The 52565-nt window shown below is 44.4% G+C and overlaps 4 protein-coding genes across 19 annotated transcripts; all 4 read right to left on the minus strand.

Moving 5' to 3' along the window:
• Window positions 1-5183: 5183 nt before the first annotated feature.
• Window positions 5184-9435, minus strand: LOC139418662 (ras-related protein Rab-1B-like). The gene is made up of 6 exons (XM_071168294.1): window positions 9063-9435; window positions 8057-8129; window positions 7824-7919; window positions 7611-7706; window positions 7390-7521; window positions 5184-7214 (listed from the first exon to the last, which is right to left on the minus strand). The coding sequence occupies exons 1-6, from the start codon at window positions 9074-9076 to the stop codon at window positions 7020-7022; spliced, it is 606 nt and encodes a 201-aa protein (XP_071024395.1). The 5' UTR covers window positions 9077-9435; the 3' UTR covers window positions 5184-7019.
• An 81-nt stretch (window positions 9436-9516) lies between these two features.
• LOC139418659 (uncharacterized) lies at window positions 9517-36912 on the minus strand. 16 transcript variants are annotated; one of them, XM_071168281.1, is made up of 31 exons: window positions 36257-36888; window positions 30120-30177; window positions 29894-29989; window positions 29674-29727; window positions 29357-29535; window positions 29091-29230; window positions 28854-28922; window positions 27936-28301; window positions 27278-27448; window positions 26939-27106; window positions 26300-26671; window positions 24607-24666; window positions 24245-24458; window positions 22966-23469; window positions 22043-22651; window positions 21488-21898; window positions 20765-21235; window positions 20032-20493; window positions 18047-19111; window positions 16195-17517; window positions 15594-15936; window positions 15286-15458; window positions 15026-15074; window positions 14342-14908; window positions 14118-14169; window positions 13902-13963; window positions 13172-13283; window positions 12899-12998; window positions 12653-12726; window positions 12409-12523; window positions 9517-12041 (listed from the first exon to the last, which is right to left on the minus strand). In XM_071168281.1, the coding sequence occupies exons 1-31, from the start codon at window positions 36358-36360 to the stop codon at window positions 11954-11956; spliced, it is 8631 nt and encodes a 2876-aa protein (XP_071024382.1). In that variant the 5' UTR covers window positions 36361-36888; the 3' UTR covers window positions 9517-11953. The 16 variants fall into 16 exon arrangements, with proteins under 16 accessions (XP_071024382.1, XP_071024380.1, XP_071024390.1 ...); XM_071168279.1 differs by having other exon boundaries at window positions 27260-27448; window positions 36257-36885; XM_071168280.1 differs by having other exon boundaries at window positions 9521-12041; window positions 13172-13292.
• A 2560-nt stretch (window positions 36913-39472) lies between these two features.
• Window positions 39473-43525, minus strand: LOC139418664 (family with sequence similarity 89 member B). The gene is made up of 2 exons (XM_071168296.1): window positions 42678-43525; window positions 39473-40379 (listed from the first exon to the last, which is right to left on the minus strand). Exons 1-2 carry the CDS (start codon window positions 42927-42929, stop codon window positions 40095-40097), a joined length of 537 nt encoding a protein of 178 aa, XP_071024397.1. The 5' UTR covers window positions 42930-43525; the 3' UTR covers window positions 39473-40094.
• A 56-nt stretch (window positions 43526-43581) lies between these two features.
• Window positions 43582-48361, minus strand: LOC139418663 (zinc ribbon domain containing 2). The gene is made up of 4 exons (XM_071168295.1): window positions 48283-48361; window positions 47212-47363; window positions 45358-45442; window positions 43582-44904 (listed from the first exon to the last, which is right to left on the minus strand). The coding sequence occupies exons 1-4, from the start codon at window positions 48359-48361 to the stop codon at window positions 44459-44461; spliced, it is 762 nt and encodes a 253-aa protein (XP_071024396.1). The 3' UTR covers window positions 43582-44458.
• Between the last annotated feature and the right edge of the window lie 4204 nt (window positions 48362-52565).

Below are 52565 nucleotides of genomic sequence, written 5' to 3' on the forward strand. Positions count from 1 at the left end.
CGAGACAGCTTGTAGGGAGGAGGTCAGAGACCTGGCCGTGTGGTGCCAGAATAACAACTTATCCCTCAACGTAACCAAGACTAAGGAGATGATTGTGGACTACAGGAAAAGGAGGACCGAGCACGCCCCATTCTCATCGATGGGGCTGTAGTGGAGCAGGTGGAGAGCTTCAAGTTCCTTGGTATCCACATCACCAACAAACTAGAATCGTCCAAACACACCAAGACAGTCGTGAAGAGGGCACGACAAAGTATATTCCCCCTCAGGAAACTAAAAAGATTTGGCATTGGTCCTCAGATCCTCAAAAGGTTCTACAGCTGCAACATCGAGAGCATCACTGTGTCATGACGTTGGCCTGGGGGATAGATTTATGACAGTCATAAATACCTCTTCCCCCTTTATCCTCTCTCTACCCTACTGAGGTTACATTTAAAAAATCCTTGGTTAACAGAGATTCTGGGAACATCAGAATGCGGGGGGAAATTAACTATATTCTGGTAATCCGAACAACTGAAAATATGCGGTGGTACTTAATGAATATGATGTCAGTTCGGTTGTCATCTGAGACATTCTCATCAATGATAAGATGACATAAACTCTACAGTGGAAAGTCTACACATCAGAGTTATCAGATTCACATGGAATTGTTGTTCAATTTAAATGTTTGAATATGAAATGATTTGTGATGGGATGAAATGTGATTTTAGCTTCTAAAATGTGAGATGTGGGTTTTCATAAGATATTGCCGCTCACTCAGTGGCCCGCCCACGTGAAGAGACAGAGGTTGTAAACTATGAAACACACCCCATTTCTCCTTGACAACAACATAACTTCCTGTTCCGAGGACGACGGTCCTATGTCAGAATGGTTCAGATAATAACTACAGAATGAAGCCAACATAAGCGTGAGCTTTGGTTGCGAATGGTATGAACTTTGAACTTATTCACTACAGAAGTGATATCTCCTAGCCGTTGAGTTAGCAACCGCAGCTGCAAACGCAGGTTAGGAAGGAACAGACAGAGTATCCCGTCTACCACACAACGACGTTACTACAACATATCCAATTGACCACCAGAAACATTCTTCAAAGGACAAAGGACTCGGTTTGGAACACGGCCTTCCATCTACCACCAACCTACTAAAGCGCAGCTCAGAGTAAATATTTATTGCATTTTCCTTTTCCAAATGGGCGGTAATTTAGAATGCATAAGACACTGTATTTATGATAACACAGCTTTTTCCCTTTGTTCCTCAGTCTCACGCTCTTTCACTCAACCCAGCCCCTTTTCCTTTGTGTAACAAGCTGTCATATCTGTTCCGCCCGCTAGGGACATTTTCCTTTATGACGTAATTTGTAATCAAGTTATGATTAATTGTGTGTATGTGTAATTAGTTAGGTATTTAGTAAATAAATAATTAAACCCAATTTTGTATTGCTGATTCAAATTGTTAGCCAGGGTTTGTGCAGATAAAATAATTTACAACTTTCAGATGAGCCTGAATTAAGATGACAATTGATATTGACGTCTATTGATGTAAAATATTACTAGGTCTTTAAGAGTTTATTCGGAAGATAACAGCTCTATAAATATTATTTTGTGGTGCCCGACTCTCTAGTTAATTACATTTACATGATTAGCTCAATCAGGTAATATTAATGACGGAGAAATTATTTTATAGAAAGCATGTCATATCACTTAATCCGGCATAGCCAAAGACACGACAACTGCCTGGTACGGCAATTGCTCGGCCTCCGACTTCAAGGCACTACAGAGGGTAGTGCGTACGGCCCAGTACATCATTCGGGCTAAGCTGCCTGCCATCCAGGACCTCTACACCAGGTGGTGTCAGAGGAAGGCCCTAAAAATTGTCAAAGGCCCCAGCCACCGCAGTCATAGACGGTTCTCTCTACTATCGCATGGCAAGCGGTACCGGATTGGCAAGTCTAGGACAAAAATACTTCTCAACAGTTTTTACCCCCAAGCCATAAGATTCATGAACAGGCAATCAAATGGCTACCCAGACTATTTGCGAGCCTACCAGACGAGCTAAATTACTTCTATGCTCGCTTTGAGGTAAGTAACATTGAAACATGCATGAGAGCTGTTCCGGACGACTGTGTAATCCCACTCTCCGTAGATGTTGAGTAAGACCATTAAACAGGTCAACATTCACAAGGCCGCAGGGCCAGGCATATTACCAGGATGTGTACTCCAAGCATGCACTGACCAACTGGCAAGTGTCTTCATTGACATTTTCAACCTCTCCCTGTCCGAGTCTGTAATACCAACATGTTTAAGTAGACCACCTGTACCTGTGCCCAAGAACACTCAGGTAACCTGCCTAAATTACTTCCGACCCGTAGCACTCACGTCTGTAGCCATGAAGTGCTTTGAAAGGCTGGTCATGGCACACATCAACACCATTATCCCAGAAACCCTAGACCCACTCCAATTTGCATACCGCCCCAACAGATACACAGATGATGCAATCTCTATTGCACTCCACACTGCCCTTTCCCACCTGGACAAAAGGAACACCTATGTGAGAATGCTATTAATTGACTACAGCTCAGCGTTCAACACCATAGTGCCCTCAAAGCTCATCAATACGTTAAGAACCCTGGGACTAAACACCACCCTCTGCAACTGGATCCTGGACTTCCTGACGGGCCACCCCCAGGTGGTAAGGTTAGGTAACAACACATCTGCCACGCTGATCCTCAACACAGGGGCCCCTCAGGGGTGCGTGCTCAGCCCCCTCCTGTACTCCCTGTTCACTCATGATTGCACGGCCAGGCATGACTCCAACACAATCATTAAGTTTGCCGATGACACAACAGTGGTAGGCCTGATCACCAACAACGATGAGACAGCCTATATGGAGGAGGTCAGAGACCAAGCCGTGTGGTGCCAGGACAACAACCTCTCCCTCAACGTGATCAAGACAAAGGAGATGATTGTGGACTGCAGGATGCACCTGAGCTCAATTTCGAGTCTCATAGCAAAGGGTCTGAATACCTTTGTAAATAAGGTATTTCAGTTTTTGCTAAAATGTCTAAAAACCTGTTTTCACTTTGTCATTATTGGGTATTGTGTGTAGATCGATGAGGAAAAACATTTATTCAATCAATTTTAGAACGAGGCTGTAACGTAACAAATTGTGGAAAAGGTCAAGGAGGCTGAATGCTTTCCGAAGGCACCGTATAGTTGTATTTTCAAGTGCATGCGTGTATTAAACGTGTCTGGTTTCAAGGCTTCTGTAACTGTTTGCCTTACGTGCAGAGAGCAGGATAACTGCCAAAGTGTCTTCTTTGAGGTGCAGCTGTTCAATAGCATGGTGGAAATGGGCTGCAAGTGTTGATGTGAAACAGAGATGGGCATAGTAATAATGGTGGAAATGTCAAGCAGTCTACTAATGTCTATAAGCTGCATTGCTCTACCCACGCCAAAGAAGAGAGGAACGATGAAGATGGCAGTGGTGGGTCCAGTGCAGGGCACTAGCATGGGCAGCATACAGGCACGGAACACCAGTTCCTCAATCAGTGGTGACACCACCTGGTTCCTCAGCCACACCAGGTTCCCCCCCACACACCCGCCCAGGACCTGGGGGTCTGCAGCAGGGTGAGTATCGTGATGGGTACAAAAAACACATGAACTCATGGTCATATCATCACCGCCACACTGCACAGACTAACACCAGGCCAACTCTGGAGAACTTACACACCAACACTGACAGTAGCATGCCAACAGACATATTGACGCTTAGGCATGCTTGATCAAACTCACCAAGGCCTGATCTAATTTCTGTGGGGTTTTCCAAAGCTGACTGGGTCAGGGGACCAAGAAGACATCAGAATGCAGTTGAGAATTTCATAGGCTACAGCAGATCCTACTGTACCAGCAAATATCACCCTAACTAATGTTTCAGATTTAGACTGTTGTAAAATAGCATGGTTTCATACTTTCACATTTATTAGTGTGGGAAGCAGGGACACAACTTTCACTGCGGACAGGGAGAGGACATGATTCTGAAATTGCATTTTCCTCATTGGAATGTGATACAAAACGAGCCAACGGTGTACTTCAGGACCATACGGACGCCTCCGAGTGGTCGGGTAGGCTGTTTGGAGTGTTTGTCCAACCTCCACTTCTAAAACTATAGTTGTGTCCCTAGTGGGAAGTAGAATGTAAAACAGGCTCACTGCTATGGTGAGAATGGAGTCTTCCTGGGGCATACATATATACGTCTACATTCTAACAAATATATACCTTTTTTCCCACCAGTGCCGGCAACATTTTAGCTAAATGCATATAGGGGAACACTGAATACTACTCAATATTACACTATGGACAGACAACTGTGACCCAGTCCACACAGGTACCAGTTGGTACTGTAGCTTGCTCGTCCACATACAGGTAACTGCCAAAATAAAGGAAACACCAACAGAACCAGCTCAAGCCTTGGCATAGATTCTACAAGTGTCTGGAACTCTATTGGAGTGATGCGACTTTCTTCCTCGAGAAACTCCACCATTTGTTGTTTTGTTGATGGAAAACGCTGTCTCAGGCTCCACTCCAGAATCTCCCATTAGTGTTCAATTGCGTTGATCTGGTGACTAGCACACACACACACACTTTAAACCCCCTATTCTCCTTTGAGATCCCTCTTTCAAAGTAACAGACATCTTCTTCTAGCCATGATAGCCAAAATAATGGTAAACTGGGAATTTTTACACATGACCTTAAGCAGGATGGGATGTTAACTGCTTAATTGACTCAGGAACCACCTGCTTTCAATAGACTTTGTTTTCCTAATTTACTCCAGTGTTTCCTTTATTTTGGCAATTACTTATATGTAAGAACAGGCTAGAAATGAACAGGATAGAATGGACACCCTGTACACTCCATCCAGCATCGGCAAACTATCTTTACATGAATCATCCTTGTGGCATATGTGTGTAGAGATCATGCTGTTTTTAAGTCATTCCCTGACATGAAACGGGGTAGGCCTACGAGAGCTAGAAGAGGAACAGCATGAGCATGCACAACTCTCTGATGTCAAATGGTGTAAAACTCTCAGACGAGCTATTGTTTGTGTGCTGACTGACCTCTACTGGTCATTACAGGTATCACATTCACCTGAAAAAATATGTACAGAACAGATACACAGTAAACACACAATAATGGCAATAATAACAATATACTTTATTACTATGGACTCCCAATATCTTCTGGGCATTAAGAACATGTTACATTGTCCACAGCAAAGAAGAAATAACCATCGTGCCGCAATCTTTCCATTATATCGCTTCCCTGACCAAAAGCCAAATGATTGAATTAGTGGATTAGAAATAATCTATTTGTCATTTAAAGGGGAAATGTAAACCAGAGAGAATATATTAAGGAAGCCAACTAGTTAAATGGGTCAAATTTCACTAAATGGAAAATCCCAGCAACCTTTGTGTTTACCAACCAATCGCAAGATACTTCTTCATCAAAAAGGCAAGGATATCAACGGTGATGCTTAAGAAAGTGGAATTCCCAGACAGTCATCAGCTCTACAGTATTTACTCAGGAAAGCAAAAGTGTTCCTCTTGCTTGAAATCCCATACTAATTTGAGACGCTGGTGATTTTTTTTCCTCCGAGGTCCATTCTCTCTCTTCCCCCCGAACATGTCATTAGAATAGACATATCCGAAACTAAAAGTTTGAGGAAGCAGTTAAACGTGAAAACAACTGTGGCAGGCTACGTAATGTGCCATACTCTCCCCAAAATATTGTCTAACAAATATCCAAACCTTGTTGCAATGCTGGACCATGGTGACTAATGGCATGGTTGAGTTAGTACTGTAATATGTTACCTTATCAACCAGAGGGTGTCCATATGGTATTATAGTGAGCATGTAAAAGGTCTGATGGTACTGGTACAGGATGCATTGTGACTTGAGATCAAACTCAACGCTAAAGGATTGGACATGCCTGAAAACTCCTGATGCTTACAGCCAGCTACCACTCCAGACAGAAAGAACCAAATGCGGTTGACCTTCGGTTATGCTCTAATTCATCAAACAGCAATAACACACTTACTGCTTACACACCGTCTCGATTAGAAGAGAGAATCAAAACAATAACACACTTACTGCTTACACACCGTCTCGATTAGAAGAGAGAATCAAAACAAAACAAAATCACAGTGGTAAAACCACCATGTAATAATAGTATTATATAACAGCGATTAAAACAGACATTAAAGATGTGGACGCCGTGATTGCAGATTTCCATTTGCCATGTTGTCCCCACTTTGAACTTTGTTTTGATAGAAAGCCTGTTATTTACTTCACCCCGTCTTCTCTTTCTCCTCAACAGCAACCCTATTACAACCTATATATTATGCGCATGAGCCCAATGACAACTTCCAAATTTGAATCTCAATTCCCGAAAGGACAGATGATACAAACGGCGCTCGTCTTCACTATTTTTCCTCTGGAGTGTGTCCATAAAGCCTCTGGTTTAACTGGCACAATGGTCCCTCTTATTTCACCTTCAACGATCAGCAGTCTGACTAGGAACCACAAAGGCCATAAAGGGTAGTTATGTAGTCAGCCATAGTTGAAAGAACATCCATGATTTCTTTCGACCACGTGTGTGTGTGTGTGTGTGTGTGTGTTTAAACAGCCAGTGCTACAGATAGATACTGGATTAGTGCTTGAATAGCTAAAAACATTTTTCATGCCTAACAACGCCAACCACATTTTTCAAAGATGTTTCCAATTCTGTGCATATTTGTGAATAAAAAGAGTGTGTTGGGGGGGGACTGCTCCTTGGGCACAAACCCTTCTCACTTAATTATGGGCATAGGTCAAGATGAGAAAAACAAATAATGAAAAAAAAAATGTCAGTCAGTTCTTGAAGATCCCACCACCTCCATCACCATATTTTCCTGTTCTGTCAGCTCCACCCCAGTACTGTCACTCTACCCCTGGGCCTCTGGAGTTGAGAGGAAGGGACAGGGCAGTCCTAACAGCATCCTCCTCCAGACTGCCTTACTGGGGTGCTATCAATCTTCAGGTTGGGTTTGTCTCCTCCTGTCGTGGCCCCGGGCCCCATGCGCTTCTTAATCTCAGCCGCCATGGTCATGAAGGATTGCTCCACGTTGGTTGCGTTCTTAGCACTGGTCTCGAGGAAGGGGATGGATAGGGAGTCAGCAAATTCCTTGAGGAGGGTGAGACACATGTCAACCAGTCTGACTGCAGTAGTAGGGTGCTTCCATTGCAAGTAAAACACAGTGTGTCCTAACAGTTGATAATAAAGTGTACTCTAGCGACATGCTGAATTCAAGTACTGTGGTTCATCTGTATCCGATTCCACATGTTTCCTGTGGACTCACCTTGGCTGTTGTGTAGTCTACTACTTTCTTGGTGGTGAGGTCACACTTGTTACCCACCAGCAGCTTGTTGACATTTTCGCTGGCATAGCGGTCGATTTCCTGCAGCCACTGCTTTATATTGTTGTAAGACTCCTAGAAAATACCTCCGTTATATGTGGTCAATAAATAAACGTTAACTCATAGATGTTAAGGAATCTCCTTTGTGGAGAGGCGTCACTAACCTGATCTGTTACATCATAGACAACGATGATACCATGGGCTCCTCTGTAATAGCTGGAGGTGATGGTGCGAAACCGCTCCTGACCAGCAGTGTCCCACTACAGACATAAGACAAGAAAAACAAGATGTTAATTTTCCTAAAACACTACATGGCTGCAAGCATGAACTGCAATGACACTTCCCGACAGCTGCCAGGCTTGCTGGATTCAACTCACAATCTGTAGTTTGATAGTCTTGCCGTCCAATTCAATAGTTCGGATTTTGAAGTCCACGCCGATGGTGCTTATGTAACTTTCCGTGTAGGTGTCATCCTGAAATGCATCATTCAAAAAAAACACACACACATATATAATCAACAAACTCGCAGACACACAATATCCAAATGTTGATTGAAAGCTGAAAACTGATCAACGTGCCAATAACACTGATAGTTTTTTTTTTTGTTTACCGCAAATCGAAGCAGGAGGCAAGACTTGCCCACCCCTGAATCGCCGATCAGAAGCAGCTTGAACAGGTAGTCACTACGGGGAAAACCAGGTTTAGAGGCTAACAAATAATGGTTAGAGACTAACAGATCTATTCTATCAAACCGCCAGCATTGACTTTTCATTTAGGTCTCTGACGAGTTAGGCTAGTTTATAGTCATTTCCATCTGAAATTAGGTTATTATAGCTAAACTACAGCTGCAAGGGTGTACAATGAAATGTCCAAGAGGAAAACGTGGAAGAAAGAGAAAGGTGACGAGACTCATATCTCCACTCCAATTCATTGGTTCATTCAGCATACCACTGCTGACTTGCTCCTGAAGCTAAGCAGGGTTGGTCCTGGTCAGTTCCTGGATGGGAGACCAGATGCTGCTGGAAGTGGTGTTGGAGGGCCAGTAGGAGGCACAGTTTCCTCTGGTCTAAAAAAAATCCCCAGGGCAGCGACACTGCCAGGACACTGCCCTGTGTAGGGTGCCATGGTCCTGACTCTCTGAGGTCATTAAAGATCCCATGGCCCTTATCGTAAGAGTAGGGGTGTTAACCCCAGTGTCCTGGCTAAATTCCCAATCTGGCCCTCAAACCATCACGGTCACTTAATAATCCCCAGTTTACAATTGGCTCATTCATCCCCCTCCTCTCCCCTGTAACTATTCCCCAGGTCGTTGCTGCAAATGAGAACGTGTTCTCAGTCAACTTACCTGGTAAAATAACGGATAAATAATTCAGCAAACTAGCTAACCAACGTTAGATCAGCAATTTTATGTCATCAAATTGGTATGATGATGACAACATTGTAGCTACCATGTAAAACAACCCGATATCATATCAGATGTTCGGGAACAAATATGTAAACAAGTGATGACGCAATATATTTTGTTACGCGTTTGAGTTAGCTAGCTACGTCTCCTCATCTGCTGTTACTGAACACGGAGCTAACAAAAACAACTAAATATCACAAACTTCACTCACTATTCAGGATTCATGGTGTGTCCAAAATACGTGTTTTCTCGGCTCTTGTCTGGATCACACACGCGTATCCTCTTGGTAGCTAGCTAGCTGCGTTGCTAACGCGTAGGAAGAAAGAATACTTGTTGTTAACGACGTTAGCTAGCTCGCCAAACCGCGTTTGGCAAATTCTTCTACAAATTCACGAGCCAAGAGGCTGTGTATAGTTCGGTGAGTAAGTGTTCAGCGACTATAATTCGTTTTGTTGCTTGATACACATTCCTTTCTTTCGCGTGTTGTTTTCCTCTGTCTCCCTTTTTACTTGTCTTCCCTGGTCTTTTGCGGCACTGTGCGCAGGTGTCATTGAGTGATGACGTCCTACACAGATGGGAAATGTAGTTCAGCCAAAAGCCCTTCTTACGTTATCTGGTTCAGCTGGCTCCGGGGATTCAACTGTGGCCTGTAACAGTACACGTTGACACTTTCTTACCAAAGGAGGCTTATTTATTCATCATGCACAAATGTTATAAATATACTGAACAAAAATATAAACGCAACATGTAAAGCAGGGGTTACCAACCATTTTCGTTTACTCTACCACCAACTGTATTTTGCTCTGCCTGCATTACCCCTTAAGTACCTCCTCATGTGCGTTTTACCAGTAAGCCTATGGTCTCAGGAGTCTTCAAGTACCCCCAGGGGTCCTAGTACTACTGGTTGGGAACCACTGATGTAAAGTGTTGTTCCCATGTTTCATGAGTTGAAATAAAAGATCCCAGAAATGTTCCATTAGCACAAAAGGCTTATTTCTCTCCAATTGTGTGCACACATTTGTTTACATCCCTGTTATTGAGCATTTCTCATTTGACAAGATAATTAATCTACCTGACAGGTTTGGCATATCAAGAAGATGATTAAACAGTATAATCATTACACAGGTCCACCTTGTGCTGGGGACAATAAAAAGCCACTCTAAAATGTGCAGTTTTGTCACACAACGCAATGCCACAAATATCTCAAGTTTTGAGGGAGAGTGCAATTGTCATGCATGACTGCAGGAATGTCCACCAGAGCTGTTGCCAGAGAATTCAATGTTAATTTCTCAACCATATGTCGTTTTAGAGAATTGGGCAATATGTCCAACCAGCCTCACAACCGCAGACCACGTGAAACCATGCCAGCCCAGGACCTCCACATCCAGCTTCTTTACATGCGGAATCATCTGAGACCAGTCACCCAGACAGTGTGTTTCTGTCTGTAATAAAGCCCTTTTGTTGTGAAAAACTCATTCTGATTGGCTGGGCCTGGCTCCCAAGTAGGTGTGCCTGGCTCCCAAGTGGGTGGGGTCTATGTACCTCCCAGGCCCACCCATGGCTGCACTCCTGCCCAGTCATGTGAAATCCATAGATTAGGGCCTAATGAATTTATTTCACATGAAGTGTAACTCTGTAAAATCATTGAAATTGTTGCATGTTGAGTTTATACTTTGTTCAGTATAATAGCGCACGATCACGATAATATAGATATTGAGAAATGACTCCTCATTCACAGAACACAATGACATCCCTCCATGAAAAAAGTGAACAAGTACCACATAAGATATGACAACAAATTAGAGGAAACTTACTCAAACAAACTCCCAATGTTCTTTTTAAACTTCAAAAATGTATTATTTATCATTCCCTGGTTTAAACAAAACATATTGTGTTTGAATGTCCTTTTTAAAAAGAGGCTGGGACAAAGTAATACACCATTGCATTTTCCATTGGACCAGTGGTTAGTAACAAATCATCATCATCATCATCATCATCTGTGATAATAGAAATGTGAAACGAAAGGTCTTTGCTAACAAACAAAAAAACATGAAAATAACTGCAGTGCCAGGTTATAACAGAGTATAAATATTAATATTTACAGGATGGCATTTATTGTCCTGTATGTATTCCAAGTAGTACTACTAGCTTCTCTCTACAACTAAAGTCTCACGTTTTGTTCACTGTCCACTTTTCCTTTCATTTCGGGGTCGATTGATTGACTGTTCATATATGCTCAATATGACACACACCGAACCCAAACATTTCTCATGCAAAATGTCCAAACCATAAATAAAAGAAGGATTGAAAATTGAAAACACATATTCGACACCAGAAAAGCTCAATACGTGGTACTCTCGCAAACTTGAGTCTGTCGTCAAACATCTGGGTCCAAAGTAAAACACAGAACGGTCAGTCCTCCTGTATACAGAGCCCTTTTAATATTTTGTGCGAAACTACCAGACCGTTCTTTTAATAGCCAGTTCCACCGAAGCATTAAGGCAAAGCGCAAACTATCTAATATAGTTGATTATCGTATATTGTCGGACCAGATAAGATCAATGACATGTTTACAGATGTGAGAGTAGGCACTTAATTACGGAACCACTTATCTTCTTGGTGGGCTAAAGGTACACACACACACACACACACACACACACACACACACACACACACACACACACACACACCTGTTGGTACAGTGGGCTTTCTGTCTACTGAATGACAGAGTAAGGCATATTGACTGACAACTGTAGAGGTCCTCGTTTTTTCAATCAAAAGTTTGAAGTGGATGAGGGACCTTCACCGTACAGGGGGAAATTTGGTTCAAGTATCTCCAAAGGGGAAGGCACACAGCTCCAGCATCCCAGGGGACGTAATTGATCATTAATGACCAGTCCCAAAATCCCAGTTAAGGAGAGAAAACACTGCTTGACAATCATCCCATCGGTGCAGAGGGCTTTGGATTTGTTGCTGGGGTGGCAGGTTCCTAGGGGTGTTTCATACTGTAAGATGCTGAGTGAGTGAGAGCTTGGTATGAAGCAGGGATTGTGGAGGTTTAGTTCCTGGATGGGTTGGTATTTGTCATTGTCGTCCCTTCTCTCACTGTAGCACACACTTGTCTTTGTTGCTGAACTTCCTGCGTCTAAGCTCCAGCCCCCGCTCCAGGCGCTCATCCTCCTCAACAGCCCTGAGGACACACACACACACACACACACACACACATATAAGCAACCGGCACGCTACCTCATCATATCAAACATATGGAACATGCGCGTGTAGCACATGGGGACGTGTGAAACGTACCCCTCGGCCTTAAGTGTCCCGCTTGCGTCGCCTCGTTAGCTAGCTTTTGAGGCGGCGCGATTGGCTAAGACGCTTGAGGGAGGGCGGGCATGTGTGTTTGTGAGGCAGAGGTCCCCGAGTTCACGCCAGGTATGGGCCCGAATCGGGAGGGAGAGGCACTCGCTATGCGAGCAGCGTGACATCCTATACACATGCTTGGTGTTTCAAACTGTATACGCAATGGCTGTAACAAACAGATGGGCTAGTCTCACCCTCGCTCTTTGGCGTCCATGTCTCTGACCAGCTCGTCCCGCTGGTTGACCAGAGAGACCAGTTCCTGCAGCAGGAGCTCCTCCCGGTGTTGCTGGGCCTTAGTCTTCTGCCACTCTGAAGAGAGGGAAGACGAGGGAAGATAACATCACAGTAATTATGCACGGCCCGACTGCATTGGGTCTACAGTCGTCTCACCGGTTGTGCTCCATGTAAACGAAGGTTCTGCTTATGCACGGGACTAACCTTCATTGGCCATCATGGCTCGGAGTTCTCTATTCAGTAGCTGAAATCTTTTCTCCAAGTCCTGCTCCTCCTGCCTGTGAATACAATACATTCGGTTAGCTGCCCTCTGCTGGGTACACAAAACAGAGCATACTATGGCACATGTAGTTAGACGGCAAACTTCAGGTCAAAACCATTTGCTAGTAACATGAACGTGTTACGTATTCTTAAAAATAATAGATGTGTGAGTGGTGTGTTGTGTCTTACAGCAACTCCAGGTGGTCCTGTCTCCTTATAAGGGCGTTCTTCTTGTTGACCAGAGTGAACCACTCCTGGATTAGCTTTTCTTCCTCGTCCTGGTCGCTACCTGGAGCAAGTGCACAATGTCCACAGTTAAAATGGCACCTTAAAAAGGTGCGTTTTTGTTGTTGTTGCTGTATATACTGAGAAAGTGAATCCGTTGATAAGCACACATAACGGTATGCCTGACACGGTTCACTTTAGGTTCAGCACCCTTTTGATACCTTTCGTCATTCTCACCTGATTCCATCAGTCTTCTGAGTCTCCTCTCCACGACGCCTGCTCGGTTGTCGATGTGCTTCTGTTCAGTCTCCAGGGCTTGCAGCTCACTCAGCACATACTGACTGGTGTCCTGCAGACGCTGACCATGAAGATACAGAGACACACATTGCCAAAACGAAAACGGACAACAGACAGATGGGAGGACGTGTAAGGAGAGACACACAGATGAACATAGATAGATGACAGACAGGAAAAAGGCCAGAAGATTAGAGGGAGAAACAGGACTAAAGGCAAAGAGAAGACCAGGAAATAAATATGATAAAAATTAAGAGTAGTGACGGACAGGTTAAGCCTTGGACTAAGAGCCACAGAGGCCTAGCAGTAAAGAGGTAGTGACGGACAGGTTGAGCCATGACTAAGAGCCAAAGAGGCCTAGCAGTAAAGAGGTAGTGACGGACCGGTTGAGCCATGACTAAGAGCCACAGAGGCCTAGCAGTGAAGAGGTAGTGATGGACAGGTTAAGCCTTGGACTAAACGCCAGAGGCCTAGCAGTAAAGAGGTAGTGATGGACAGGTTAAGCCTTGGACTAAACGCCAGAGGCCTAGCAGTAAAGAGGTAGTGACGGACAGGTTAAGCCATGACTAAGAGCCACAGAGGCCTAGCAGTGAAGGTAAAAAGAAAAGCCTAAAGAGAAGACAAATGTAAACAGTCAAGTGGATAATAACATGACGTTAAGGTTTGAACTGACCAGAGTATCCTCCTCCTGGCTTGAGACACTGGACTCCTGGACAGGCACTGGGCTCATTGTCTCTGCATACAGATCAAACAGTTGGTCATTAGAATATTTACTGAACAAGGAAATCACAGAGACTGCAGCCTTTCATATCACGCTTATGCACTGTGTCAATTTCTGTTGTCGGCTCCTTCAGTTCAGGTAAAAAAAATCTCCTGGTAAATCTCCTACCTGATTCTGAGGAGCCGTTCTTCACTGCTCTGTCTGATACACTTTCAGCTGACTGGACAGGAGACACACACACAATAGATGTTATAGGTAAAGAGAAACATGGCCTCGTGTCAAGAGCAAAACATTGACAAATGAATAGAACACCAATCTCCGTTCAAATGCAAGAAAGGAGTTTTAAAAGATGGGAAAATGGCTTGGGAGAAAAGGCCACATTCAGCATGTACCTCTGTGCTCTTGGATGTGCTACTCTGTTGCTCCAGCCCATCCCCTTCATCCATAGACTCACTCTTCAGCCGCAAGCGCCTTTTCTTCACCAGGTCGGCATCTCTCACGTGACCAAATCCGGATTTCGCTGCAGAGGCGTGTGACCTGGGTGGAGGCACTGGGGTCTGTGATCCACCCGATCCCCCTTCCAAACCCCCAGCTCCGCTCCCCTTCTCCTCCCCCTTTGTCAACCGTTTCGTCCGAGGCGGTGGCACTAGGCTCCCATTGGGCTTAGAGGCCTGTTCTGTCGCACCGTCCTCCAGGGAGATGCTACCTTCCTGTAGCTTGCGGGCACAGAAGCGAGCAGCAGCATCCACGTCAGAACCCTGACTGGGCTCAGTCACTGCATAGCTGGACTGGCTGCTGTTGTGCTCTATCTGAAGCACACTCAGCTCCTGCCCCGTAAAGTGGGTGCGGATCTGACTCAGGTAAGTCATGACGATCAGGCGGTCTGGCACAGAGAGCAGTACCATGTCTGAGGGCTCCATTAGACGGGAGATGCCCAGCGCGGCAAAGCCATCAAAGGCCTGAGAGAGAGAGAGAGGGAGGGGTCAGGACAAAAATGCTGACTTCTGTGTTCCTTATAGACGTGATGTGTGTTTATTATTATACACAGTGATGTACAGAAAATATGACTTTTTCACCTTCTTGTTGTTTAACTTGATGTCGTTGGTTTCCAGTGCCTCAAAATCTCTGAAAAAAACCCACACGTAGTTAATAGAAGGACACGGATGGAACTTCCTGATACTATTTTGTGAGAACTTCGGCTGTATCCCTGTACAAAGGTGGAATAATTATTCAAGTACATGCATGGACTCATAATAAAGTTGCGTGACTTTCCACGTTCAGACTAGGACGGAACATTGTCGCTGGGAATTTAACTGATTAGCGATTAAGTGCTTACATCTTGTCGGGATAGAAGTGGTGTAGGATGGCACAGAAAGCCAGGCCATTACGCCAGGAGGTGTTAAAGTTGGTGACCCGCACTCCCTTATACCCCTTCGTAACCTCCTGGCACCACTCCAGCAGAGACTTGCTGGAGGTGACCAGCCCGGGACTGGGCAGTGGACCTGACATCTGAGAGGGACAGAGGGAGAGAGACCTGTTATAGCTACTGACAGTCTCATTGACATATTCCATGTTCAGCTGTGTTTGAAATATAATGAACTGTTGATACCTCTTATGAAAAGGAAATATGAGAATCAAATGTACCTCCTGTCGGCTGAGGACTAGCACATCTTTCGTATCGGCTTCATCCTTGTCCGCCGTGGTAGTGGAGGACCCCGGGGCAACTTCCTGAAGGACCACGGGAAAGGAAAGGGTTTTCTTCTTGCTGCGTCGGGGAGGTACAATCGTGTCCGACGCTTGACCAGAGGTGACCCCCTTATCTGCTGGGGTCTGTCCATTGGACTGTGGCTCTTCACTGCCTGGGCTGGTGGCTGGGGGCTGGTCGTTCCTCTGGGTTGTGGTGTCTGGTGCGGATGGCTGCGTGGCTGAGCATATCGTTGGGACAGCCAGGTCACCGGACGTCTTTCCCTCCTCAGCCGTCTCAGATCTAAAAGGGATAGAAATGGTCGAGATAAGATGATGGGACAGCCAAGTAAAGTTAGCTGATATGTATAAACTTCTGATCTCGTTTCAGTTACTCTATTGTCCTGCAGACATACAAAAACAGCTTACAGTTATGCACTGATCCAAGTCAACAGTATTCAACTGGGCAAGGAGTTACAAGAGCCCGATGACATGACCTGATTAACGTCAAACCAGGCCGTGCCAAAGCTAGACAATGTCATGGGTTGTCCTGCTAACTTACTGTTCATCCACCCCGTCCACTGGTGTATCTACAGTGCACAGAGTAGCATCCTGTTCTATCTCAAGACCATCCTCCTCCTCGACTCCTGATTCAGGCACCTTCCCAATGAGGACTGTTGCCCCGGTTTCAGTCAATAACAAGCGCTCCTCTTGGGCAGGGACATGGTAAACTGTAGAGAGCGCACCGCTGTCTACTTTCAACCCTGTGTCAACAGGTACCCCATCTGTCACCGTCTCGGTCATCGGGATACTTTCCTCAACCTCCGCTGGCTCCTTTGAACGGACTGTCGAGTTCACAGCAGAGTCTGATGATGTCATACCCTCAGTGGTTGCCACCACCGGATTAACCTCAGTAATCGTTTCTGATGGGCTACGATTTGAGGAGGCGGCGGCTATGGTGGAGGGCTCACTAATTATTTCCTGCCGCCTTTTCCTTCCATCTAGATCTAGGTTTTGCTCAGGCCTGTCTAGACTGGCTTCCTGAGGGACCACTGGTAATGGAGTCTCTTGTTCCTCACTGGCTTCGGAGGCTGGGAGATCTTCTGGGTTCAGAAAAGGGTCGTCCTCATGGAAGGAGGGGATCAGGCGTTTCCTGAAGCGCGTGACAGGCACAGGCACAAACACAGGCACATCTGATGGCTCTTCTCCTGCCATCTGACTAATCTTAGCCAGCAGCAACATTTCCTCCTCAATTAGGCTTAGGTCCTCTTTGGGGGGTTCTGTAGTGATTATGTGAGGGACCTTGGGACATGTAGTAGGTGTTCCAGGTTGAGAGGGCCGTAGAGGCCATGGGACCACTGAGCTGACAGAGACATCTTTCTCTGGGACATCTTTCTCATCATCACCCTCCTTTGCTAGATGAGGCTCGTCATTGGCTCCCTTCTCTCTGGCTGTCACCAGAATGCTATCTGAAGAAGTCGTTTCCATGGCGAGGATTAGTGGTTTTGGAATGTCTTCCTCTTTAGCGTCAGTGTTAAAAGTCTCCTTTATTAAGCTAGATTTGCTGCTCTCTCGTGCCATTGCCTCACTATCCGTATTATCGGGTGGTGGAACAGTTTTCTTTTTGATTCGCTTTGGTGGAGCCAGGCAACTGGCAACAGGTGCCGTGTCTTGACTAACTCTCTCTGGGCCTACTTCCTGAAGAGGCACTGGAGGAGTGCATTTTTTTTTGTTGCTGCGACGACGGGGAAGTGGCTCCAGTTCAATGGTTCCAGTAATAGGTCCTGCAGGGTGGGACCCCACTGATGTGGCCTGCTGTGTGGACACACTATCAGGGCGGTTGACCTCGTGCGGAGCAGGTGGTGAAGAAGAGAACACCGCTCGACTGTGAAACAGAGATATCAACGTTAGCCATCTGGCAAGGCTACGATAGCAATTTCCCCAAAATGCAGAGGGCCACACAATCCTCGACCACGTCACAGTCAAAAGGCAACGGTCCAACAGCCGAGGTGCGGCAACAGTAAACATCAACACGACAAGCTCACTATCAGCTATGTCCAACATTTCACTGTGTTCAGTTTAAAAGTTGTTTGCAAAAACACTTTCACTTACACATGCAAATGCACATTCAGAGGACTTAACATCCAACAGTTAAACCCTCGCCTCAGGCATGGTAGTAGACTGGACACAAAGATCTGAAAACCGCAAGTTCACGTGAAATAACTTGATGAGAAATCCGAAAAAAAGATAATTCAAAAATAAGCAAAGACAACTAACTGTACCACTCCAGAAGCCGGAGTACAAAACCCCAGCCACAACCTGACAGAGCTCCATTCCTACTACATGAATACAATCTGTCTCATTAAGCCATGCAGGAAAGGAGTGCAGAGAGCGACAGGAGCTCAGGCACTTACCCTGCATCCATGTACAACTCTGCTAGCCACACTGTGCCTATATCCTCCTGCCCCATCTCAAACTCCAACTCATCTGAATCGCTGTCAGGCATGAACACTGTCTTGGTCTTTCCCTTGATTGTCTCTTTACGGGCTTTAGTGTAGTTAACGATAGGGGTGGCGTCGTCGTCATTGTCTTCCAAGCACTCCTCATAAGCTATTTCATCCAGCTCTGCTTCTCTCAGTGGTGGGAAATCGTCTGTACAGCTTTCTGCATCCTTTTCGTTTTCTACAGGTGGTAACACAGGTGGACGAACATCATTCTCTGGTTTACCCTTCGCAGTGTTCGTCTCCTTCAGTGGTTCTGTGCTCCCCTTCAGTGGTTCTGTGCTCTCCTTCAGTGGTTCTGTGCTCTCCTTCAGTGGTTCTGTGCTCTCCTTCAGTGGTTCTGTGTTCTTCTTTAGTGGTTCTGTGCTCTTCTTTAGTGGTTCTGTGCTCTGCTTCAGTGGTTCTGTGCTCTCCTTCAGTGGTTCTGTGCTCTCCTTCAGTGGTTCTGTGCTCTCCTTCAGTGGTTCTGTGTTCTTCTTTAGTGGTTCTGTGCTCTCCTTCAGTGGTTCTGTGCTCTCCTTCAGTGGTTCTGTGCTCTCCTTCAGTGGTTCTGTGCTCTCCTTCAGTGGTTCTGTGCTCTCCTTCAGTGGTTCTGTGCTCTCCTTCAGTGGTTCTGTGCTCTCCTTCAGTGGTTTGATAGTCTCTTTATGTGGTTTGGTGGACTCCTTCAGAGGTTTGACCTCTTGCTCAATTTTGGTGATTGGGTCCTTGAACATCTCTTGCTCCACAGCAGCTAAACACAAAGTCTCCACTAAGCTTAGCCTGCCAGTCTCTTCAGTCGTTTCATTCTTGTGGGCCAACTGGACCGGTGATGAGTCTGTGACCATGACTGGGAGTTCCTCCAATGCATCAGAAAAGGCTTCAGGTGGTAGGATCTCAAACTCAGATGGAGAAAGTGGTCTTGAGTCTGGTTCTCCTACCTCATCATTAGACATCATTAGGCCAGATGGCTGAAGTATGGAAGTCACAGTCTCATAACTAGGGAATGGGGATATTTGAACAAATATTTAGGGGATATTTGAACAACGTTTTTAGGTTACATGTACAGCAGGCATGGAAGATGCAGTTCTTTTTCAATGGACTTCAAGACATATTTCAAGGTGACATTCTACAATTCAAATTTCCATCAAATCTTTGAACATATACACAGAGTACAAAACATTAGGAACAACTTCCTAATATTGAATTAACACCCCCTTTTACCCCCAGAACAGCCTCAATTTGTCGGGGCATGGACTCTACAAGGTGTCGAAAGGGTTCCACAAGGATGCTGGCTCATGTTGACTCCAATGCTTCCCACAGTTTTGTCAAGTTGACTGGATGTCCTTCGGTTGGTGGACCATTCTTGATACACACAGGAAACTGTTGAGTGTGGAAAAACCCAGCAGCGTTGCAGTTCTGGACACGCTCAAAACCGGTGCGCCTGGCACCTACTACCATAACCCGTTCCCCCGTTTAAAGTCACTTAAATCACCCTCTAAATGGCACACATTCACAATCCATGTCTTAAAAATCCTTCTTTAACCTGTCTCCTCCCATTCATCTACACTGATTGAAGTGGATTTAACAAGTGACATCAATAAGGGTTCATAGCTTTCACCTGGATTCACCTGGTCAGTCTGTCATGAAAAGAGCAGGTGTTCCTAACGTTCCTAATGTTTTGTACACTCAGTGTAGATGTGAAATCTTTCAAATTGGTTGAAACAAACGTTGCTATTTAAGCGTTGCATCTTATTGACGACATGTCTTCACAAGCAAAAAGCCGGCGTACACAAAAATAGACACATTTCAGATTCAGCCGCAGAGTCAAGAGCACTTAAAGAGTCCCTAAAATGCCTGTGGCCATGCTGATCAAAGATGTCAAAGCTGAGCAAGCCTCGGTCGCCCGTCAGACTTACCCTCTGTACATGGCCCTCACTAATGCTCTCATGAAGACATCAACATCAAGACCCTCCTCCTGTACAGCTACGGGAACCTGCGCCAGCCTCCCCAAAACCTGATCATCTTCCAACTCTTCTCTTGTACTTAAATCTGATGCGTCCACGGAACTTTTCTTCCACTCCGGATCTAGCTGCTGCTCATTGTCGGCTTGTCCTGGGCCGACCACGGAGGAACGAGACTCACTTTCACCTTCTTCACTCTCAGTGTTGACAACAGCACATTTTTCCAGGTATAATTGCTTCTTCTTCTTAGGAAGGCGAATGGGGGCCTCCTCCTTTGATGACGTGTACAATTCCACTGAACTGTCACAGTCAAAGTAAATGTCTGTTTCTCTATTTTCCTTGGAGGGAGATGGGAGGGGAGTGTCCTCTAGGTACTCAGTCAAGTGGATCTCTGCTACAGATCCCTGTCCAGATGGGCTGCCACAGACAGATATGAAATGAGACACTTGATTGGACACTAGTCTGACACCAGCACAAGGACCAGAATCCATAGAGATTTCTACTAAGGGGAATACGACTAGTCTCCAGAAAAGTTATAGCCTAAACGCAGTGTTATTGGCACTTTTGGGTGAGCATTAAAACATGTATGAAATGTCAACACCACCACAAACATGCATGTCTAATGTAAATGTACCTCACACGGACACTTCATGCCATGCCATGAGGAGTTTAACCCCCAGTAACTTACCCTGTTTGCAAGGTACTCTTTGTTGCCTCCAATGTGCTCATGCCTACTCCCTCTGTCCCTTTCTCCTTAGTTTTCTCTTCTAAAGCAGCCCATAGAGGCTTCTCTGCTTCTGCAGCCCCCGTGCTGGGAGGACACTTCATATCGCATAGGTCCTCTTCGTTTAAATCTGACTCTCCAGCTGGAGAAATGGCTGCTTCCAATGACACAAGCGTGTCTATCTGCAATGAGCGCTTCATGGTGGAGCTACTGAACACCTTCGTGGAGAGGTGCCGAGGGGGTGTAGACGGTGAAGTTGATGGTTCACTGTCTTTACCCTCCTCTACAATAGTCTCCTTTAGAAGTGATTCAGGAGACTGGGGTGTGGGCTCTGGGGTAGGTGGCATTTGGAACACCTCTGATTCATCGGAGGTGATCGTCTTGTGACCCTCATCTCTGCTAATGCCAGCTTCTGGCTTAACAGCTTTGTCTGAGCTGAGAGGGCAAACATATGTGAATTACCTCAGTATTACTGTATAATTAGCCTACACACAGTGAATATTTTGCAAGTTCAGACATACTCAAAAGAGGTGTAGGACACGGCCAGGCATCGTCATACATTTGAAGTGTTGCCAAGGATACCCACCAGACTATAATTCACACCTTTTACGTTAAGCTTTAACTGCGGTAACTCTGAGGTCATCGATTCCTCTCAGTGGTATAGAGGTGCCTCCCTTCCCCACTTACCCTGTCTCCGGTGATTCTACGCCCGGCACTAGCATGTTCTCATCGACTTTCCCCTGTTCCTCTCCGAGGACTTCATCTTTGATCGTCTCCTCTCCAGAGTCCTGCTCTGGTTTCGGATCCTGAGCATTCTCCTCCAGGGCCTCCCAGAGGGGAAGCTCTGCCTGCGCCACTGCATCCTCAGCTATGGTCTCTAATGTCAAGCTGAATTGGACCATAGGTTCAACAACTTGATATTGAGGGGGTTCAGCCACATGGGGTGTCTCTAGGCTTCCTGGCGTGGCATCCATGGTTTTCACTATAGAAATAGGTTTACTGATATTTGATAGTAAATCTATTTCTATGGTTTTATCTACACTGACACTGCCTGACAAGGGAAATGTGTCCGCTTTTGATGACACGTGGTCAGAAGAACTGAAAGAGAGACGGAAGGTGAGACGGAACAGGATATGGAGTGGGACAGAGGAAGAGAGAGTTTAGACAATGAGAAAGGTTGACAAGGTTAAAAGGACATTTCGTAGAGAGAATTTTTTTTTAACAAAATGTGCTCTCACTTACCGCTCTTTCTGAACACAGCCAGTATCCCCTCTGTGGGCTTCCGAAATGCCTGCCTCCTCTTCCGTTGAATTCCATTCTGAACTATGTGACCCCTCATCACTCCTGTTAGCTTGAACTTCAAGGGGCGCCAATTTGTGCTCATCAGCTTGTGATAATGAGGCCTTCTCATCCTGGGGTTGATTGTCCATCTGTTTCTTTTCCTCCTCTTTGGAGCCCATAACCTCCTCAGCCCATGATGGCCTTTTAGCTTTGATTGGCTTTTTCTCCAGAGGAGGGAGCTCTTGAGTATGAATACTGGATGACTCAGCTGGTGTGGATGTCATACTGGGAGGACAAGCCTCCAGGGCAGCCATGTTTTTCATAATTTCCTTGTCTTCATCTGACTTGTTGAGGTCATATAAACAGGGAAAATCAGGTGTCGGCCTTTGTTTCTCCTGCTTCTTCTCCACGGGCTTCTCTTGGCCTTTGCCGTGCTTCTCGGCTGTGTCTTCACACGTGATGTTTACAATCTCTGGAAGTAGCTGCGTGTCAACTGGCCTGTGCTCTTTTGATGTTGCCATTTTTGAATATGGCCCTGCCGTTGAATTTACATCAGCTTCCTGTTCAACACTGAGAGACAGGGACACTGATGTCAAGGGTTTGAGCGTCAATGGAGATATTATTCTCAGAAGTGGGTGTGTACGTGTGTGCATATGTGTTTGTGTACGTGTGTAAACACATTTGTGTGTGAAGAAAAGAGGTGCCATTCAATAAATACTTAAAGAGTGCCTGTATAATATAGCCAAGTATAGCGTTCAGGCTCGTAAGGATGAGGATACATCGTCATATAAGGATGAGGACGGAAAAAAACCTGACTTCTCTAAGAGGCTGCCTTGAGAGGAAACAGCAGCACTGTCTGCTTGCTGACAGAATCTCACACTTACCCTCCAGCCAGATGTTCCATTTGAGTCTTCAAGATGCTGAATGGCGACCTCTTTATTGTGTCCGCTTTTGATCCCTCTTCGCCTGCGTTGTCCTCCAAAAACAAGTTACCTGCCGTGACTGATGGATCAGGCGTCTCTATGATTACGTCATCAAAGTCGAGCTCAGGCTCAGCCAATGGCGGCTTGTCTGCAATAAAAGGTGTTTTGTCCAGGGTCGAGGGAGAGGAGTCCTCTGGCTTGGCAGGTTGATAAGGCACTTCCTTGGTCTCATTGGATGTCTGTTTGAAGCCAGACTTCTTTCCGGCCAATGGCGGGATATCAGCACTAAATGCTCCCAGGATGTTGGTAGAAGGCACTTTAGGGGTAGTGCTCTCTGGTGCTTCTGTCTCCGGGCTAGAGAAAGGCCATGGAGGAGGGAGCGCTGGAATAAGCTCTGCTGAATCAGAGACTTCTGTGGGCGTAGGGCCAGGGATACCAGTTGCTGGGCTGCCATCTTGCCCAGAACTGAGGAACAAAGATACTTGGTGTCAGAGCTCAGACGTTCGAGAGCAGGGAGGTTTCCCGGGGCGCACAGCAGGCAGGTCACACACACACACACATCAGGGTCATGATTTGGAAGCACACAGTGTTAGGGAGGGTTGTGTGTGTTATAGAAGGTGAAATGAAAGTAGCAGTAACAAGACAGAGGAAGGGGATGAGTAATCGTGGGTGAGGAAGCATGCTATGTAGCTGGGTATAAATGGAAAACAAGACCCTACATACATAAATTCCACTCTCATGCCACTCTCTACCACTCCTCCCTGTTTGAGGCCATAAATAGGCCTATTTCTGCCCTTTATGAGTCAACAGAGATCCATCAATCAGGAAATCTCCCTACGGCATGTCTCTGCAACATTGCTGTGAAGCTGAAAGGCGGGCAAAGATTTCTTTCACTCCATTAAACACTTGCAGCCATTGGCAACCATTTTGCGATTAGTCTCAAAATCATAGCAACCAATAGCAATGAAAAGGCTAAAGCTGCCCCATTGGTCAAACAATTCAAAACGATTCATAAAACGTGGGGCTTTCAAAGTCAGCACACACAAACCTCGTGCATGTGCTTATCTCAAACTCACAGCAGACATGTTCTTCTCATGCTCAGTGTACCACACACGCACAAGCTTAACAACCATATAACCTCGAACACTGTCTCACACTTCAACCACAGCATTTGAAAATGGAAGTGTTGAGGTCCCAGCTGCGAAGTGGCTGTACAGTACACCACCCACTAGGAACTCACCCTTTGATGGTCCCGCCATCTTTCAACCCCACGGCTTTCTCTGACTCCGGTCGGCTCTCTCGGTCTTTCTCCAGGGACGCAGAGGCTTGTTGGTTGGCGATCCTGATGGTGCCAGCAGTTCTGGGGGAGCGGAGAGACTCGTCCCCTCTGTTCAGGGCCAGGGGAAGGGTCTCACTTGAGACAGACAGGCTCTGCTGCTCTGACAGTTTCGGCCCTGGAGGGGGTCGGGAGACATAGACCAGTCAAACAAGGTTTAACAGCATTCTTAGTTATTATAGGGGAAACGACATATTATGCTAGAATACAATCCAGTACGTCAATATATTCTGTAAATATAGCAAGAACATGGCAGAATATCTCACCAAGTGTAGCAGGACTGTGGTATTCCTCTTCTGTGAGAGTATTTAACTCCCTCTGGATCTCTGTATATAAAAATAAAAAACAGGCACACATAACGTCATGGGGATAACATAGAACAATGTTACTTCCGTTTAAACGTTGCATTAGTGGGTACAGTATGACATTGTTGACACTCAGCGGTGCATGACGTGGTTCCTGTTCCTTTCTTGTCTGGACTAAGATATTACTGGCAGCGGTAACAGAATGCTCTCCTCCATTGCAGCTACGTGTTGCGTACTGTCTACTAGTCCATGAGCCGGGGGGGGGGGGGGGGGGGGGGGGGGGTTTTGGTTGGGTTCACTTGGGGTGACGATGTCTCCTAGGGATTTTTTTTTTTTTAAGGTCTATGTCCCTAGAGTGGGAAAATGTGTGATAGCAGTGCAGCAATTGGAGCAATCTCCGGATATCACTCTCTTTCATCCCTACCAATGGCCTGTTAAAGCTGCCGCCGTGCAGTTCATTTTCTTTACCGAGAGCTTCTCAGCTCTGTTTTGGAAGCGGTGCGTTGATGATATGCTCTTATCTATTCAGTTGTGTGGGTTCGGAGTTGGACACGCTCTCTGCTGTACGACAGACAGTTTAGTTGGAGTTGAGTCGGGTCTCTCTCTCTCTCTCTCTCTTCCCCATGTGGTGGATATCAAGGGATCTGTCAAAGTGCTCGCAATAGTTTCCTACTTCTATTTTCTATTAGTTTACCCCCCCCCCCCCCCAGCTATGACTAGAATGAGATTTCATTCAGATATGCTCATGCAAAATGGATCCAATAAGACCCCAGTTTGGCTATAAAATGTCTGTTTTAGCTCTGTGTGTGCAATTTCATGCTTCTATCACCAATGTTATGATCCACAAACATAGCTGCCCCACTACATGGCACTCTGTGGCTAAGCTTCCAACATTCTAATGCCAATGGCACAATATGGCCGATTGCGGGTGCTTTCAAAGTTGGCTATATTGTATATCATTTGAAAGGTCATTTCATGACCTTTCAGAATCACTTGCTTGTCAAATCATTTATACCAGGTCATTCTGATATGCACCCTAGAGGTCAAAGGTCAGAGTTCTGTTGACACGAACATTCCCCCCAAAAATGTGCCTGACGGATAGCTGTGAGTCTAAGCATTCCAAATGATATTTATTAAAGGGTATAAGTGAGCAATAACTTGTTGTATACTGACGCTGTTTGTAATAAGGGTCAAATCCCTAGGGGGAAAAATGAATGGGATGGAGAGATGAAAGGAAAAGTAATAACCCAATTGTTGTACTGCCATCACACACACACACATCACGACTCCAGAGACCTAGACCTTCCAAACAAATCCCTGTGAGACATCCTCACCACATTTGGGGGAATGGCTCATGGACTATACAGACAACTGGGCCTTTGTGCAGGATATATTCTTAGCTAATTACACCACTTCATTGGTACTGTGCCTTCAGCACTGTGCATAGGCATTGAAATGGATTTAGTAACAGCTAAAATTGGCAGTGGAATAGTGTGCTTGTCTCAGTCCTTTGCCAACAGGCAGTGAACCGCAAGGGACAAACTGGCCAGAATGGTTTTTATTGATGAAACGAGGCTGATGTCATAGACCTAGTCCCCCCCCCCCCCCTCCCTCCCTGATGGTATTCATGCTGTGAGACCTGTTGGTTCAGTACCTGACTGGGAGGCAGTGAGAGCTGCAGAAGCAGAGGCACGGACAGTCGCAGGAAGCAAAGGGACAGGCTTGGGTAGAGGGTCAGAGAGAGGTGCAACGACTAGGGCACGTTTACAGTGGTTGTTAGAGCGAGGAGAGGGAGGGTTGCGAGAGAAAAGACACTTGACGGGAGGTGAGGACTTAGGGAAAGGGATGGAAGGAGGACAGTGAGGGTCACACAGAGCATCCAGGTCTGGGCTAGTCAGCAGAGGGACAGGGGCCATGGAATCCCTGGGAGAGGGACAGGAATAGGAGGGGGACAGGCCAGAGACAGAGGGGACACTGGGGACTGACACAGGCCTGGGCCTCCCCCACTCCCTTTGCCGGATGGAGGCTGAGAGCAGAGAGTTGATGAAGGGGAGAGGTGGGGTGAACGGGGAGACAAAGATTCATGATTGCGGGTAAACAGAGGAAGAGGGGAAGAGAAAAAGTATATAATTAGTTCATCAACCACCATTAAGAGTACAGACACAGCAGCAAGTAAGCGTCGGCTCACCCTCCAAGACAATACAACAGAAGAGAAGCAATCTACACAAGCTATAACCACTGAAGTTAAGTAACACAAAGTGGTCAGCGCTAGAGATAGAATGTGTTTCCATACTTGGCGGAGTGTTGGGGAGCTGAGGTTCGGGTAGGGATGGCTCTGCCTGAGACAGGGCAGTAGTAGCAGTGTTTTTGTCTTGAAGAGATGCAGCAGAGGAAAAGATAGAGGGGGAGGATGGACGCTGTTGAGTCGATACAATCTGAGGACGGAAGACATTTGAGCGAGCTGCAGTAGAGGAAGAGAGGAAGAGAGGGCATCAGGCATGATGGATAAGACAGGACAGAAAGATGATAGTGAAAAACTAGAGCATTAGACACTCAAACCGAGTCGAACTTAAAGACATAGAATAGCCAATGTGATAAGCAGGTGGCGTTTGACCTTCCATGCATCCGGTACCTCTCTGTGGGCCGGAGGGTAGAGAGGGGTGTTGAGAGAGGCCAGAGGCCAGGGGCTCAGCTGGTCTAAACTGGGGCCGATCGGGGGCCACTTGACCAACACCCCGGGGCTTCAAATCCACTGCAGGGCCACACAAAGCCCCCGGGAGACTACTCAGAAAAGACACAGGCGCTAGGAGCAAGAAGAAAAGGAAAAAAGGGAAGAAAAATAGCAGAAATAGATAAATAGTTGAAACCAAAGAGTGAGATTGAGGACTTGGTGGAAAGAGGGACACTGCAAATAGACATGCAGTGATGTTACTTTTACTTTCCTTAACCACAGGTTCCTGTTAATAACGCAGAGAACATTTCTGTTAACTTACAGTAACACTGGTATTCTCTTCAGAAAAAGTCTTCAACACAAGCAAGCAGGTTCAAAAGTGCCACTGGTCGATGCTGCTAGTCATTTGTACGTTGCTCAAATCACTCTCATAAGACAGCCCAATCCCAGACATTACTACACCATGCCATTGCCTGGGGGATACTTTTGTTGAACAAAATTAAAAGGCAATTCATAAGCAATTCAGGGAGTACCATCATGCAGATTTAGAAACAAGTTGAGCGTCATTAAGCACTTGTCAAGGCAGCATCATTCAGTCAATCTGCCTGGCTGCGGGTACCTGAGCCGCTGCTGGAACGGAAGATTTTGGGCAGTGCCGGTGGTTGATAGTGGGTAAAGGCAGGCAGTGAGGGCGCTGATGATACGGAGGGTGGTTGATGGCAGGTAAACACTGGTACTGAGGGAACTGGGGGTCCTAATGGCACTGAGGGAACTGGGGGTCCTAGGGGCCCTAATGGCACTGAGGATGAGGGCACCAAGGGGACTGGGGGCCCTGGTGGCCTGGGGGGCTCAGGGGAGGGTGGCACAGAGCGTGCATGTCTGGAGCGGGTTTGAAGACGGGGAGAGGGGGTCAGGGGGACAAGCAGGGGGGGCCTTGAATGGAGGACAGGGACAGTGCCAGCTTTGCCACTCTCTTTCCCACAGGCTATGGGATGAAGAGGGGGATGGAGAGACGGAGGGAGAGGTAGATGGAGATGAGAGGAGTATAAATAGAAAAAGATGGAGAGGGGAAGGAAGGAAGGTAGGAAGGATAAAAAAAAGACAAGCAAAGAAGTGGAATGATATGACAGGTTAAAAATGAAATGACTGTCATAAATCAGATACAACTTCACAACTGACATTTCCAAGAGAACTAGCTAGCTGCTGCATAGCATATACATAGTTTCTAAGTAATACTGTTGCTCTCTATTACTTGTTCTTGGCAGTCCGATATCTTTGGGGAAAGTATCTGATTCAATGGAACATTTGACTACGCAATGTGGTGACTAATGTAGAATCACATCGCTGGGGGATCCATCATTTTGTAATGTTACAATTGTCACTTGTACGGAAATCCATCGATATGGTTTCTCTTTCAAAATGATTGAAAATCCTCAATACATGAGGTACTATGGTGGGATGATGGGAAAGGAGTTACAGAGGTGAAAACCAAAGGCTAGAACAAGACGAAGAATAAGAGCAAGAGAGGTAAGGGTACCTATGACAGGGGGATGTTTTAGAGGAGAAGGCCTCCTTTCGGGGAGGCGCACTGGACGAGCAGGAGGAGCTGGCAGAGAAAGTGGAGAAAGAAAGCAAGAGAAGGAAAAAGTAGGGACAGATTATGATAGAAAAGTGAGGATGCCGTTATTCGAGTCATGTGACAGAAAGAAAGGCAGATACAGAGCGCCAAAGAAGGTACGGTTTTGATCTCATGACATTTATGATTCAAGTATACCTGCGGCCGCTTTGCTAATGCTAGCTCCAGCACTGAACCTCCTGTCGTCCTCCTCGTCGCTCTCGTTGAAGTCGTCAAGGTTACCGATGTCTGTGGGTTTGACGCTCATCAGACTGGCCAGACTCTGCATGTCCTCGTCACTGCGGGTAGAGCAGCACAGCATTGCCACCTCGACACGTAATGAAGTCGCTACTGACGTTATATTACTGCAGTACGGCTGGTAATTCTGAATCTACCGTTAGCGGGCTGTTATGGGACGGACTCACGTGGCTTTCCCTTCTCTGAGAAACACACAGGACAGGGAGAGCTTCAGAGTGGCCTCCAGCACCTTGACAGACAGTGGCTTCAGCTTCAATGTCAGGTCTTGCTGAGTGGGAGTGGGACTGGCAAACTTCTTCATGTTCACGTCCACTGAAGCCAACACCTTACGTTGGCCCTTCGTCTCCTGCAAGACAAAGCAGCAGGGATACATTCACGAGTGGGCTTTATTGGCACCGTTAGCTGGCCTTTGAATGAACGTCCATATCTCAATGCCGGCTGTTGTGAGCGACTGTAATTAGATTGAGGCAGAAAGTACACTCACACTCTCAATGACAAACGTCCAGTCTTTGTCTTCAAACACGTCGGAATGGGGATCCTAGTGGGTAAAGCATAGGGAATGAAAATAACAGGGAAATATGACACATGTTCCACACATTTTTGTACGTTGTCAATTTACAATAGAAATGTATACAGATTAATTAACACAGAAACAAACAGCTCTAGAACAGTGTACTCATGAATAGCCGTGGGGTGAAATTTACCCTGAAGAGTGTGAGGGAGATATCCACATTTTCAGGTACGGGCCACACCACCATCCCCCTGTATGGGTTCTTGATGCCCGGCTGCCATCCATGAAGCTAGAGCGAGAAATCAAGACAACAAGACTACATCAAAATGTTATACAAGTTACGGCAATGCATCCTTGCCATCCAAGTGGGATAAGAGATCTGCTGTTTATCTTTTAAGTACATCTGGGTGAGTATTTACCTTGGAACACATACGCCTATTTCTTCTGGTCCAAACCACCCTCACTTTATCTGGTTGCCTGAAATCATAGAAAAAGGATGATGCATCAAAACATGAGACAAGAGACAGTGAGAAATGCAAGAAATTGTTTTGTAACTTCCTTGCATCTCGCAACATACGAGAAACGGTTGAGCATGAAAAACCCCAGCAGCGTTGCAGTTCTCGACACACTCAAACCGGTGCGCCTGGCAACTACTACCATAACCCGTTCAAAGGCACTTAAATATTTTGTCTTGCCCATTCACTATCTGAACGGCACACATACGCAATCCATGTCTCAATTGTCTCAAATCTTCTTTAACCTGTCTCCTCCCCTTCCTCTACACTGTCTGAAGTGGATTTAACAGGTGACATCAATAAGGGATCACAGCTTCCACCTGGATTCACCTGGTCAGTCGATGTCACGGAAAGAGCAGGTGTTCCTAATATTTTGTACACTTAGCGTTTCAAAGAAAATTGCAAACACCAACACACAAGTTCTGTATTATTTGTTTGTTTACGGAACAATTGTCTGAGAAGAACGGGGAATGCTCCCCCAGTCAGTGTCATTACTGGTGGTTAAGTTACAAAGTATGGTTTGTTTTACACAAACAGAACAATGCAACGGAATCGAGCCCAAACAAATGTTATTATTCACCAACAGATGAAGAAGAGGATGGATAGCAAACAGTAAAGGGATCTTGTGAGAGTCACATGATCACAATCAGCTGTCAATGCCCAGGGGCTGGAAGAGACACAGTGTGTGTGTGTGTGTGTGTGAAGCCAGGGATCCTTGCAACTACAGTTCTATGCTACGCAACATACTGTAGCTTTGGTCCAGACTTCCCTTACAAATGCCTTTCAGATGCATCACTATGGAGAATGCCAAACATTGCCTCATACACATCCTCCCAGCGGTACCGTATCAGCAAGCCATTGGTATCGCATGGTGACTACCTCATTTAACACATGTGAACTAATTCGTAACATCACACAGACTTTGTCAATACATCTCACACCCATGCCAACTGAATTACTGTAAAACATAATATGGTTTCCTATATGTCTATTGGTGAACTACCAGAGGTGAATGTTGGCATTATTTTTTACATGACAATAATGCATTCCTGAAATATGAATACATGAAATATGTCATACACTCTAATTCTATCCTCCCGCAATATGTAACATTATAACAGTGTCGCCCTGACTGGGAGAAGTTTTCAAACCATTGTTTTGGCCCTTGTTTTTGTTAGAAAGACGATGAAGCTCTGGCTTCTGCAACACAGGAAGAATGGAAGGAAACTGCAATAAGGCACGTGACCTGGCTCATGGCACTGTATTCTTGAGGGCTTTTGAGGGTGGGGTACCTCACAAGAGGAAGGAACCATATTTCTCAATCCCTTTTAACCTACAGTGCCTTTGGAAAGTATTCAGACCCCTTGACTTTTTCCACATTTTGGTAGGTTACAGCCTTATTCTAAAACTGATTCAATTGTTATTTTCCCTTCATCAATCTACACACAATCCCTCATAATGACAAAGCAAAAACAGGATTTTAGAAATGTTTGCTAATGTATTAAAAATAAAAAACTTAAATATCACATTTACATAAGGATTCAGACCCTTTACTCAGTACTTTGCTGAAGCATCTTTGGCAGCAATTACTTGGGTCTTCTTGGGTGAGACGCTACAAGCTTGGCACACCTGTATTTGGGGAGTTCCTCGCATTCTTCTCTACAGATGTCTCAAACTCTGTCAGGTTGGATGGGGAGTGTCGCTCCACAGCTATTTTCAGGTCTCTCCAGAGATGTTCGATTGGGTTCAAGTCCGGGCTCTGGCAGGGCCACTCAAGGACATTCAGAGATGTCCCGAAGCCACTCCTGCGTTGTTTTAGCTGTGTGCATAGGGTTGTTGTCCAGTTGGAAGGTGAACCTTCGCCCCCCTAGTCTGAGGTCCTGAGAGCTCTGCAGCAGGTTTTCATCAAGGATCTCTCTGTACTTCGCTCTGTTCATCTTTGCCTTGATCCTGACTAGTCTTCTAGTCTCTGCTGCTGAAAAACATCCCCACAGCATGATGCTGCCACCACCATGCTTAGGGATAGTGCCAGGTTTCCTCCAGAAGTGACACTTGGAATTCAGGACAGAGTTCAATCTTGGTTTCATCAGACCAGAGAATCTTGTTTCTCATTGTCTGAGAGTCTTTAGGTTCCTTTTGACAAACTCCAAGCGGGCTGTCATGTGGCCACTCTACCATAAAGGCCTGATTCATGGAGTACTGCGGAGATGGTTGTCCTTCTGGAAGGTTCTCCCATCTCTACAGAGGAACTCTAGAGCTCTGTCAGAGAGAACATCGGTTTCTTCAGCACCTCCCTGACCAAGGCCCTTCTCCCCGATTGCTCAGTTTGGCTGGGCGGCCAGCTCTAGGAAGAGTCTTGGTGGTTCCAAACTTCTTCCATGTAAGAATGATGTTGGCCACTGTGTTCTTGGGGACCTTCAATGCTGCTGACATATTCGGTACCCTTCCCCAGATCTGTGCGTCGACGCAATCCTGTCTCGGAGCTCTACGGACAATTCCTTCAACCTCATGGCTTGGTTTTTGCTCTGACATGCATTGTCAACTGTTGGGACCTTATATAGACAGGTGTGTGCCTTGTGGAATGTGGAAAAAGTCAAGGGGTCTGAATACTTTCCAAAGGCACTGTATAGTCCATGATTTCTTATGGTATAAGTATCCCCTCCCTCTTTGTATAGCTTTATAATGTGTATCCAGAAAACAGTTGAGCAGATTGCTCACTTATATTGGTTGTAAATTGTAATACAAGCAAACAGCAGACCGTGTTAAATATATTTAACATATATTCGAAACATATTGGAGTTCCTCTGTAAGAGACTCCTTCCTAACACTAGAGAGTTAATAGGCTAATGGAGCCTGTTGAGGAGAACATAGAAAAGCAGGGCCAAATTCAGTTCTGTCTCGGGTTGCAGGCTAGTTATAGCAACATAGCGAATGGGAGCCAAAGGGCATGTTTGGGTGGGGAGGGGGCTGGTTTGAAAGCATAGTGGCATCACAGGGCACAGAAATAGACTGGCAGACTGGGACAGGCAAAGCCATTAGGACAGGAGGAGGCATGTCCATAGTCCTGAATAACCAGAGACCAATATGACTCACATCAAAAAGCAGCCCGCTGTGTCATACTCCAGCTGTCATAAACCCAACCAGAGGCAAGACTGATCCTTGGTTGAGTCTGAAGACTTTGACCCACCTGCTAACTAAAAGCTACAATCAATAGCGAGGCTGTCTCTCAAAAAACCTCTGCCCTCATTGGTTCTCATGTTAGAACAGCTTCTGACAAAACATGAGATGGACAGTTCGATCACTCTTCCTGTTTGTGTTATTATGAGTGATATCCAGTTCAACTATTGGGTGCAAGGCTCCAAGGATTATGTATGGATATTGTATCAGATTCAAACAGTCTTTGTTTAAGTCTACAGCTTATCTATTAAGAAATAATGATCTAATCACACTAATGCAGAAGACACATTTCAATTGAATAGATTCAGTTGGACAACTGACTAGGTATCCCCCTTCCCCTTTTAATGTATTTTACTGTACAGTACACAATAGCATATACTATTGCTCTGTTGCAACATGAAAAGATAAGCAAGAACGTGGCATGATTGGCAGGCCTGATTGCAAACTACATTGTCGTTGTATAGCCTACTATGGTGCAACTCAGACACTCATTGAAAGATCCCCCGTTGTCACGGCTAATAGAAAATAAAAGTGCCAACTAACTTTAGTATTCCGCTAAGAGTGAAGACACTGTTGTTTTAATTTCATCAATTAGTAGGGTTTTGACGGAGGCTCTTCTCCTCTTTGCTTAACATCAAAGGGTAATTGATGACATGTCGACACCGATGACATCAACACAGGTATCCTTATTAACAACACAAATGAATAAATACCAACAAATTCAATCATGGTGTAAAAAGGAAAGCTAAACGTTATATCACACTGGAAAACAATTGCCCTGCTACCCAGTATCTGGTCATGTCAGGGCATCATAATCATAATTCATAATGATCCAGATCCTCCTGCCAGTTGAGTGGACTGAAGTAATGGCTGTCATTAATCGGTCTGACAGTGATGTAGTAGGCTAGGAGTATTGATGCTTATTGGGTGCATAAAAGCTACAGTAGGCCTGTGCCCATTGCCTACTATAGGTTCACTAAAGTAAACGTGGAAATGTAAGGGCTCGATGAGCTTCTGTTATTCATATTACTGTATCAGAGGAAACCAACCTGGGCTGTAATTCGGGACTCTTCAATTCGTATATGCTATGGTATGTATTAATCTGTGCTGTGAATGTCCATATCATCTTGTCTGATATGTGACGAATTGCGATTCGTACAATATACCACAAATTTGCAAAACGTATGATATCATACGAAATCCAATTTGTTGTGGCTAACGTTAGCTTGGGTAAGGGGGATACCTGGTCAGTTGTACAACTGAATGCATTTAACTGAAATGTGTCCTCCGAATTTAACCCAACCCAGAGAGGTGCGGGGAGCTGCCATAATCGGCATCCACGTCGTCGGCGCCCGGGGAACAGTGGGTTAACTGCCTTGCTCAAGAGCAGAACGACAGATGTGTACCTTTTCAGCTCGGGGATTCGATCCAGCAAGCTAGGCTATGGGTTAAGGGTAGGGTTAAGGTTAGGAGATGCGTTAAAGGGTTAAGGTTAGGGGTAGGGTTAGTTAACATGCAGTTGCAAAGTAGCTAAAAAAAGTATTCTGAAAAAAATATATAAATGCAACATGCATCAATTTCAACGATTTTTACTGAGTTACAATTCATATAAGGAAATCAGTAAATTGAAATAAATTCATTAGGCCCTATAATCTATGGATTTCATATGCCCTCCCAGGACCCCCAATGGTGGGCCTGGGAGGGCATGGGCCCACCCACTTGGGAGCCAGGCACACCCAGTGGGGAGCCAGGCCCAGCCAATCAGAATCGTTTTTTCCCCACAAAAGGGCTTTATTACAGACAGAAATACTCCTCAATTTCATCAGTTCTCTGGGTGGCTAGTCTCAGACAATCCCGCAGGTGAAGAAGTCAGATGTGGAGGTCCTGGGCTGGCATAGTTACACATGGTCTGCGGTTGTGAGGCCAGTTGGACATATTGCCAAATTCTCTAAAGTGACGTTGGAGGCGGCTTATGGTAGAGAAATTAACATTAAATTATCTGGCAACAGCTATTCCTGCAGTCATCATGCCAATTGCACGCTCCCTCAAAACGTGCGACATCTGTGGAATTGTATTGTGTGACAAAACTGCACAGTTTAGGGTGGCTTTTTTATTGTCCCCAGCACAAAGTGCACCTGTGTAATGATCATGCTGTTTAATTAGCTTCTTGATATGCCACACATGTCAGGTGGATGAATTATCTGGCAAAGGAGAAATGTTCACTAACAGAGATAAACAAATTTGTGCACAAAATAAGATTTTTGTGTGTATGGATATTGGGATATTTTATATCAGCTCATGAAACATGGGACCAACACTTTAAATGTTGCGCTTATATTTTTGTTCAGTATAGTTGCAAAGTTGCTAATTAGCTAAAATTGTCAGTGATGAGATTAAAAAAAACACGCAATCTTTGGGTTGCTGGACGTCCACGTTATACACACATCCACCCCTGCTTTCCCTTAAGTAACCCTCCCAAACGTAATTAGGTGTCCCGGTACTAATTTAGGCGTCCCGGTTTTGCGTTTATTATGTTAAGTCTAGTATGTGAGACCAGCAAGGTTGCAACCAGGGCTGAGGAAACAACGAACCACATCTCCTTCCTGAAAGTGTAACTATTGTCACTTGTAATGACGGACTAGGGCCCGTTATGGGTTTGATCCGATGGTTTTGATCAAATAATGGAATAAGTTATTTGACATGAAGCATAAACAGTGGCCATGTTGTTAGGCTGCGGAAACCTACTTTTAAAATAGAAATATTACAAGAAGAAACGCCCGTAATGGGAGCAGTTCAGACGACGTGCATCATTTGGATGTTGTGAAAAGTAGCCTAGTTACTTTTAAAGCAATAACATAACCTACCATTTCTTAGTGCATTCCAACACAAGTTCTTGATAGGACGCCACAAACTGGAATTTTGACGCTTTCTTGCCAACGCGTTGTAATCTTTTCCAAACCGAAGTCATAATTTAGTTCAGGTAATAAAAAAGTTTTTAAAAAGTAAGTTCCTCTTCTCTCTCCTTTCAACGTCGGCTAACCTACGGATGGTTGTACAATGACAGTTCGTGGTGCGTGACACCGATGTCTTCAGGCTGCCGTGTTCAACAGGGACACGCCGCCGATGAAGTTTCATCGAGTTGAGTCAACTGTCGCCATATCAACTAAACGCATTGAAGAAAAAACATGTGGCACGAAACTACGGTAGCCTCACTATTTAACAATTTATACGCGGAACCAATTCCACTTTCGTCCTCATCTCAACACTTCCACATGATTCGAATATGAAAAGCAAAAAAAAAAATGCAACAGGTAGTCAAGTCCTATTCCCAAGGAAGTCCGTGTCGACAATTCGTTTAGGTATATAATAGTTATCATTCAGCCAGCCAGCCAGGGATAGAAAACTGTCCGATTAAGCCACCATGACACATTTGACATTATAGTAAATTGAATACGCTCCCCAAGTGGTAGCCTATCATTTGTTGCGTCTGTGTGGTGCAGATAGAGAAGGGGAGCGGTATGCAAAGCATTGATGATGCGGCAGTATGCAAAGTTGTCTCTGTCTTCTGCCTATTGGTACAGCAATGGTAACAACTATAACTCCTCAGACTTTGGATTGGTCCATTGTACGCTGCCACTGCCAGTATCATGGCCAGTGAAGAGCATAGACATTAAGGGTGAATCAGACTCATCCAACTAATCCAATTTTGCTGAACTTGATTCAAAATGAATACTATATGCTGAATTGTTCACTCAACTATCCTAGAAATTCTGAAAGATACATTGAAGCCATGTGTAAAGTGCTCTTGCCTATTTGACACTTTTATCCTTAATGGCTTATTTATATTTTAGGAATAGCATTTGTTTTCCCTTACTTCTCTAAAAGGTTTTGTCATTCAGTTTGGGTCAAGACACATTGTACAATAAGATAATGCATGAGTTTCCATGAGGAAATATGTCCTGGCACACCATGCGTATTAGGAGTAGCCTTGCATAGGGATTTTCCCTTGCTGTGTGGAGTATATTTTTAGGAAGGAGAGGAGGGATGGATGGACAGAGGCAGCTGGGGATAGAGGAGTGTGATTCATCAGTGACCTAGAATCATCATTGGACTAGAATCCCTATACCAGCAGCAGCTTACGCGTAGGCCTACCTCTCCTTTCCACTTTGCAATAGAGTCTAATAACAACACTGACAGAGACAGGAGGCACGATCACAGGCTCTAAAATAGTTTCATTGTGCCCGAGTATGTTCAAAACTCTTCATTACTTAACACAGGGAATTTAAAATATATATATATATATATAATGTTTCCAGTATTCAGGGCTGAGTAGAGAGCTGGCTAGAGCTGAGATTTTCCTAACTCAACCCACCTTGTTCTCGGATGTGCAAGTCATGACTTAACATGTCATTTACTGTGACTCAGGTGGTAAACACTTCACTATTAATCAGTGTCTGAGAGAAATAAGGCCACTGACATTTGCACCCTTTAAGGGCAAATCCCAGGAAGAAATTGAGATCTAAATGTATTTGAATGCAGATTTCGCAGACAAAACCATTAAAAGTAGGTTATTAAAACTGGGTGATACTGGTCATGTATGTCCATGGCCAACCAGACTTAAAAGGGTCCTCAGACAGGCCCCTTGTTGTGTCTAACAATATCCATAGCATCTGTGGCCTATTTATAGAAACACATGGGGATTTCTAAAAGGAATGTAAAAGCTCTCACCCTTGTTTTAATGTTCTGTTGCTATATGAGTAGTAAAATGAAATGAGAACTGACCGCCAATGGTAATAAGATATCAGAGACTGTTACTACAAAAATAGAAACAAAGGGTGGGATATTGTGGCCTTGCACTGCGGCCATGAGGAAAATAACGATGGATGTCTGAGGGATGTAGGGGGCATCCTGTTTTCAGTTAGTCATTTCCTGGTGGTTAGTGGATCTGTAAAGTAGCTTGCTTAAAGGTATAGGTTTAATCTATTCCTGCAATTACCCTGTCACAAGTTACTATGTGCAGTTGAGCAGTACTTCCCTCTGACCTTTTGTATGTTTTCTTTGAAGACAGAATCCAAATGAATAGTAGCAAGTACTATCTGACTGCATGTGTACTAATATACTTATTACACTGTGGTTACAGATATTATTCCATTATGCTGGCATAATGTCTGTGTGATGTATATGGACATGTGGTAGAAAATGGAAGGAAATATGTGGAGACAACAATAGGCCTGGCCTACTGGTAGGCCAATGCTATATTGCTTGATGTTGACCTTGATAAAAATAGAGATGCGTTGCCTCACAAATTTGAAAGTCACTGGGACAATGTTTTACACTAAATATGATGGCAAGATAAGTTACCTGGGATGCCCTGCTTGTATCCCTTTAATTCACCTTAATTTACCCCACATGTAAAGGGTGTTTCAAGTTTAAACATGACTTTTTAAATCTTTAATTCAAATTATCTTTCAACCACTCAAGAAGTAGAAATATTAGATGTTCAGGGTTAATTCTGTAGTAATGAATGCATGATGATGGCATTTGTAAATCTATTTCAATGTTTTTCAGCGCCTGTGTTCTGGGCTGCTCCTCCTTCTCCCCCAGGAAGAGAACAAGGATCATTACCTAATAAGACTATGTGTGGCTGGAATGGTTTGTTTATACTGGCCAGACAGTGGGAGAGTAGTGATCTACTGAACCAAAACATGCAACAGCACAGCCACTGAAAGTTAACCAACTTTATCCACATATAATTCTAGGAAACCTTTTTGCCTTCTGTGAGACATAGTAGTTTGGCACAGTTAGAAACAAGTTGCATACTTTGCCATGAGCCAGAAAAACATGAACTATAGCACAGTTTCTGAAGCTGAAGGTCTTTCTGGCTTAATTTTGGGAAGCACAATATTTCAGGTTTGCAATAGCAGAATGGACCAAAAGCTGACATCTCTCAGGCACAACAAATGTTGCCATCTAGTGGTTAGAGTAAGTCAACAACCCTTTCCAAACCAATATATTACAGCTGAGCTTGACCCATTAGCCCGGGCCAATGAAGTAGAGCTATGAGACATAGTAATGAGACATTTGTTACCATTGAATTTTTATTTTGGGGCGAATATAAAAAATAAAAATAAAAAGTTAAATATATAAACTGCACATACACAACAAAAACGAGTAATACAGGCTTGTGTGTATGTGGCTACGTGTCTAAGACCACATTCAATCTTAAAATTGTAGGAGAAAATTACAAGGCATTAACAATCCTAAGCCATTGACATCAGACACTGCCACTGAACCAGTCTTCAAATGTATCAATGAGTGTGATTGGTTACCAATAACTTATGTTCAATTAATTGTAGGCACTGTGTACTTACATCCAATCGTAGGTAACAAATGACACCAAATTCAAATGCCTCCAATTCATCAGGTATCTGAAATACTGTATGGCTTTTCTTTTCAAGATGGGCACAATCAGTCCAAATATATTAGCAAGGTCTTTTGAATATAAATTGTATAATTACAAGGTTGTTGTAGAAAATGTCAGCTCCTTGTGTGATGAAGACAGTTCAGATCAGAATGGTGCCCATTTGAATATGTCCTTCTGCAAATAACCTAGGTGGGTACCAGTATAATACATAATATAAAGGCTATACAGAACAGGGAACAGTTAATATTATGTAAATATTGAGAAAAATATGTGTAAGTTTATAAGGGGATGTGGAAAGACTCTTTGATCCATTGGTCACGAGAGTTTTGAGTTGGCTGGAGAGTCAGTGAAGTGCCAGGTGGATCCCTAGGTACATTGTCAACATCGTTGTCCTCCTCTTCGTTATCCTCCTCTCCCTCAGAGTAACCATTTTCTGTAGTGAAGGTGCTCTCTGAAAGCATAGAGGATGAGATATCCTGGAAGGCTCCTTTATACTCCTGGATAGACTCATAGAGAGACCACAGCTGACAGAGCAGAGACATGTCCAACTGCCTCAGGCCCACCTAGGACACAACAGGAACAGATACTTGTGTCAATCATCTCATACATGAACTATAGCAACTTTGTCAATTGTGTAGGAGCAGCTATGATTCTATTTGGAAATGAAATATTGCATAATACTACTTATAGTAGTTTTCTAGAATAATTGTGTTTGAAATGCGATGTATTTGCTTACAATATCCAAAGAAAAAGCAGCAGTGACAAATGAAACTGTCACTGTATATGACAAACAGGGCTGTGGCCAGGGTCTGAGTTTTAGTGAAGTCTGAAAGTGGGGGTATGACATTTTAAGAAAGTTAAATTGCATTCATTAATTTCTATAAAATGTTAAAACTCAAATGCTATTTGGACAACAGCCAAAACAAGCAAAAATTACCCCAGCCATTATCACATTGGTAGCTGTAGCTTCATTAAAGGGATACTTTAGGATTTTGGCCATGAAGCCCTTTATCTACTTCCTCAGAGTCAGATGAACTCTTGGATACTATTTTATGTCTCTGCGTGAAGGAAGTTGCTAACTAGCCTTAGCGCAATTACTGGAAGTCTATGGTATCTATTAGCATGCTAGCAGTTTCCATAGACTTCCAGTCATTGTGCTAAGGCTAGTTAGCAACTTCCTTCACACAGAGACATAAAATTGTATGCAAGAGTTTATCTGACTCTGAGGAAGTAGATAAAGGGCTTCATGGCCTTTAACCTCAGTCGATCTACAAACACATAGCCTATTAGCTATACAGTTAACCACTACACATTAACTCACATTTACTCAACACTAGGATTAAAAACTATAATTTATTACATACAGCGGGACCCATGTTAGTAGAAAAAAGTATTTTATTAACTAAAGCTAAACAAATATGTTTGCTTTACATTACTTTTTATGTGTGTGCAGTTTTACAGATAATTTTGTAGAATTGTACACATTTTGCCATGGGGTGGTGACACATTTTCACAGTTTTAAAAGCTAATTTCCTGCAATTCTACACATTTTGCCATGTTAATTTGATCTCTGAGTCAGTGACTAACAAAATCAATGGGTGCCCCCTGGAGGTCAAGGCCAGGTTGCATAAAACATCTATAGGGTTTCCCTTAAGGAATAACTTTAACTTACCTAAGGGAATTGTTTAAGGGCGTTGCATAGAGCCCCTCAAATATTACCTTAGGTCAAATCAAATTGTATTGGTCACATACACATATTTAGCAGATGTTATTCTGGGTGTAGTGAAATGCTTGTGTTCCTAGCTCCAACAATGCAGTAGTATCAAAAAAAAAGAAAAGCACAACAATACACACAAATCTAAAAGTAAAAGAATGGAATTAAGAAAGATAGAAATATTAGATTGAGCAATGTCGGAGTGTCAATGATTAAAACACAGTAGAACAGAATACAGTATATACATGAGACGAGTAAAGCCTTATGTAAACATTATTTAAACATTATTAAAGTGGCCAGTGATTCCAAGTATATGTATATAGGACAGCAGCCTCGAAGGTGCTGGGTTGTGTAACTGGGTGGAAGCCTACTCAATGGGTTTTACAGTAGTTTGAAGGCATGTATGACAGAAAGAGTATCTGGTTACCATGGAGACAGCCTGGTTCACTGATTAAATGCCTCCTCAAAGAGATGGCTCTTATTTTGTGAGATAGCAAGATAGAACTTCTACAATCAAGACAGGATAATAAATCACATTTCTTGTAGTTACTGTTTTATATTACTTTCTAGTATTTCAAGCGAGTTTACAGAGTAGCTAGCTAACTAGCTTTGTAGCCATAGATTGTGCACCTTCCATTGTTAAGATAGCTAAGTAACGTTAGCTAGCTGGTTGATGTTTTCCTTTTGTAACCAAAACAGATGAAAGACACATTCACCTCCACAAATGCTGTTTACACATTGATATTCATATTGAATGAAGCATTTAAGGGGCCTCATGGCCACCCTTTACCCTTTCCCTTCATTTAAGGGAGGAATTCACATAACATGTTTTGTGCAGCTGACTTATTAAGGAAACTTTAAATCAGTTGCACTGGTGGGTAATTCGGCCATGATTACTAACGTTAGAACTTTACACTAACTAGACCAATTTACAAATCTATGTAAATTACTGACATGGACTAATTTAGTGACATATAACAAGAGGAAAACTACTGATACATAACCAAGTTTCACAATTGCATCTTGTGTATTCTACTATACTACAGTAAATTGATACCCCGAGGCCCGGTTCGTAAAAATAACGGTGTCCTCATATATAGCTAAGACCCTTAAGACAAATTAGTATCAGAAATGGCTTTCCTCATACCATTTCTTTGCGCAGCACAGCGAGCGCTGCATCCAGACTTGGAGGCTTGCTGAGGCCAAGAGAGTTGCCCACTCTAGACTTGCTGATGTCGGCCTGAATGCGTGTCCGTTTACTGTATACTTTTTCAATGTCTCTCCATGAGCCACCACTGGAGTTGAGGATGCCGCTGAGGCCTTTTGGCAAAGGGGGTAGTCCTTCGATTGAAGAGACGCTCCCTGGACATTCAGGAGGACTGGACTGGAACCCATTCATTTTTTTCTACCTCTACATCAATGTCTTTTTGAAAAAGAAAAAAACAACCTTGCCGCGCGTTTAATTATATAGCCTAATATAACTGCCAGAAATATTCAATCGTATAGAAAATTCTGAATTCAATAAATGGAAGAACCCTATCACGTATGTGATTTCAAAATAGTAGTCTTCGTTGATTGCCTCAGATCAGCGTTTTACTTCTACCGACAATGAGCGTTTAGTTACAACAGAATATGTTGCATATGTAAAGAGGGAATAGGTCTACCGCAACATTGATTCAATAAAAAAAATAAGTTCACCTTCACGCCTATTATTGTAATTCCAACGAGTCCTCAACAGTACAATAGAGGCGCCGTGCACACAGCGTCCATCGTTATGTGGATGAAAAATTACTTTGACCATGAAAACATTATCGTATGTTTAAAAAAAAAATCTGTTAGCAAGATTAATTTATTCCTCGTTTCCTTGTTTTTTCCCTTCTCCAAAACGCTTTCCTTTGTCTCAACTGACAACCTCGCCCCTCGATAATATCCCCGCCCCATCCCACTTCATCGCAGCGAGGCGCTTCACCGCTGTCAAAATCACTCACTATATTTGGGGATAGAGGAAACAGAAGGATGTCCTTAGGAACAATAACGCTGAGGAACTCAACTATCCTATGTGGATGCCAGTGTTTGATTTAATCCTAGCAATACCAAATTCAAATTTCTAAATGCCTTTAGACATCAAGACACACACAAAAATACTTTGAAAAATCCAACAAAATATTGCTATTCATAAATACTGAATATTCAAATATTGTTTATAGTTCCTTTACCTCAAATTCATCTCCATTCCATTTTTTCCAATTATACAAACACATTGAAATTCATCCAATAGCCTACTACATAAGTGACCCTTAAAAGTTATAATTATGACACTAAAAACTACTGTCCCTATCAAAAACATCCCAACTGCTTTAACACTTAAGGAAACTCTCACAATACAGAATATTAAGTATTTCATCTAGTATAAATTGCTACTGTATCTACACAATTACATTATATGGAAAATTGTTTTAAAATTAAGTAATAACCAGAGAAATTATGAATAACGTGGATAAATTCTGATTTTATAAACAATTGACATACATTAATACCAACCAGTCAAACACCATTCAACTATATTTAGTTCAAGATATTCGACCACTCAGAGGTGCCCATTGTCATCATGCAAGTTTGTGTCAAAACGTTACCCTGCATCCACAGAGAAGACTGCAAATAAAAAGTAACAGCAATGTATAAACAAAATAGAACTACAGGTCAGGCCCTCAAAATGCAAAGTATGCATATGCAGACAGTTGTCCAAGTTTATTACAATAACCTTTACCGGCAGAGGCGAAGCAGCTTCAACTTGTCACAAAAACCTTTGCAAGGGAAACAAGCTGCTATAACTTCCGGTGTTGCTTATGTGAGTGAGTGTGTGTTTATGCCTTGTTTCTGTTTTTATTTATTTTTTTATTATTTTTTAGAATTGCCATCAGTTCAGTCTCATGATTGGTGAAGCTCTTTCAGGCTGCGCAGTGAATCTGCACAGCTGCGGATCAAGCTGCACAGCTGGATACTGGCCTCTACTGAGGCTGAGTGCTGGAGCTCCTGTGTGGCCCATCGCAGCTTGTGCAGCACTACTTCCTCAGCACTGGATAGGGCTGGGTGAGGTGCAGGGGCTACTATGGGGGCTGGCACCTGGACTGGCTGGATGGAAGGGGTGGACGGAGGGAGGAAGCTGGGGGTCACGGTGGATGCAGGAGAGGGGTTGGCTGGTGGAGGTAGAGGTCCTCTCAGTCCTGACGCAGCCCCCTCACAGTGCTCTGGTCTGGGCTGCCCAGTGATAGAGAGGGGGGCGTCGCTGGAGGGTGCTTCATTAGCCTGAGGGACAGGCTGAGAGGCCAGCTGTCTCTCTCGGACCTGTGACAGGGCAGCTTGGGCATTCAGAGCTGAGTGTGAGAGGAGAGTAAGACAAAAGAGGGAAGAGAAGGATATGAGAGAAGAAAGTTTAGTTAAAAACCGAGTCATATGAGTCATTATGACTCATAATCAGGGCCCGGCATTAGGTAAGGAAATTCCTTTCCTAGCCTTACTACCCATACACATCACTCCAGCCAAATGCCATGCCCAATGGTGTTTCTTCTCCACGATGAGTCTGGATTTGCTTTCAACACGGACGTCTTGTAGAACGCTAACACATTGACTGTTCTGATTGGACCCAGAAACCAATGGTTTGGGCCAGAGCAACACCTCTCATTTTGACATCAGCACAAACTACTTCTAGGATGACTGGATGTATGGAGCGATCAACAGAGCAGTGGAATTCAATTCAGGACGAGTCGTCAGGCAACTCTTTCACCTACTCATAACAGAAATGATCCTAACCCTGCACAGACTCTTACCTGGGTTGTCCTTGTCTACATCAGAGTCCAGCTCCTGACATGCAACACAGTAGTTCTTCTTCTGCTTGTCCTGAAGGAGAATCGTCTGGAAGCACAAAATACAAATTCTTCAACACAAGACCTAATGTCATACCCCTTATTAGTAAAGCAACTTAGATGCTGACTAAAACATCCAAATACAAGATTAATACATCTCTTTATCATAACATAATAAATATATTTATCTATAGATCTCACTATATCTAATGTTGGCTAACATGTGGCAAATATACACTGCTCAAAAAAATAAAGGGAACACTTAAACAACACAATGTAACTCCAAGTCAATCACACTTCTGTGAAATCAAACTGTCCACTTAGGAAGCAACACTGATTGACAATCAATTTCAAATGCTGTTGTGCAAATGGAATAGACAACAGGTGGAAATTATAGGAAATTAGCAAGACACCCCCAATAAAGGAGTGGTTCTGCAGGTGGTGACCACAGACCACTTCTCAGTTCCTATGCTTCCTGGCTGATGTTTTGGTCCCTTTTGAATGCTGGCGGTGCTTTCACTCTCGTGGTAGCATGAGACGGAGTCTACAGCCCACACAAGTGGCTCAGGTGGTGCAGCTCATCCAGGATGGCACATCAATGCGAGCTGTGGCAAGAAGGTTTGCTATGTCTGTCAGCGTAGTGTCCAGAGCATGGAGGCGCTACCAGGAGACAGGCCAGTACATCAGGAGACGTGGAGAAGGCCGTAGGAGGGCAACAACCCAGCAGCAGGACCGCTACCGCCGCCTTTGTGCAAGGAGGAGCACTGCCAGAGCCCTGCAAAATGACCTCCAGCAGGCCACAAATGTGCATGTGTCTGCTCAAACGGTCAGAAACAGACTCCATGAGGGTGGTATGAGGGCCCGACGTCCACAGGTGGGGGTTGTGCTTACAGCCCAACACTGTGCAGGACGTTTGGCATTTGCAAGAGAACACCAAGATTGGCAAATTCGCCACTGGCGCCCTGTGCTCTTCACAGATGAAAGCAGGTTCACATTGAGCACATGTGACAGTCTCGAGATGCCGTGGAGAACCTTCTGCTGCCTGCAACATCCTCCAGCATGACCGGTTTGGCGGTGGGTCAGTCATGGTGTGGGGTGGCATTTCTTTGGGGGGCCGCACAGCCCTCCATGTGCTTGCCAGAGGTAGCCTGACTGCCATTAGGTCCTGAGATGAGATCCTCAGACCCCTTGTGAGACCATATGCTGGTGCGGTTGGCCCTGGGTTCCTCCTAATGCAAGACAATGCTAGACCTCATGTGGCTGGAGTGTGTCAGCAGTTCCTGCAAGAGGAAGGCATTGATGCTATGGACTGGCCCGCCCGTTCCCCAGACCTTAATCCAATTGAGCACATCTGGGACATCATGTCTCGCTCCATCCACCAACGCCACAGACTGTCCAGGAGTTGGCAGATGCTTTAGTCCAGGTCTGGGAGGAGATCCCTCAGGAGACCATCCGCCACCTCATCAGGAGCATGCCCAGGCGTTGTAGGGAGGTCATACAGGCACGTGGAGGCCACACACACACTACTGAGCCTCATTTCGACTTGTTTTAAGGACATTACATCAAAGTTGGATCAGCCCGTAGTGTGGTTTTCCACTTTAATTTTGAGTGTGACTCCAAATCCAGACCTCCATGGGTTGATAAATTTGATTTCCATTGAAAATGTGTGATTTTGTTGTCAGCACATTCAACTATATAAAGAAAAGTATTTAATAAGAATATTTCATTCATTCAGATCTAGGATGTGTTATTTTAGTGTTCCCTTTATTTGTTTGAGCAGTGTATTAACTGGGTTGGTCTGGATTATCCCCCACTCACCCCACATTGCTCACAGCATTCTCCTAACATCTTGTAGCCTTTGAGGAGGTAGGCACCCATGAGCTTGCTTATCTTGTCCTGTCGTTCCCGCTGAGCATGAATAACCTTCATCTCAGATTCTGAAGGGGGTGTCCACTCGAAGTCATCATCATCTGACAGGGCAACCATGGTGGATGAGAGGAGTAAACCGACATTAAAGCAACCAGAACTCAGTCATATGGACACAGCTGGCTGGCTAGCTGTTTTCAGAAACGTGTGTGTATTTGCATACACTAGAATTGCTTTCAATTATATTGACATTAGGTGTTTTAAATGTTTTTATTTAACTAGGCAAGTCAGTGAAGAACAAATTCTTATTTACAATGACGGCCTACACTGACCAAATCCGGACGACGCTGGGCCAATTGTGCGCCGCCCTATAGAACTCCCAATATAACTCCAAATCACGGCCAGTTGATATATACAGCCTAGAATCTAACCAGGGTGTCTGTAGTGACGCCTCTAGAGCAGCGGCAAGCAGAGAGGAAGTGAGTCTACAACAGACTTTTGATAAATGTCTCCAATTCCCTCCACCGACACAGTAGCTAAGTTGAAACGGAATTGTCTTTCACTTCTGGCGGACTGTTTCTGTGCAATACACCCGCGTTACTAAAAGCACCTACAGTAGTACTGGCTGGCTTGCTCATCACGCAACTAGCTAAATTAGTTAGCTTATCAAACTGATAGTTGATTTCAGTTAACCTAGATAATGTTAGCTGCTGATAATATCACTTTAGATAAGTGAGTTAACTCGATGGCTAGCGAGCAAGTATCACGCGACGTCAGTTTGTGCTAACTGAACTGGAGACACCGGTAGACCAAAACAACTAGCTGGCAAGCTAATTAGCCAACTAGCTAACGTTAGCTGGCTAAGCTAACCATGCTAGCTGTCAAAGTGGGCTTTCAGGCAAAACTTTAATTCCCCAGAACGTCGGAGTCTGGCATTCCGAAAGACACTTAACAAAATAAACTTGTGAGAACGCCAACCAAAATAAAACATGAGTATTTAAGAAAATAAGTTGTCTTATTTACCTGCATTCAGTGCCATAATTCCACTGCTATGTCTGGTTGCTGCACGCCGTTTCTTCCCCCAAAAAAACGTTGTACACATGCGTGCACTGACTTAACTTTAAGGTGTAACGGTTGAGCTCCGCTACCGCCACCTTTCGTACTGGAAGAACACAGCCATCTCATAAACTGAAGTTACCGTCATATTGATAAGAAAAATCAGATACTTTTTTAAATGCATAGAGAAATACCGATTTTTCTTTATTTTTACGCTATCTAGAAACACATAATCCATTCTCCACAATATGGCCATCTGGAACTTCAGCTCTTAAAGACACAAGACAATGCATTGAATGTTTGTTGTTTTGTTCGAGAGACTATGACACCCATTTTTGCCCTGTACAACCGAAGCATTAAGTTAGGGCAGAAATGCCTGCTAGTTTGTGCTTTGCATTTGCTCCTCCATCATCTCCAACCACGCTGTCCTCTTGTCATCCTTGCTACAAACCCTCTATCCAGTGGACAACACTGTCATCCCAGTCTCCTGAGAGCAGCAGTGAGGTAGCCCATCACGATGACCTGGCTGAGCTGTGGGGCTGCAGCGACAGCCCCGCAGAGATACAGTAGGGGTCAGGCATAGTGGAATGCTGTTTGAGATACCAACAATGACCCCAGGAAAACATGTATGAAGAAACATCATTGTTTCTCTTGATTTATTAGTGGGGTTTTATTTACAGATACATCTAATTAATCTGTACCTGTATTAGCTGGGATACTTGGTAACATTCCAAGAGAAATAAGGGTGGAGTAGGCAAGCACACTTCCTAGATTCACCAACACATTAAAATCTGATGATGAGAGGGGAGGGATACGATTGAAAAATGTGCTAATTTAATATCTGGACAGAAATGAGCAGTGGAGTGTTGCAGAGGAGCAGGCACGCCTTCACGCACAGTGTGTCCCAGAGGATGTAGTGGGTTAGAGGCCAGTACTCCACAGTACCCCACGTAGGACAGCAAAACACCTGCCGCACCCGGCTGCATCTCTCCCACTCACTTTCTTTTTTTTTTTTTTTTTTGAATTTTACCCCTTTTTCTCCCCAATTTCGTAGTATCCAATTGTTGTAGTAGCTTGTCTCATCGCTACAACTCCCGTACGGGCTCGGGAGAGACGAAGGTTGAAAGTCATGCGTCCTCCGATACACAACCAACCAAGCCGCTGCTTCTTTAACACAGCGCACATCCAACCCGGAAGCCAGCCGCACCAATGCGCCGGAGGAAACACCGTGCACTGTGCCCAGCCCGCCACAGGAGTCGCTGGTGCGCGATGAGACAAAAGCCCCTACCGACCAAGCCCTCCCTAACCCGGGCGACGCTAGGCCAGTTGTGCGTCGCCCCACGGACCTCCCGGTCGCGGCCGGTTACGACAGAGCCTGGGCGCGAACCCAGGACTCTGATGGCACAGCTGGCGCTGCAGTACAGCGCCCTTAACCACTGCGCCACCCGGGAGGCCCTTGCCACTCACTTTCTAAACGACACCTGAAAACAACGAACACACAAATATGTCTGCCCGCCACAACAGTTAAGATTTTCCTGTTCTGAACAGGAAGAAGTCTAGTGTCCATGAATGAGTCGGGCGATGACCTGTGTCGGGCGAGGGCTGTGGTTGACGCTGAGCCTACTCCCAGAACCACTCCTGTGATTAGTTAGGAGAACTTACGCAGCCGGTTAGGCGATTTAGCGTAGCAGGTTAGAATAATAAGGTTAATGTTAGGAAAAGGGTTAGGGTTAGCAAAAAAAATCAATATCACCAAAGCTGTTTCCCGTCGAGATATGACCACACCACTAAATCAAATCAAATCAAATCAAATTTTATTTGTCACATACACATGGTTAGCAGATGTTAATGCGAGTGTAGCAAAATGCTTGTGCTTCTAGTTCCGACAATGCAGTAATAACCAACAAGTAATCTAACTAACAATTCCAAAACTACTGTCTTATACACAGTGTAAGGGGATAAAGAATATGTACATAAGGATATATGAATGAGTGATGGTACAGGGCAGCATAGGCAAGATACAGTAGATGGTATCGAGTACAGTATATACATATGAGATGAGTATGTAAACAAAGTGGCATAGTTAAAGTGGCTAGTGATACATGTATTACATAAGGATGCAGTCGATTATATAGAGTACAGTATATACGTATGCATATGAGATGAATAATGTAGGGTAAGTAACATTATATAAGGTAGCGTTGTTTAAAGTGGCTAGTGATATATTTACATCATTTCCTATCAATTCCCATTATTAAAGTGGCTGGAGTGAGTCAGTGTCATTGTCAGTGTGTTGGCAGCACTAAGGAGGTGTCCAGAACATAGAGATAGTTAGAGGACTCAAAGTGGCCAAACACGGAGATGACCTCAACGGCGTTGCTGCGCACTCACAGACGCCATAATGGAACAGATACAGTACAAAGAATAGTCCTCTATCATTCTCTATTGTTCAGAACCCTCAAATATTGGCACTTTAATTTTTGGATTGTTTTAACACACTGCAAAGGGGTTGGCTTGAAGTTACTGTATTTCATTTTGCAGTACAACAACTGTAGTCTAAATACAGTATCAAAACAAGTACTGTGTTATGATGCACATTACAATACATTGACCCTGTTGTACTGTAAAAAGCAAATGCTACTGTTATCGTAATGAATTAATGGATTAATTAAATTAATTGAAGGGATTGAGGTTTTCACAGTATTTGACTGTAATTACACTGAACAAAAATATAAATGCAACATGCAACAATTTCAAACATTTTCCTGAGTTACAGTTCAAATAAGGAAATCAGTCAATTGAAACAAATGATTTAGTCCCTAATCTATGGATTTCACATAACTGTTAATACAGATATGCATTTATTGGTGACCAATACCTTAAAAAAAGTTAGAGGTGTGGATCAGAAAACCAGTCCGTATCTGGTGTGACCACCATTTGCCTCATGCAGGGCGACACATCTCCTTCGCATAGAGTTGACCAGGCTGTTGATTGTGGCCTGTGGAATGTTGTCCCACTCCTCTTCAATGACTTTGCGAAGTTTCTGGATATTGTTGGGAACTGGAACACGCTGTCGTACGTGTCGATCCAGAGCATCCCAAACATGCTCAATGGCCGGGCCACATGTCAAATGAGTATAGAAGAACTGGGATATTTTCAGCTTCCAGGAATTGTGTACAGATCCTTGCAACATGGGGCTGTGCATTATCATGCTGAAACATGAGGTGATGGCAAGGGATGAATGGCACAGAAATGGACCTCAGGATCTCGTCACGGTATCTTTGAGTATTCAAATGGCCATCGATAAAATGCAAATGTATTCGTTGTCCATAGCTTATGCCCGCCTATACCATAACCCCACCATGTGGCATTCTGTTCACAATGTTGACTTGACATCAGCAAACTGCTGGCCAACACGTCTGCCATCTGCCCAGTACAGTTGAAACCGGGCTTCATCCGTGAAGAGCACACTTCTCCAGCGTGCCAGTGGCTACCAAAGGTGAGCATTTTCCCTCTGAAGTTGGTTACGACGTAGAATTGTAGTCAGGTCAGGACCCTGGTGAGGACAACGAGCATGCAGATGAGCTTCCTTGAGACTGTTTCTGACAGTTTGTACAGAAATTCTTCGGTTGTGCAAAACCACAGTTTCATTAGCTGTCCGGGTGGCTGGTCTCAGATGATCCCGCAGGTGAAGAAGCTGTATGTGGAGGTCCTGGGCTGGCGTGGTTCCGCGTACTGCCAAATTCTCTAAAACGATGTTGGAGGCAGCTTATGGTAGAGAAATTAACATTAAATTATCTTATAACAGGTCTGGTGGTCATTCCTGCAGTCAGCATGCCAATTGCACACATCTGTGGCATTGTGTTGTGTGACAAAACTGCACATTTTAAAGTGGCCTTTTATTGTCCCAAGCACAAGGTGTACCTGTGTAATGATATGCCACACCTGTCAGATGGATGGATTATCTTGGCAAAGGAGAAATGCTCACTAGGAGGGATGTAAACAAAATTGTGCACAAAATTTGAGAGTAATAAGCTTTTTGTGGGACCAACACTTTACATGTTGCGTTTATATTTCTGTTCAGTATACATGGGATTTGTGAAAACAGATTGGCTGCCTGGTGATGTGCTTACACATGACAGAATATCAATGAATATTATAATATTATAACAAAAGCTTCTAAACTGGCAGCAACTAAAGGGCAACATAGACCAAAAGAGCTAAATGCTCAACCATTAAAGGCTTAAGAC

The sequence above is a fragment of the Oncorhynchus clarkii genome, chromosome 10, assembly GCF_045791955.1.
Source record: "Oncorhynchus clarkii lewisi isolate Uvic-CL-2024 chromosome 10, UVic_Ocla_1.0, whole genome shotgun sequence".
NCBI classification, from domain to species: domain Eukaryota; kingdom Metazoa; phylum Chordata; class Actinopteri; order Salmoniformes; family Salmonidae; genus Oncorhynchus; species Oncorhynchus clarkii.

Coding starts and splice junctions, on each gene's coding strand:
- LOC139418662 (XM_071168294.1), bottom strand. Junction 7,707..7,823: donor AGACTATCAAACTACAGATT/GTGAGTTGAATC, acceptor TTATGTCTGTAG/TGGGACACTGCTGGTCAGGA. Junction 7,215..7,389: donor TAGACTACACAACAGCCAAG/GTGAGTCCACAG, acceptor ACCCTCCTCAAG/GAATTTGCTGACTCCCTATC.
- LOC139418659 (XM_071168278.1), bottom strand. CDS start 36,360: ATGACTTCGGTTTGGAAAAGATTACAACGCGTTGGCAAGAAAGCGTCA. Junction 15,459..15,593: donor TAGTCCTCAGCCGACAGGAG/GTACATTTGATT, acceptor TGTCCCTCTCAG/ATGTCAGGTCCACTGCCCAG. Junction 12,042..12,408: donor ATGGACGCCAAAGAGCGAGG/GTGAGACTAGCC, acceptor GTGTGTCCTCAG/GGCTGTTGAGGAGGATGAGC.
- LOC139418664 (XM_071168296.1), bottom strand. CDS start 42,929: ATGAATGGGTTCCAGTCCAGTCCTCCTGAATGTCCAGGGAGCGTCTCT. Junction 40,380..42,677: donor CTGTGCTGCGCAAAGAAATG/GTATGAGGAAAG, acceptor GTTGTGTCCTAG/GTGGGCCTGAGGCAGTTGGA.
- LOC139418663 (XM_071168295.1), bottom strand. CDS start 48,361: ATGTGTACAACGTTTTTTTGGGGGAAGAAACGGCGTGCAGCAACCAGA. Junction 47,364..48,282: donor AATTATGGCACTGAATGCAG/GTAAATAAGACA, acceptor TTGCCCTGTCAG/ATGATGATGACTTCGAGTGG. Junction 45,443..47,211: donor AATGCTGTGAGCAATGTGGG/GTGAGTGGGGGA, acceptor TTGTGCTTCCAG/ACGATTCTCCTTCAGGACAA.